The sequence below is a fragment of the Electrophorus electricus genome, chromosome 1 (genome assembly GCF_013358815.1).
Source record: "Electrophorus electricus isolate fEleEle1 chromosome 1, fEleEle1.pri, whole genome shotgun sequence".
Lineage (NCBI taxonomy): Eukaryota > Metazoa > Chordata > Actinopteri > Gymnotiformes > Gymnotidae > Electrophorus > Electrophorus electricus.
The window spans coordinates 21,612,497-21,684,585 of record NC_049535.1 but is presented as its reverse complement, the minus strand read 5'-3'; the positions used below and the strand labels follow the sequence as shown (position 1 = coordinate 21,684,585).

Sequence of the window (72,089 nt, the reverse complement as noted above, 5' to 3'; positions counted from 1 at the left end):
ATCATGGGCAGCAGCCATTTTTACAGCTTGGGAGTTCAACAGAAAAGGCAGAAAGTATGTCAGATCAGGTGAGTTTTTTGGAACGAAAGCATGTTGAACATATTGTAACTGTCAACAGAAACAGCTCTACTGGCACTGTAAAGTCGTCATTGTTTCCGACAACAATAGCATGCTTCCTTAGAGACAAACTGACGATGCACTGTTTGGCAGACTCACACAACACAGTTCCATGGTCTTAAAATGTGGCCTAGAGTGTGTCAGTGAATCAACACTTCATATCCAGACTTCATATGAGGTGGCGAAGGCTCCAGTCTATATGATACTGGCTCCTCAGTGTTTTTGCATTAATCTGCACATTTTATTTCTCATTCACAAAAAGCACTGTATATTGGTGGTAGCAAATGATTGCTTTTTCCCACCAATATATAGAATATTTCATTCTTATTGTTTAAGAACTTTCATTTATTTACCTAGTATGCTTGTTTGTTTGTTTGATAATTTCTTGGTTGTTAGGCCCCTCTTATATTGTCAGTCTGCTCACACCATCAAGTTCACAGTGATAACTGAGATCATCCTTGTAGAATTTGCTGGTTGCTCCCAGGTGGTCATGCACATGCAGTTTACTCTCTAAGACTATGGAATAGTTTACCATCCTGTGTTCACCAAACCCCTTCTGTCTTATTTATTTGTGTTTTATCTATTTTTATTCATCTTTTCATTTTATCTGTGATCTACTTTATAGTGTTATGCATTTTATATGAGTTATTTGTTTACCTGTTTGTTTGTTTTTTTCTTGTGTTTTCTTATGCTGAATTTATTGACATTTATTAACACCACTGCTTTCCCCTCTCTCTCCATACTCAGCGTAGCCCTCTTTATAGTCCATGTAGGGGTTGTAGGAGCCAGCGGAGTCCACCTCCAAGTGCCGGTTCTTGTAGTCCGGCTGGTCTCCATAGGACTCAGCAGAGTCCGACCCCGGACCGTACACAGGGCCCCCCAAAATCGTCCAGTGGGTTCCTCCCCCATTGTGGACCCATGGAGCGAGGTCAGGATGAGAGAAGGTCTCTCCGCAGGACAGAAGGAGTCCACGGAGTCCAACTCCAAGGACTGAAAATCGTTATACCAGTCCCAGTAGCCAGACGTGGTTCCGTATGACTCCCCTGCATCTGCACCTGGACCACGCTCACCTGGACCATGCTCACCTGGACCACTCTCCCCTATTGTGGGAGTCAGGGGGGTGCCCATGAACATGGGGGGCTTCCCTGCAAGGGCTGTGTGTGTGTGTGGGGGGGGGATTGCTTCCCTTCTTTCCCTTCCTCTTTTCATTTCTCATCCCAGGCATCCTTTGGCGGTCGATGTTTCTGTGACGCTGAGCAGTTCTAGCAGTATGCGGGGACGAATCACGTAAAACTGAAACATACGTTTATTACGATATGACACAGCGAAGACGCAGCACGCAGGCTATCGGTTAAACATCAACAATATTCACATTTAGACAAAAGATATATATACACACACACTACGAGGAGCAGGTGTGAAACACCTGAATGCACAATGAAGAGCAGGTGTGAAACACAAGGAGGGCATGGCCATACAGACAAACACACACACACCCACACAGGGAAACGTTTGGGAGCAGGGGCCGTACCGCCACACACTTACAACAGAGGCAAAATATAAATGCAGCCTTTGTGTTGGAGTCAATTTTGCTACCCAATTTCCAAAAAATGATAAGATGAAACTATAAGATAATAGAATGAAATGAAAGTGCTTTAAATCAAGAGTGGGGCTTAAGAGATAATGTGACGAACCTGCTGTTGGCAACTATTATGCAACATACATTGCAATAAAAATACAGTACAATGTCATCAAGACCTCAAAACTACAAAGACACGACACTATCTTCAGTGGGCCAGAGGATATATATACAAGCGCTAGTTAGTACAAATCAGACTCGACTGTTCCTGGAAGCACAGTATAACTTTCAGTCCCATCCCTCCATCTGTCATTACACTTAAACAATAATAAATCAATGTTTAACAAAACCCTCAACAAAGGTGCTGCTAATCATAAACTGCTTTGATCAATTCAAACTGGGAAACAACATGCAAAGTTGTGAGTCACTGGAGGAAGTTCTCGAGGCATTTTTCTATAAAGATAAGAAACATACTGGCCATGACCTCCTCTGCCTAGATCTGATCTGCTTCCCTTTACCACTATTCGCTTGTTTTTTGTGTAAGCACTGCAGGATACACCCACCAGTCAGTCTAACAGGAAACACTTACCTTGCATGATCATTCAATGGCCACTCCTGAAACAGAATCAAAACCAGATACATGAAGTCTTTCCGTCAGGTTGTAGGCCTAATCACAGTATGGAAACAGCACTAATTAAAGTGATTAATGACCTGTCGGCTTCTGACCAGGGAAATGCCTCTTTGCATATATTTCTTGATCTGAATGCAGCGTTTGACACTGTAGATCACAACATTTTACTAGATAGACTCAAAAATGTTGTTGGGATTCGGGGAACAGCCCTTTCCTGGTTTAGATCATATCTAGCTGGTCACTCCCAGTTTGTTAACATTAATGGAGACTTCTCAGCATACAACAAGGTTAGCTACGGTGTCCCACAAGGATCTGTTCTAAAGGCTTTGCTTTTTTCTTTATATCTGCTACCTTTAGGTAACATTATATGTAAACATTGTGCTAGTTTCCACTGCTACACAGATGATACTCATTTATATGTCTCAGCCAAACAGCACACTTTTTCTTTTAGGCCCAGAGACAGCTAAGTTGTCACTCTTTAATTTACTTAGTGCACCTCAATGGCCTTCCAATCACATCTTCTCTAACAGATAAAGATCTTGGTATTATTATGGGTTCCAGTCTCTCATTCGAAGCTCATGTAAATAATATTTCTAGGACCGCCTTTCTTCACCTTAGGAACATTTCAACGATTAGAAACATGCTCTCGTTACATGATGCAGAAAAGCTAGTTCATGCATATATTACTTCAAGATTAGACTACTGTAATGCCTTCCTATCTGGCTGTACTATTAAATACCTAAACAAGCAACAACTAGTTCAAAATGCAGCAGCCTGAGTTCTTACTAGAACTAGAAAATTTGATCACATCACTCCTATCTTAGTTACTTTACATTGGCTCCCAGTAAAATTTCATATTGATTATAAAATACTTCTAATAACCTACAAAGCACTGAATGGTCTTGCCCCACAGTACATTAGAGAACTCAATGCATTGCTTAGATCAAAAGGTGCAGCTCTTTACTAGTACCAAGAATAAGAAAATCTACCACAGGGGTTAGAGCCTTTTCTTATAAAGCTCTCACACTATGGAATAACGTTCCTGTAAATGTTCAAGACTCAGACACTGACAGCATCTCGATATTTAAGGCTAAGCTGAAAGCCTATCTGTACAGTCAGGCATTTTATTAACTACTTCCCATCTTAGGTAAAGGTGTAGATCTGGGGTTGCATGGGCATTGAGAGTTATAGTAAACTGGGATGTTATGATGCTGTCACTTCACCTCTCTTCACCTCACGGTAGTATCATGGGAGTATCATGGGAGTGACAGCTATTACTACTGTCAATACCTCCCAGTCACTATCTGTGCAATACATAGCAAATAATGAACAGAAGGCTAGAGGTATTCATTTTCACAAACACCAGAAGTGAAGAAGCACTGCCTCAACTCTGGTGTTTGTGGAAATGAACAAAATTTTTAGCTTGGGTGGTTTTGAGTCAAAGCATGCAAGTTAAGTTCATGTTTGCTTTTGTATGTCAATTTGTATGTCAATTTGTCAGTGAAAATTGAACTGATAAGGATCAAATTAGCATGTGACCATTGCAAGTTACCCAAGGTATTTTATGATTCATTGTGCACCAGTCCACTCTGAGGTCTTTGGAAAATAAACTTAGCAGGAATGTGAAACTCAGTATGTTTATCAGATTATATCCCTCCATGGAATGTGGCTCAACTCATATTCAATCAGTCACAAAATTTGATCATGGTATTTGTTCATCTGTATTCCAGATTTCAAACTAGAAAGTCTAAGAAAAAACAACAAAAAAGAGAATGGTGTATAGGCTGCATTACATTTTTATTTTTTATGCATTGTTTGGTTTTGTTTTTTCTTTCTTCTTTAAGACATTCAAATTAGATTTTGTTTCTCATGATAGGAGAGCAGAAGAATAAACGTGATTTTTTAAAAGAAAGCATTTGAGACAGAGAGGGGAAGGCATTCATTTGAAGATAAAGAGTGTAGCTGGAATTTGAAAAGAAGACAGAGCAGTCAGTTTAACAGATACAAAAAAAAAAGCAATTTTCACTTACTAATCCTTTGGTTTGTTAAAAAACTCTAGCAGCTGTTTGAATTTACTGATGTCGCTTAAGATTTAAAAAGTCAGCTTTACTATCCTCTACACCACATTCCACATTATTATGCAAATTGGGTTAGGTGTCATAAAGATTTAACTTTTTGTTTTTCAATTAAACTCATGGATGGTATTGTGTCTCAGGGCTCTTTGGATCACTGAAATCAATCTCAGACACCTGTGATAATTAGTTTGCCAGGTGAGCCCAATTAAAGGAAAACTACTTAAGAAGGATGTTCCAGATTATTAAGCAGGCCAGAGGTTTCCAGCAATATGAGAAAGCAAAAAGGATCTCTCTGCTGCCGAAAATGGTCAAATAGTGCAATGCCTTGGACAAGGTATGAAAACATTAGCTATTTCACGATTAGCTATTTCACGATCATACTTAACTTAAGTATGATTATCGTACTGTGAAGAGATTTGTGGCTGATTCAGAGCACAGACAAGTTTGTGCAGATAAAGGCATAATGAGGAAGGTTTCTGCCAGACAAATTTATCGGCTGGCAGCTGCTAAAATGCCATTACAAAGCAGTAAACAGGTATTTAAAGCTGCTGGTGCCTCTGGAGTCCGGTGAACCTCAAGGTGTAGGATCCTCCAGAGGCTTGCAGTTGGGCATAAACCTACTATTCGGCTACCCCTAACCGGTGTTCACAAGCAGAAATGGTTGCAGTGGGTCCAGATATACATGAAGACTAATTTTCAAACAGTCTTGTTTACTGATGAGTGCCATGCAGCCATGGATGGTCCAGATGGATGGAGTAGTGGTTGGTGAATGGTCACCATGTCCCAACAAGGCTGCGACGTCAGCAAGGAGGTGGCGGAGTCATGTTTTGGGCCGGAATCATGGGAAGAGAGCTCATAGGCCCCTTTAGGGTCCCTGATGGTATGAAAATGACCTGTATGTAGTATGTAGAGTTTATGACTGACCACTTTCTTCCATGGTACAAAAAGAAGCCATGCCTTCCATAGCAAAATCATGCCTTCCATAGCAAAATCATCTTCATGCATGACAATGCTGTAAGATCTCATGCTGTAAGAATATCTCTGTCATTGGCTGCTATGGGCATAAAAGGAGAGAAACTCCTGGTATGGCCACCATCCCCCCCTGACCTCCACCCTATTGAGAACCTTTGGAGTATCCTCAAGCAAAAGATCTATGAGAGTGGGAGGCAGTTCACATCAAAACAGCAACTCTGGGAGGCTATTCTGACATCCTGCAAAGAAATTCAAGCAGAAACACTCCAAAAACTCATAAGTTCAATGAATGGAAGAATTGTGAAAGTGATATCAAAGAAGGGGTCCTTTGTTAACATGTAACTTGGCATGTTAAGTTGTTTTTTTATTGAAATAGCTTTTGATTTCAGTAAATGTGACCTCTTAATGTTGCAAATTCAACAAACCATTTTCAGTTCTTTACACCCTATAAAATGTTTTGAAACTCTGTTTCAAACTCTGGCCTAATAATTTGGAACAGTGCATTTTGAGTTTCTTTATTTTTGAAAAAATACTTTGGGAGGAAAATCATTGGGAGGTTTGTTCAATAAAATTCGATTTATACTCTAACGGTTGATGACTTGAAAATTATATTGACTGTCATTTGCATTGACCATTTAGGAAAGTTGGAAGTTGGAAAGACAGAAAGTTGGACCAGACGTTTGAGCATATTTCAGAATAAGACAGGCAGTGTTGCAGAATGAACATTTTTAGGTGCTTGATATGAGGCTTGAAACTAAGAGATTGGTCAAAGGTTACAGCAGGGTTTCAAACAACTTCCTCAGGTGCAACATAAATGTCAATCTGACCAATGATTGATTCCACAAACACACAGATAATGTAATCCACAAATAGAACAAAAACATCAGTTATATGATTGAAATAGAAAAAATAATTTAAAGATATAATATACAGTTTTATATCAGAATTACATATAATAAAATTTGAATTACATATAACATTGTTATTAATCTATTATATAAATATTTATGGATTGCAAAACAGACGTAATCATCCAAGAACATTTTTTACTAAAATGATATTCAATTGGTTAACAAACAGCAGTAAACCAGGTGCAGCATTAAAGTACTGTCATGCTCCTATTCAAGATTTTTACATGGTTACATGTTTTCATTATTTTGCACTTTCCTCCCATGATTCTAGGTGGCACTTTATTGCCACAATGCAGACAAAAGCAGTTGTGGCAGGGCCAGGACAGCAACTGATGTACTAACGCTCGAGCTTCCCCCCGTCGTGGAATACTTTGCAAACTCCTCTATGTAGGTCGTTTGCGCCACTGTGTATGTGATGTTCGTCACCATGTCCGTAAAGATGACAGGAGTGACACTGCTGGAGACATTCACCAATTTGGTCGTCACTTTGGTCGATGCTGTGGTGGTTCTCAGGAAGAATGCCTAAATCAGACAAAAAAGGGCCATTCCCAGTGTTACTTTCCCATTTCACTTTAGCTATCTCTCAATAGATCTTTCCTACAGTTTCCTACAGAGAGTAAGCTGGATATCTGTAAGTATTTAAGAGCAGGCCTAATACGTATGATGTTCACTTCAGCATATTCCCACTTGATCAGTTGCTGATCTACATACACATAAGAACAAAATGAGAGAAATACAGAATGTTTTTATTGTTAATGTCATTATTGTTAATGTTATTATTTGGTAACATTCCTATCAACATGACATATTTGCTTTTCTGTTTTTGCTCAAATGTTTTGAAGAATAATATACTTTTAGTCAGCTCCATGACACTTTTCTTGGAGGCTATTACGTTAGATTATGTTTCAAGTTTCAAGTTTCAAGTTTGGTTTATTTGTCACGTATATAGTCATACACGGTATAACTTGATAACTCGCAGTGAAATGGTTTGAGAGTGCTCTGTCAAAACTGAGGAAAAAAAACAGGGGTGCATAAGGGTATATATATATATATATATATATATATATATACTCACAAAAAATATATATAACTATGTATGTACAATATATGTATAATATTTATATATACACAATGTACAATGGATATATGGATATGTGTGTATGTACACAATGTACAATTCCATCTTACAAATTTACAGATTTAGATTCTATTAGATTATAAATTTTTATAGATTATAGATTATGTTCTTTTATAGATTATGTTAGATTATAAATTTATTTTACAGTGCTGTAGGTCACCCCACCCAAAGGGGTCAAAGCTGTGGACAATCAATGCAAAAATAAAAAAACATTCAAAATATTACATTTTTTTTTAAATACATAAATAAAACACAAGATGATATTGCAGATTTTGCTGCTGCTGTATTTTTGCAGTCTTATTGACGTATTTCCTTTTAGTCTTACTCAGTTTGTTTTTGATTTAAGAAGCATTACTTCTTCATGATTCTTTTCTCTCCCTCTTTAACAAAATCATCTCACAGTACTACCTGAGCCTACTTTCTCCGAACCCACCTGTGCCGTTTCTTGTGCCAGAAGGGCCGTGACCCATAGCGCCACGACCAGAAGCCCCATGCTGGAGAGGGTGGAAAGAGGTGTCACGAGCTGTCTTGGGTTCACGCCACTGACGGGCTGTGTGTGTGGGAGAGAGAGTGCCTACTAGGAGGACCTGCTTGATTTGATCTGGTCAGCAGTTATCTGAGGCTTCACTTATATAGCTCATACCAGCATGTCCCTTGTCCAGCAGCTGTGCTGAAACAGCACAGACACGGTGTTATCTTCTCCGATACAATATAGGGGTTCTGTATTTTAAAAGTTTAGTGCCACTTGAAATGGAGGAATCGTGGAACAACCTTGACGCATTCTGTGAGGACACTTATGACACAGCTAGGGATTTAAGGATTTATGAAATAATCAGGGATTAGATCAATTTTAATTTTAAAGATTTTTCAGTTCAAACTCTATTTTTATTATTTATATAGTTGTTTTTTTAAAAAAACAACTATTTACAAAATATTTTACAGAAACCATGTTAATTGAGAAGAAAAAACAACAAATAGCAATTAAAAACACTGTAAGATTTAAAATGAACAAAAACATAATTAAAAAAATAAACAATTTTTTACAATAATTATAGTTTTTTTTGTTTGTTTTGCTTTGTTTTAAATGCTAAGGGTGTCAATAGTTCTTCATTGTTGTCTTAAATCAGTTTCCGGAATGACTATCAGGTTCCTGTTTGATGATTTGGGAGGTTGAACTAGAACATATGTAAGAATGATTTTGCTTTTTAAGAATTGACCCGTCATTCCGGTGGATATGAAGGTTCTGGCAGCAGTATTCTGACCACAAAGCTGGTCCTGTATATTTTTTTCAATGGAAAGAATGTCACAGACCTCGGAGATATTATGAAGGTGCCATTTTGCACATGTTACTGTCGCAGTTCTTAAAACTGCTTCTATCTTAGTTATTGATTAATTCCATTCCAAATAGATTCTTTATGATGATGACCACTTCTCCTATGCATTGATGGACCATTCTTTATAATTGTGATTTGGTACTTTATTTTTTTAAGAATAAGAAATGGCATACCTCAAGCAAGACCTAAAGCACTGCATGAGGAAGCACATGTATACTCTTAAATGAATTGTTTTGGGGTTCTTCTACTTATCCTTGCAGGGGAACTTTATGTTTGGGAATAAGGAATGCACTAATGTGTTAGAGCACTATGGTACTCTGGCCATCTCTCCAGGAGTGGGGGATCACTGAAAAGGCAGGGAGCTGGTAGCAAATGAAGCTGTGGGAAGTTGTTTTTTGGGGGGGGTTCGTTGAGATGAATGCATGGGACTGAATGTGTCATGTGGCATGTAAATGGTGCTACCATTGGCTGGTAAACGAATCAGCCAATACAAGCATTTAAACTATAGTTCTTAATTTGGAACAAAAAGCAAGAAGCACACCTACTTTTTCAGTTAAAGCAGTGTCTTGAGTGATCCATCCAAGGCTGTTTAATATATAAATTTTCTATTATTTTATTGGTATGTACTGTATTAAAAGTTTTAACTATTGTACTTCTTTTGTCTTTGACCAGCTGTAAAATCAGTAGTAACAAATGGTGGTGTTGATTATTATCATTTCAGCAAATGTCTGCTGCTCTCTGTTACCACTGTCTCCATTGTTTACAAATTGATAAAATGCTATGCTCCTAGGTAATGCTTATGTAACACGGACTGCCCGAGCGCCGATGGGCGTGGAGCAGGACGCACAGACTCCCTCGACTGTGAAAGACGTTTATTAATACACGACGTAGACAACAATGGTGGCACTCACATATAACATTTATGGGGAACATGACTATACACTCAACACGTAACAAGGATAACCTACACATTATTAGAGACGATACAAACAGGCGTTACTGCTCCACAGAAGCTTAATACTACATAGCGACAATGACCAACAGAGTGCACACACTGACAGGGGTTTAAATGGACAGACCAACATGTAATCTTAATCCCTATACAGGTGTGTGCAATCCCGGGGCGGCGTGGTTACAAACACATACATGCGAATCCCCCGCACGCAGCGGGCCATACCAGGTGACTCGTGGGGGGAGGAGCATTCCGTGACAGCTTATAAGATCCACATAGACAAGCACTCTAACCCTAACCGTAAACCTAACTATATCCCTAACTCTAATCCTAAACCTTCCCCTAACTCTAACTCTAACCCTAACCCTAACTCTAAACCTAACCCTAAGCCTAACTCTAACCCTAACCCTTGGCTCCAGAAGTTATCATAAATGTACTAGCATACTTAATATATTGACATAGTTACCTCAAACTTAATCTACTGTCATAACACACTATGACAATAGAGTTCATCTACTCACAAAGTTGATCCAAAGTGTTTGAGGGATTCCCTGCTGACGTTTACCATCTCCTAAAATGTTTAATTTGTTTCTTTACAATAAATACTATTTTTATAGACATTTTTCATAAGTAGTGGAATAAACGTATGAAAATCTAAGCAATTACAAAAATACTTTGTTTAAACTATATGTGTTAAGTAATCTATATTTTATCTGTATTCGTTTTGGGGGAGTATTTATTTATTTAGCTATTGCACTAATGTGCTTCATATTTAATCGGACTCATACATTTTACAGCATCTTATTTGTTATTCATTGTTTAAAAAATCGAAAATTAAAATTTCCACACTAACCATTATGCAATTTTGCCTGATATGTGCTGTTTAATTATTGCATTAATAATGAGTAGGAAAGTTCCCCAAGTGTTTTACACCTGCAGTCTAATTGTTTGCTTATTCTACTTATGCAACAATTTAGGAACAAGATAGATCTGAATACAAAGAACAAGAATTATGAACAGATCATTATATCAGCATTGCAGATGAACTGGTAGACACACTAAGCTTTGATCAGACACGGTAAACTGAAGACAGAGTACACTGTCACCTCATCCACTTCCTTTCCTTCCCCAGTATGCCCCAATGACATTTCTCTCCATTTGAAAACATTCATGCTTGATTTACATGCATATAAATGGGATCGCACACACACATGCATACCACTGATCAGATGCATAAACACACAGACACGTACACTATATGTCCAAAACTGTTTGGATTCCCTTGGTAATTATTCAACTACACCTACTGCTAAAAGCTGTATAAAATCAAGCACATAATTATTCAGTCTCCAGAGCCAAACACTGGCAGAAGAATGAGATGTTCTGAAGAGCTCAGTGACTTTAAATGATGCATTTCATAGGGTGGCACCTTTGCCACAAGTCACTTCATGAAATTACTGCTCTACATCTGCCCCAATCATCTGTAAGTGCTACTGTTATGAAATAGAAATGTCTGAGAGCAATCACATCTCAGACCTGAGGTATTAGACCATCCAAACTCACAGTGCGTGGTTGCCAAGTGCTGAAGCTAAAAAGATTTTCTAAAATCCCCTGTCCTTTGTGTTGCATCACTCACTACAGAGTTCTGGCCTCAGCAGCAGCACAACTACTGTGCACCAGGTACGTCATGAAATGGGTTTTCATGGCAGCTGCACACGAGCCTAAGAGCAAGATGTGCAATGCCAAGCATCAGCTGAAGTGGTGTAAAGCACAGCATCACTGGCCTCTGGAGCAGTGGAAATATGTTCTCTGGATTGATGAATCATGCATCACTACTTGGCAGTCTGATGGACCAGTCTTGGTTTGGCAGATGCATCGGAATGCATGGTGCCAACAATAAAGTTTGTTGGGGAGAGATAATGGTTTGGGACAGTTTTTCAGGGTTTGGGGTGAGCCCATTAGCTCAAGTGAAGGGCAGTGCTAATAATGCAACATATAAAGACACTCTAGACAATTATATTTTTCCCACTTTGTGGCAAGTGTCTGGGGAAAGGCCTTTCCTGTACAAACACGACAGTGCGCCTCTGCACAAAGCCAAGTCCATAAAAGACATGGTTTAATGTGCTTGGTGATGGTGGAACCCTGGAGACTTGACCTCAACCCTTGAACATCTTTGAGATTATTTGGTACATACGTTGCCTCACAGAGCTTCTTGTCCAACATCAGTGCCTGACTTCAAAAATGCTCTTTGCACAAATGGGCACAAATTCCCACAGACACACTCCAAAGTCTTGTGGAAAGTCTCCACTGTGCAACTCCATATTAATGCCCATGGTGTTGGACCGGGGTACCCAACAATCTCAAAAAAGGTCTGTATGGTGTCTAGATATTTTTGTTCATAAAGTGTGCAAACACACAAGCCTCCAAGTGCAAACGAATACAAATTCTAGCAATATCATGCCTTCAGGTAATGTCGAAGAGGGATATTAGTTAAGAGTGTAAAATAATAAAAATTGTTCCACATGTAACTGATCATTTTTGGAAATTCAGAAAGCTTTACATCTAATGAAACCTGATAGAATAGAACCTGGTTAGAATAACACCAGTTTGTTCTCCCACATGCAGTAAGCTCCTTGGAGAGCAGGCAGCAACACTAAGGTCACGGGTTTGATTCCGAAGAGCATTGTGATCCTCATAAATATGTAACATACTCTGTCTACCCAATGCTGTAAATGTGATCCCCAGCACTGAATCATTAAAGAAAGAAGAAAAATAGGTAGCAGGGATACTGGTTGGTGTTCAGTTGTTTTACGGTATACAGTAGCTCATCTAAGCACTTTATGCATACAATGGATGAAAACATGTTCCCTTTTTGTAGCTGTACACCTGACCTAACTTCAGTAACATTCATATGCAAATACAAACATGCAAATAACAAATGCCTCAAAAAAAGGAAGAGGTACAAGCAGCACATAGGGCAGGGCCTTGGTATGGTAATTCTTCATCAATCTGTAGTGCTTAACCTAAAGATAATCTGACCTCAGAGTACACAACATTTTATATGGCATTATAAAGTGCAATCATTATTCAACCTCATAGTGATTCAACCTCATAGTAACTAATTAGTTAAACTGACAGGACTATTGGATACATAACAATTCTAATATTGCTCTAATATTTAACCTTGGCATGCTGCTCACAGCTGTTGCTTATGAAAGGAGAGGCACAACACAGGATGCAAGAGCAAAGCCTGTTTTATTTAAAGGGATGACTGAGAGTGAAACCAAACACAAAGTGAGCTAAATTAGTACACAACAGAAATTGAAATACTGAAATACGAAGGATAATACGGGTGAACATAACAAGAGTTAAACGGGACACAGAGTTTACTCTTGTGAATAAAGGTGATGACAGCAACAACAACAATAACTGACAATCAGGACTAGAAAACATGAGGTATAAATGCACGAGGCTGATGAACAGAAACAGCATGACACCTGCACCATTATGGCGCTACAGTACATAAGAATTCGACACTACTTAATGAGGTGTGATAGTTTTACCATAATAGCTTAAAAAACTTGATGGAGGTGAGATATACATACATACATACTGGAAAAGTGTGCTCAGTAGCAGAGCTGATAGACCGAAAATAGTCAGTGCTGTAAAAAGGTGCACTTTGGAATTCATTAACAATTTTATTACACATTCATTTCCGGCTACACATATATAGGTACAGTTCCAAATGTATTTATAGCTAAATTATGGCCTGATTCCCAGAACATCCTCTTTATACACATCTCTTTACCTTTTAACAAACCAATTTGTATTTTCTCTCTTTCACTCTCTCATGCTGTCTCATAAAAGAAGTGAGGCCATGTAAATATAAAGGCTTGATTGACCACCTTACTAATAGCATGCCTGCTTACAGTATCTGTAAAAGAGCTACACTGAGCTTTTGTAAGAGTTATTTATCTCTCCCCTTAACGAGACACATATTTCCTGATGCATGTAGGGGTTAAAACTATGACCTCTGTTAACACACTATAATTAGGCCTGTTGTCATGTTTTATTGTCTCTGGATGATTATGCCATTACTGTGTTGTTATGTAATAGTGATAGTCATACACAAGGCAAACGCATTCACCCACAGGTTTACTGTACTGCTGACTTCTCTCAGTATTCATAGATGCATTCTATGCCCTATTGCCAGTGACGCACATAGTTTTGTGAGCAAAATACACAGCCCCACAGGTTGTCTATCCACAATACTCTCCTTATGTAAACATTTTTGTGTTCGATTTGACCTGCTTTTGGTCTTTTTTCTGTATCAGGTTAGGACTACATCTGTCTGGTTGTGTGTGGGTAGACAGAGTTTTTTCAATATATTAGACTCACTGGCTGATATTGTCTGAGGAGCACATTTTTCACAGCATACAAAAATTATGCCACTATCCATTTAAGCTTATTCTGGGTACAATGATGTAAACAAAAATCATGTTTTCACATAGTCATGGCGTTTTAAACTATCGGGACATCGCTGGTGTCATTGGATATCTGTGTGTTAGCAAGCTCTCCCATGCACATTTGAAGTCAACCATGTACACAAGTGCATGTGCACATCATTTGCCATTAGCTTATCTCTAATGACAATGTGTGGGAGTGTCATAAATTAAACTTAATGTCTAATCAGCACTGTAATTGCACTACATCTTATAAAGACTTTCATGTCTCTTGTGATCCTTTGGCTCACCGATGACTTTTTGTAACTCAAAAGTGTATCAGATAATCTTAACTATGTGACACTGGAGCTGAATAAAATGGTGCCTGTATTTCCTAGCTTGTGGGAACACCATGCAGGTTGGTCATTACAGACACATGAAGGTGACATTGGGCGTGTGTGTGTGTATGTGTGTGTGTGTGTGTGTGTGTGTGTATGTGTGTGTGTGTGTGTGTGTGTGTGTGTGTGTGTGTGTGTGTGTGTGTGTGTGTGTGTGTGCATGGAAGCACATGTGGGTGTGGGTATATGTGCATGTATCCATGTGTAAGCTTTTTTCAATCCTAAGAAAAAAAGTGTTTGTATGTCTGTGTGTGTGTGTGTGTGTGTGTGTGTGTGTGTGTGTGTGTGTGTGTGTGTGTGTGTGTGTACATGCATGCTTTAGTGACTCTTTTGCAGAATATATTTCTGTTACAGAAATTCATTATCAGTATCTAAAATATTAAGAACAAACAAAAAACATGTTTTCTGCATAGCAAACCTAATGCAACTAAAGTACATTAGATTAGCTACTAAAGTACATTAGATTAGCTACTAAAGTACATTAGATTAGCTACTTTGTGCAATCCCTCACTGGAATTAATCTTATCAGAAGCGTGAGCAATCTTAGAAGCTATAGAATTATTCTATTGTCCTAAGCTTGCTACCTGTATTATTCTTTGAATTGGCACCTATTTGAAGCCCAGGGTGAGAGAGCTATGGCATGTGAGGGGAAAACCCAGCAGGTATTCTGGTTCACAAGGACATAAAGGTGAAATTAATGAGGTAACTAACTAGAACAAATGGTTCATTTTTTAACTTGTGTGTATTTTTGTTCTAGAAGATAAACATTGGTCTTAATATATGAAGTATGCACATTTAAGTTTAAAAGGTACAAGTCCCAGCATCATTTTAAATAACCCATGTAAATTAATTAAATACTTTTAACCTGCTTTCTTAAGTTAATATCCAAAACTAGGTGGTTGGAACAAAATCCTATGAAGGATTTTTATTTTCTGAACCAGAATTATTCACTTTTGTTCATTATTTTCCATGTATAAATCACTGTCACAAAAAAGATGACCACATGTGTTGTATTATTACAAATCGTTCTAGCTTGAAAGCTGGGCATTCACTTTAACACCTTACATTATAGCTTTTCCCCCAGACTCATTAGCACTCATTAATCACAGTGGATGCATTGTGAAACAAAACCTTATTTACCTTTTTACTGGGGACTAATTCCCATGTGACATAATGCACCTTTGTATAACTGTACAATACCCATAAATCTGCAATATACTGTAAATATCTGTGCAATGTTCATATAAACGATAGATAATTATGGTTCTTCAGATTCTGGTCATAGGTCCACACTCACATATTGGCTACATCACATTGGCTCTTTAAAGTCTACTCTATTTAGTGTATACGTTTAATCTCCCCTTTGTTGAATATCTTCATTCTCTTGAATATGTGTAAATGTGCACTTGTCTGGTTGGTGTACTATGTTACATCACAGAAGTGTGCACAAACCAAGACAAATTCCTTGTAGGTCCAACATACTTAATAAAGTGGTTCTGCTTCACTGGACTTTAGCACCACCTGGTGGAAAGTCAGATAATTTTTTTGATATATATATATATATAGAGAGAGAGAGAGAGAGAGAGAGAGAGAGAGAGAGAGAGAGAGAGAGAGAGAGAGAGAGAGAGAGAGAGAGAGATAGATAGATAGATAGATAGATAGATAATCAGTTTACTATCTGAAGATATATGTTGATAAACTGGAAATTGTTCGGGGTACTCAGGCATTTCCTACAATTCCTCAGTTTAAAACCGCATCTGGGCACTAAAGACGCATCAGAATGCATTCTAGCGCACCTGCAGCTCTGCGTGCTCGTCGCTAGATGGCCAGCACCAGGCACTTTAGGGATATGACGCACACAAGCACACAAGCTTGACCAATGAGCGCTTGCAGCGCATATTTCGAATGTCAACGTACCGACCAAGCAACGCTAGCGTAAATTTCGTTAGTTATGCGCCGTTAATTGTTTTGACGATTTTCGTCTATATTGTCCACTTTGTAGCTATCCATCCATCTAACTGGTAAGTTTTAGTAAGTGCTCATGCACGTTATTTTCTCTCGTTAGAAAATGGCAGATATATAACCAACAAGCGAAGTTTCAATCGGCGAATAGATAACCTAGCTAACGTTAGCTATCTAGCGTTATCTAGTTAGCTGTTTAAAACGTCTATACAATAGTTTTGTATTCAGCGCCATGAATGTAAATATTAAAGCCAGTAAACGTGCAACATAGATACATGTCAGGAAGTTCGCTATAGTTTATCTTGAGAAAGTAGCTAACGCTAACTAGATAGCTAACTGCAGCTGTGTTCCCTTTGACACCAGTCCTTAGCCTTAGCTAAGGTAGTTTGCTAAACAAACGGGCACTTCCGAGCTAGCTAAGCTAACGTTAACTAGCTAGCATTTTTTTTTTTAACTGTCTGTTGTTGACAGTGGACCCAGATCCTAACATGTTCGGGCCCACACGCGAGGAGTGAACATGCATCAGTCTAGGTGGTTCCATAAACTTCGATTTCTAAATCTTTTTTCCGTTAAACATTAAACTCGCTGTTAGCTAACGCTAGCTACAACTACTCTGGAGTTTAATATGCTGCGATGTTTCAGTATACAAGTTGTACCATGCATGTACTCGTGTCAGATGACCGGCCTTTTTCAAGAGTAACCTGGGTTTTACATGTTTTTAAATGTACACTTATACAGTCAATGCATTTTTACATACTTTTCATGCAAATACTTATGCATCCAGCATAAATAACTGCATATACTTGGCCTGATATAAAACCGTGAGAGACCACTGAATATGACGTAGCTGTTTAAAGACCGAGAAAAGTTATCAGGTAACTTCTGAGCACATAGAATTTATAGAAAATGACTCGTAGCCTAAAATATACCTAGTGAACTGGCTACTTTGCATATTAATCTGCAAGGTACTAAAGTCTGACTCGATTGTTTAATTTATTTTAGACAAATGTTTGCTTATGTCTTTAATAATGGTGTGTTTTAATTTTTTTCCTTGTAGCCCAGTACGCCATGGTTCGCGAGAGAGTGGTGCCGAAAAAGTCATTCCAGCAGAGTCTGGATGACATCAAAGAGAAGATGAAGGAAAAAAGAAATAAGCGATTGGCAATCGCAGGTTCCGTCAGCCACGGGCTGTCCAAACTGAAAAACAAAAACACAGGTAACGTGCTTAAATGTTCTTAACACTTTATCTAACATACTTATGTACCTTTGTTGCCTAGGTATATGTCTGATATGTCTAACAATATTTCTATCAAACATGCTAAACAGAAGAGTTGACCAGTGCATATGGCAAAAATGTATCATGATAATTAAATATTTGAACTGTTCGTGATGTATATTGTGCAGTCTCTAGTTTCTGAAGTTTGCTAACTAGTTAGAACAGGAAGAGTGCACCAGCAGAGCTGTAGTGCCTCTTTTTTACAATAGGTTTTGACAAAACTACAATGCATTTCCAAATGAGTATTTACCTAAATATTATATGTGTGTGCATTATATGTATGTATGTGTGTGTGTATACACACACACTCTGCCTGGCCAAAAAAGGTCATCACCTGGATTTAACTAAGCAAATAGGTAAGAGCCTCCCATTGGATAATTACTGCATGGGTGATTGTTTCAGCTGGCAACAAGTTATTTAACCCTAACTGATGCAGTGAGTAGCTTGTCATTTGTTAAACAACCATGTCGAAAAACACATTCTGTAGTTGTGGAAAAGATGTTGATCTGTTTCAGAAGAGTCAAATTATTAGCATACATCAAGCAAACATCTAAGGAGATTGCTGAAACTACTAAAATTGGGTTAAGAACTGTCCAACGTATTATTAAAAAGTGGAAGGATGGTGGGGAAACGTCATCTTCAAGGAAGGGATGTGATCGGAAAAAAATCTTGAATGATCGTGATCGGCGATCACTTAAACATGTGGTGAAATCAAATCATAGAAAAACAACAGTAGAACACAGGGATATGTTTAATAGGAAAGTAAGAGCATTTCTACATGCAAAATGCGAAGGAAACTCAAGGGATTGGGACTAACCGGCAAAACGGCTTCAGTTCGCTATGGAGCATAAAAATTGGACTCTGGAGCAATGGAAGAAGGTTATTTGGTGTGTTGAGTCCAGATTTACCCTGTTCCAGAGTGATGGGTGCATCAGGGTAAGAAGAGAGGTGGCCGAAGTGATGCACCCGTCATGCTTAGTGCCTACTGTACAAGCCTGTGGGGGCAGTGCTGTGCTCTGGGGTTGCTGCAGTTGGCAGCAACGTTATGTGCCCGGAGAATGAGTTCAGCTGGCTGCCTAAATATTCTGAACGACCAGGTTATTCCATCAGTGGATTTTTTTTCTTCCTTGATGGCACGGGCATATTCCAAGATGACTGCCAGGATTAATCGGGCTCAGATTGTGAAAGAGTGGTTCAGGGAGCATGAGACATCATTTTCACAAATGGATTGGCCACCACATTTTTACACGCACACAATATTATTAAAATACACCTGCCCCACCCAGGTGGAGTTTGATCCGGTGTTAGTTGAGAATCCCATAACCTGAGTCTGCACTGCTGTCATGTTCTCAATAGCAACGGTGAAGCCATTTGTGCTGAAGAGCGTGCAGGTCAACAACAAAGCCCTAGCCCTGGCTCTGCAGGCCGAGAGAGAGAAGGTACGGCAAGCACAGGGGGTCATCCTGCAGATGAAGAGGGAGAGACAGGCCCTTCTTTTCCACCTGCTGATGCTGAAAAGGGCATTGAGGGAGGCCGGTGCGGTGAGAATCACACAGGTGAGCCACTCTCTGCTATACTGGTAAGAATGTCATTGTATTTGGAGTTCTCTGTGGGTCCTCGCGGCAATTGCCAAAAGGGTGGCTGATAATATGCAGGAGTGAAGGTGTTAACACCTATAGCCAAACGTGAATCCCCAGCATCACTCTTGCTGAACGTTCCATTTAGTGGTTATTTTAAAATTGTCTACTGTAATATATCAATGTCCAGGGCCTTTGTAATTAAACAGTTGTCCAAGATTGTGTTTTGTGCTATGAAAGTACATTGACAAATTTTGTATACTTTAATGAATAAATACTGTGATCAGGTGCAAGCCATTGTGTGATGTGGATAACTGGGCATAATTTGTTGTAAAACAATGGTCTGTTTCTGACTATATCATAAGTTGTAACTCTTTTTGTTGTAACTTTTCCATTTTTGTTTTTAGATGTCTTCTCCAGAAGAGCCAAAGCTGACCCTGCCTGCATCCACCAGTCCTGGGTGACTGATGCATTTCTGTATTAATAAATCCAAATGAGAGGTCTGTAGTTTAGGTTCACAAAGTAAAACAACTCAAAAGGATATGTTTTCGAACCTCCTGGTTTTGCCAGTTAGTTTAAGCAAGCAGGTATTGAAAGTCTTTATTAGAAAATCACAGGGAGACTTTTACATTTGGAATGAACATTTATACCCAGCTCAGGTATCTGTCATTTTTGAACATTTACATTAAAACAATATTGGGTCACCAGGTAGCATTTATGTTTAGCTAGTCTGTTTCATTTTTTGGTAATCTCTCTATTCAGTTCTCCTATTGGTAGTTTGTACTCATTATTGGTGTACATATTGTAATGTCTTTGGTTTAGGCCAGCACCACAACTGGAAGCTATCACTCAAGAGCAGGAGCTCTGCTCAGTTGTGCAGACCTGCTCTCCAGATGCTGGTTAGTCTCACTGTCCTGGACCTAATCCTAAACAATTCCATGTGGCTGTAACCTAAAACTTAGGGTTTAAAGTAATGAATGACTCTGAATAGTTTTTCATGTCACAGGCACAGATCCTTGTGGACTTCGTAATGGAACAGCTTCTTTGCCATCCTCAGTGGTAATGCGCCGTAGACAGGATGGAAGGAGACGGTCTGAGCGCATGCGGAGGCGGAGCTCGCTGTTTGAACCTGCCTCTGTGAGAGTGTCCGTTACAGAAGAGGCAGAGCCCCCTACCTCAGACTTGACAGAGAGATTTTGGGACCCGGCTGCTGAACTCTGCCGCCAGACAGGCACTGCTGAACCTGAGCTTACTGTGGAAAACACCTTGGTTGTAGGGCATGAGTCTGTTCAGACTGATTTGGTCCAACCTTGTTCCAGGGTTGGGTTAGACCCTGGGCCTCCTGAACTCGCAGCTTCCCAGCACTCCACTCCTGAGGCACCGAAGCGCGATGCCTCCAGGCAGGCAAAGAGGAAACCCTGCCAGCCTGCCACACGTCCCAAGCCTGAGCGTGGCCGTAAGCCCGACCGCGCCCCTCTGAGGAAGCCATGGGAGAGCAGCAAGCAACGTGCACGCTCCAAGAGCCGCGAGAACTCACGCAGCCGGGCCCGGGGGCAGCCTCCCCCACCTGGTGACCGCCTCACCTCCTCGCTCGGCAGCAGTGACATGTTCGACTTCGACTGTGAAGAGGCTGTCCATGTCACGCCTTTCAGAGCAGGGAGCAAGGTGTCAGAAAGCCAACCAGAGGAAGCCCTGTCCTGTCCTGTTGTCCCACCCAGTTTTGGTTCCAGTCCTTGTCCGACTGCGCAGGTGGAGTCGAGTTCCTCAGAAGCAGAAGAGGAAGCGGATGGCAGCCTGTATGTACCAGACGACAAAAAGCTCAGACGTACTCGTAGCCCTCCGCTGCGGCGAGCTCGATCCAAGAGGAGGTCCGTGCAGAAGAGAGCGAAAGAAAACGCCCCTGTGAAGCAGCTCCCCGCTCCTTCAGAGAACACAGGTGAGGTCATACATTTCTGGCTTCATTCTCACAGCATGCAATGTGAAGACTCTTCCTAATTTTTATTATTTATTTATTTTTTCTGCTTTTTTTTGCAGAGGACAGAAAAATGTGCGCTGAAACTTCAGTATCACTTTTCCCACAAGTGCCCACAGAACTACATCTCCCACAATCCCCGTATATGGACTTGCAGTTTGCAGACTCTCCAGTATGTCTGCATCCTGAGAACTCCAGCCAGTCAGGCCCAGGCCAAGAGAGATGTAAAGGTAATTCCACATGCTAACACGACACTTAACTTCTTCAGTGTCTAGAGCATGCATTACCAGTCATAGTTGTGTCCTTTCTCTGCCAGCAAGAAAAGCAGTTTTTGCTTCTAACATGTAGCTCCTTCTGCAGGAGTGACCAGAGAATCTCCACTGTCTGTCCCCCTTGCTGGGCAGGCAGGGCTCATGGTGATTGACAGCCCTTTGTTTGACCTCACAAACTGTCGGAGCCAGGCAGCTGAACAGCAGTTTGATATACCAGCGCCAATGGCCAAGTCTAGAAGGAAAAAAGGTAGCGTCCTCCTATTCCTTACATCTTTACTCCTCTTTTCCATTGTACTCCCATACAACTTCGCAAAACAAAACCTCATTCAACAAGGCAACTTCTCTTTGACTTCAAATGTTACTTCAAGGTATATGAAACCTCCTCCCACAACTAAATTCATTACATGATTTATTTACAAGTCATGTAAAAAGTGATGTTTTGCTTTTGTACTAATAATGGTTAAATGTACATGTGATGATTTCACTCATGCTGTCGCATTATTCTTAAAATGTTCTTATCGACCTTTTTATAGCACATATGTAATGTTTTACATTTGAGATTTTATCATCTTTTCTTAAAGTTTACACTGACTGTTTTCTTGTGTTTTATTTGCACACATATGCATATATATGACGTTATGATCATGCGTGTTTCTCATTGCACTGGTGCACTACTTATGTTTCTGCAGGTGGTCTGGTAGTACATTCCTGTTTGGGCTTGGCTTTGAGTGATGTGACAAATCTTTCCCCTGCAGCCTATCGCCAACCTCTGCCCGGTCACGACTCCACCCCTGGTGCCACTCGTAATAGACGTTGCACTAGTGCAGTGAACTACAAGGAGCCTTCACTCAGCTCGTAAGTCTGAGTTGTTTGTATCTGTTGTTTCTCACAACCAAGATACTGTTGTCGTGTTATGTTCAGTGTGTACCCTCAGTTACTGCAGTTTTTGAAGGCAAGGTTATTAGAGAAATGTTACTGTTTTATGAGTAATGGTAGTACAAAATTTGTAGTTGTTCCTCTTAATGTGTAATTGCGATCTTCCTATGTTTCCCGTACCTTTTTTTTTTTTCTCTCTCTCTCTCTTTCTCAGGAAACTTCGTCGTGGTGATAAATTCACAGACACGCAGTTCCTGCGTTCACCTATCTTCAAGCAAAAGTCTCAGCGCTCAGTTAAAACTATGGAGAAATACAATGAGTCCTTTGTAGGCTGCCGCTAAACATTTTGCTTTCTCTGGCTGAATCTCAAATGGGATAACCACAGCTTTGTATATGGCTTTATTGCTAGATTTAAACTAAATGACGTTTGTAATGTAAATGGCAGATTGTTTCATATTACTTGCTACTTTTTAATAGCAAACCACAACTAATAATAAAGTTTTTCTTTTACATTTTTTTCAGAGTTCTGCCTGTCTGCCATCTATGAATTATTAGGGCCGCGAAGCTACTTAGAAAATTAGAACTACTTAGAAAGGATATGGGTCCTGCACATATTTATATTTTCTAATCTCATATCCATCATATGATGAGGGCTGAGGTTAGGAAAAACATATTACAGGGTCGTACACGTGTTGTTTATTTGCTACAAAAAGATAAGTGAAGATTTTTGTCTCATATGTCCCCATTCAGATGAAATGACTATTACATTACTCTGACTTGTTACTGTTTGCAGAAACGCTCAGGTCCCCCCCCCCCCCCCCCCCCCCAAATAGGTGAGATGTTTGAGAGTATCCTGCTGACCACTAAAAGATGACCTCAGCAAAACACGGGCTCGTCCGGGATTTGAACCCGGGACCTCTCGCACCCTAAGCGAGAATCATACCCCTAGACCAACGAGCCGACATAAGAGGATATTTTGTTGGAAAACTTTTCCAACAGCAACTACATGAACGTGGGATCGCAATATTTGTCACTTTACTGCCATCTTGTGGCTGGATAAACGCTTGTTTCTTGAGTGACCCTGGGGTCAGGCGGTAGTCGCATTATGGTCGCATTGCCGGGTTTACCGTCGACCAAGGTTTAGCGGATTTTGAAAATGTGCAAAAAACCGAAATGGAAAAAGACCGCAATAAGAAAAAACAAATGTCGCAAAAAATACGCTAAGACGAAACGGAAAAGTGAGAATATCGCTAACGATAAAGAATGATGGAGACGGGTGTTTCGATGAAATTATGGCCTATTAAGCCGTGACACCGAGTAAAATTTCTCCATTTCGCTTGTTTAGATGTTGCTCCTAATCACGGTAGCCTACTTCATCTAAAGTTCCTAAGCATAACCGTAGTGGATCATAACACGTGTCATAATATGGTTAACACTGTTCAAGCACTTATTTATCGATAACATTGACATTATTAATTATGTTGGCTTGACAAAGCGCAGTCTTATCGGCTACATGAGATCTTCAGAAATGATCTTGGCAAGGAAGCTGGAGACTTTCTACTCTTTCTCTCTGCTTACGTACAGTGGAGAGTAAACATCCTGTTTCTTCCTGAAGTAAATGATGAGATTTTTTTGTACTGAGTACCAAATTATTGTCTGAGCACCATCTCATCACCGGGCATCGTCCCCACCACTGTCGTGTCGTCTACAAACTTGGTAATTGGGTTTGTATTGTGGATATGTGTACATGGAGTAGAGAAGGAGGCTCAGTACACAGCCTTGTGGAGTTGTGCTGAGAGACAGAGTGGACGAGTGATGGGGGTCCGTGCTGTCTGACCGTGGCCAGTCTGTTGGGAGGTCTTTTATCCAGAGACAGCGAAATGGAGAAATTTAGAATGAACTTTTATTCTTCTAAAACCAGTTCAGGTATCTATATATTTTTGAACATTTACAATAAAACAATATTGGGTCACCAGGTAATATTTATGTTTAGCTAATCAGTTTCATTTGTTAGTAATCTCAGTATTCAGATAAGTAAAAATTTTGTCTCATATGTCCCCATTCAGATGAAATGACTATTACATTACTCTGACTTGTTACTGTTTGCAGAAACGCTCAGGTTCCCCCCCCCAATAGGTGAGCTGTTTGAGAGTATCCTGCTGAGCACTAGAAAATGACCTCAGCAAAACACGGGCTCGTCCGGGATTTGAACCCGGGACCTCTCGCACCCTAAGCGAGAATCATACCCCTAGACCAACGAGCCGACATAAGAGGATATTTTGTTGGAAAACTTTTCCAAGCGTTTTTGCCACGTATACTGCAACTACATGAACGTGGGATCGCAATATTTGTCACTTTACTGCCATCTTGTGGCTGGATAAACGCTTGTTTCTTGAGTGACCCTGGGGTCAGGCGGTAGTCGCATTATAGTCGCATTGCCGGGTTTACCGTCGACCAAGGTATTGCGGATTTTGAAAATGTGCAAAAAACCGAAATGGAAAAAGACCGCAATAAGAAAAAACAAATGTCGCAAAAAATACGCTAAGACGAACCGGAAAAGTGAGAAGATCGCTAACGATAAAGAATGATGGAGACGGGTGTTTCGATGAAATTATGGCCTATTAAGCCGTGAGACCGAGTAAAATTTCTCCATTTCGCTTGTTTCGATGTTGCTCCTAATCACGGTAGCCTATGTTAGGATATGTGTACATGAAGTAGAGAAGGAGGCTCAGTACACAGCCTTGTGGAGCTGTGCTGAGAGACAGAGTGGACGAGTGATGGGGGTCCGTGCTGTCTGACCGTGGCCAGTCTGTTGGGAGGTCTTTTATCCAGAGACAGATGTTGCGTTTGAAGTATGTGAGAAAGCTTGGGACATTTCATTTTATGCGAAACAGCATTTAACATGATTCAACAATATTTCAGGATTTCATTTTACGTTTAAACAGCGTTTAACATCATTTAAAATTTGTTTTTATGTACTTTGTCAAGCCAACATAAAGTTCATTCATGAACTTTGCCTTTCTGGTTATGTCTTTACACCCCCATCAAATTTTGTGTCAGTTTTCCCTTCTCTATTTAGTGTTTGGTGTATTGCCTACTTAATCACTGTTGAATTTTAAACTTTTGTAATATTTCAGATGAACTTAGTTTGCAGCTCTTTAATCTGTAATACAAAAAAGGAAACTATTACACATCTATTTTCACAGCTCCTGAATGTAAAGTCACAAATACATTCTGCATATATTAAATGTTCTACTCCATCTCTAGATTAAAACCATATAACATAAATTATATGTTATTATTCTTGTTGTTGCTGTGGATGATGTTATGTAAATATAATTAATGAAACAGTGTTTTATCTCTTCAAAATAGCTCCTGCATAATAAATTATATATTTCTTTTTTTATTAATAAGATCGCGAAACAGATTAGGCCTGTTTCTGTTCGATGGATGAGATTTTTTTCCATGTTTTGCGAAAAGTTTGCCAAATCACAGTCCCTGGATCAGTCGAAATTGGATACGCATGCGCAATGCTTAGCGGAAGAAGTATGAGCCCGGAGCGGAAATGGGATCGTTCTTTTTCTACCACGGTTTGCCATCATGGTGAGTGCCCCTATATATGAGGAATCTAAACTTCAATAAATGTTGAGTAATGTATCAGTTTTGATCACTGTAATACCACAGTTAAAGCAATGACAATCTACGAGTGATTTTAAAGCCTGTTTGTGAAGTATTTCCTCCAGAGCTTTTGCTAGCCTTGGGCGAAAGTTATTTCGTTTCAGTGAGGTGTTCAACAACGTGGTGGCTGAGTAGAGCTCAAATTAGGCCGGAGATGTTTAAATGATTTTAAGATCCAGTCTAGACGGGACTTTAAAACTTCTTACATAATAAGTGCATTACATAATATATAAAACCCAATATGGCCACAGCTGTGTCGTTCTGATAGTGTTCATGTTGTTAGCAATAGCTAACTAGCATAGAAAATCAGGTTGGCTAGCTAGCGAGCGCGCTAAGTTAGCTAACCTAGCCAACTCTAGTTCAGCAGTTAAATGTTTTAAAGCAATAAACCCTTTAGTACATTAAAATATAGAAATACGTCAGTGCTCTTAGGTTCACGTTAAGCTTCTACCGGTACTGTATTGAATATTTATAGCCAATACCTTGGCCAGGTAGTTATTGTAGCTTGCTTTAATAAATTGGAAACCTTTTTTTAACAGGTGTTCAAGCGTTTCGTCGAAATTGGCCGCGTCGCCTTTGTTGCCTTCGGACCTCACGAGGGCAAGTTGGTGGCTATCGTAGATGTCATCGACCAGAACAGGGTAAGAACCGGTGGTGATAAATAGCGCAAGTAGCATACTGTGCTACTAATGACTTTTTTTGCTTTCACGCTGTTTCAGTCTAAGCCACGCAAAGAAAGCTAATTCTCCAGGTGAAATTGCATAAACTCGTGTTTGTTTGTATAGGCACTGGTGGATGGTCCGTGCTCGGGGGTAAAGAGGCAGTCTATGCCGTTCAAGCGCATGCAGCTCACTGACTACGTCATCAAAGTACCCCACAGGTAAGCCCAGATACTTTTCCCAGCAGTGGGAAAATGAAGAGCTACGCGAGCACATATCAGTCCTTTAAACTTGCAGAAGTGTGTTTTCAGTCTAGTAGCAACATGTAATTGTAGCAGTAATAAATTGGGTCGGTGTCAGAAGTTTTAATTTGCTATATGAAGGACTTTAACAAGCAGTGTTTACAGGGCAAGCGTTGAGGAGCACATTTCTGCTAGACTACTTGAAAAATTTTGTAGCAGCATGTGGTTGGACTATTTTTGTTTGTTTGTTTTTGTTTTTTATAGTTACTTATAATACAAAAGTAGTAATAGCTAGTGAGGAACTGAATATTGTAATATTCCAAATTCTGATAAATTTCTAGTCAAATATGTTGTCGATTTCACTATGGAAAGTTAATTAAAATGAAGTTTGAGTAGCCACAGACGACCAAAAATAATTGTTTTGTCAGTTTAAAATACCATGATCCATTGATTTGGCATTGAACCATCACAAGATGTCGTTACTTGCACTTCCTAATCATGGCATTGGACTAAATGACACATTCAGTGGGGACAGTTTGTAACCTGCCACTCCACTTAACCAGGATGCTTCCGTAGTAATGCTAACATGACTATTGAGCCTCTAATTTTGCTGACAATTAGCCTTGTAAGCCTAAAGATGGCATTTCAATGGGGGGAAAACTGCCCTACTTCATACTGGAAATTTACTTTGCACATGAATCCCCTCCAAAATGCCACCCTTGTTTAATCTTTACAGTGCTCGTCAGAAGTATGTGAGGCGCGCCTGGGAGAAGGCCGAGATCAACCAGAAATGGGAGGCAAGCAACTGGGCCAAGAAGATTGAAGCCAGGAAAAAGGTAATGCGCTCCACCCCTCAGCACCTGGCACCGCACGGCTGCCCAATGCACAACAGTCTCCATGTCATTCTCCTTTCACCACAGTGGGTTTGTAAGGTTGACAAGACTCTGAATCGGTCATTTAAACTCAAATGTTCAACCGTTGACTTGGAACGCAATTCATTTGTCGTGTTCTCACTTTCACAGAAGGCCAAAATGAACGACTTCGACCGCTACAAGGTCATGAAGGCCAAGAAAATGGTAAGTGTGTTTGAGCTCACGCTTCACAAACCAGCTTCTGTTGGACTGTGGCATTGGAGTAAAGGCGGATGCCTAACCTTGTGCTTTGTCTGTGCAGAGGAACAAGATCATCAAGCATGAGATGAAGAAGCTTCAGAAAGCTGCAGCCGCCACAGCGAAAAAGGCCTGAGTTCTCCTCAATAAACCTGTTTGACTTGTACACCTCAGCTCCTTGTGAACTTTTATTTATTGATTTATTTTTTCCATTAGAAATTTTTACACATGGACAAGTTAGAAGACTGCTCTGATACAGCTACATTACACACACTAGATTGAGCCACACAACTTTGAAGATCAGAAAACAATCTGCGGATGGGATTTCTATCTTAAAAGGTGTTTGTGTTGAAGTTCCCTGTGCAGTTGTGAAACCTGTAAGAACAGCATTTTTTAATAAGCTGGCAATGAAATAATGTCAAACAAGCAGCAAAGGGACAGGTAATGGTTTGGGCTAACAAAGCAATAGCTTCCCTATTTTATAAAAGTAGAACATGCTTCCTGTAATCACTGATGTGATTGCCACTAGTGGACTAAGTGTAGCTCCATTTGGTCGTTAGTGCTTTAGAAATGACATCCATTTATCTTTTCTTGGAAATTTTTCAGTCGTAAAACCATATGAAGGTCATGTAACATGCATATTTACTTCCTATGACCAGTGACTGGCAAAATTTGTTCTTTTCTTTTCATTTGTATAAGCAATTGTAGGAAGAGAAACTACTGAGGTCAGTAAAAATAACTAAAGGGACTTTGTGTTCTATCTTAGCCTAGCACAGATTAACCCTGGTTAATTTGACACTTTATCCTAGCTTTGTATGACTTGGAAAGTTGATGGTGGCACTGTTGTATGATACAAAACCTGATTTCTGAAATGCCACCCTACAGTACTGTAGGTCATTCTAATCTAATAACCTTAATCTCACACACACACACATAGGTTTGGGGTTTTTTTTGTAGATTACTCATGAATCTAAACTGTAGGTGAGGTAAACAAGTGAATGTTGGCTTACCCCAGATCACGCAGGTGCTAGGCAATCATGGAACATGAGAATCGGTTGTTTAAACATCACACACCTTTTCAATGTTAGCCTACATACTATGAATTCACCCTCAGTTCAAGTTACATTTTATGCATCAGCCTTTGTTTTTTAATATTTGCATGGCAAGTTTAGGTCAATTCAAAAAGTAGGGGCTGGCACAAATTGCAAAAGATGTCCCTAATCAGTAGCACATTTGGAGATCCTTGGAACGGAACAGCAGGTTTGCCACATGAGCCTGTATCTGATAAAGCAACAGGAAATGTGTGATACCACAAGGCCATGGCATGGACCATGGTTCCAAAAGCATATTTCCAGCACCTTATAGAATTTATGTAGTGAAGAATTGTTCCGAAGGTGCAACAGAGTTTTAGCCAATAGTAGGTAATAAAGCCACCATAGCCGTCTCTAGCTGTATATTATGAAATGGATGTCATTTACAGTGTAAAAAGTCCTGGAAAATTGACTTTAGAGACTCACTTGATATGTCCAGTGCACCAATCCTGTGCAGTAACCTTCTCCAGCATAGATTATCTATAACTTGGCCTTCACTCATGCAAATAGAAAGATCTGGCACATGAAAATTCTGTATGCTCTTACCCTAACTGGCAAAGTGGGACCGTTATTAAAATACAACAGCAAGTCTACTTCACGAGCAGTAGGCAGGAGCCAGCTGAGTGTTATTTAAGGATCGTGCTGAGGAGTTCACAGCACACCACACTCAGACATCATTTGGAGATGAAGCTTCATGTGGTCTTCACATTGTTGTTGGTCACTTTCCCACTCTTCTCAGCTACAGTGCTACTGCACACAGTAATATAGCATTTCATTGACAGATGTCTTTTTTTATGGGTAGGATATGAAGAGTCTGTTGTTCTCTCTCTGTTTACAGGTCAGCTACATGATCCTCTGAAGAGCCATCAGAATGTAGAGACAGAGCTCTTTAAGTGAGTAAGAGGTGTGGTGTACGTCTGCCTGTATTCATCAGTAAAGAACAGGCACTCTGTTCCGTAGTCTGCTTTTGCACTTTAGCAGGCTAACTAATAATTATCAAGCATCTCAAGGAGTGCTAGTCTAAAATCAGGTCCTGGTCCAGGTTTGACAATATTCCCAAGTTTTCTGAGAACAGTAGTAATCTCACTACAAATGTATAGCCTAGTGTCTCACAAGGCCACTTATGTGAATGAATAACAATTCCTTGCATCTTGTTCATGAAATAAGATAAAATATATAAAATGTCATTTTTTAATTAATCCGTATATTTTATTTAAATTTAAAGTATAGTGTATATCATTTGATGTCTATTGCTCGACTAAAAATGGAGAAATAAAAAATTTTTCAAACCAAAAAGCACACAGTTCACAATCTTAATGGACTGTCAACTGCAAATCAATATGGTGAAGCTGTTTGCCTAATGAATGTAAGAAACTCTATCCCTATGTGTTAAGCATTTCTAGATGTAACTGACCAGAAGCCTTAGCTTTGTATGCTGTACAGAATGTATAGCTTTCAGTTATGAACCTACACCTGTGACAGAATATTTTTCCTTGTTTTCTTTGTTACTCAGTAAGACCGTATACAATGTGACATTCCAGTTGTTCTTTGAAGGTGCAGCTACTGTCTCACTGATAAACTATGACCTGAATGCTACTTCACCTAATGTGATGAACACTGATGTCTTTCTGCCTCTCATACAGCCACTGAGAGCTGCACTGACCAGAGGAAGAGGGGGGCCATTGTCAGCTGGAGTCTGTGGTGCAGATCCACAGCAGCTGGTCGATCATCTACTAACTCTACAGCAACTACTGCATCTGAACCGCAGCTCAGACCTGTCTTGGGTGTGTGATGAGAGTGTGTGTACTGAGCACTGCATGTGTGAAGCGGCACAAGTTTGTGATGACCAAACCATGATTAGGAAAGATCAGACCACCAGGTACAACTTGCAGAACACTGTAGCCCTGCAGGATGAGCCAGCGGTACTTCAGGCAGCCTCCTCAGTGTTTGAGAAGCAGTCGGTCATGTCCACGTTACTGCTCCTCCAGAAAGGGTCACTACTGTTACTCAAAGGTTCAGGGGCTTGTCTTACTGCATGTGGTCGCAGGGTGCTGGTTGGTCATGGGGGAGGAGATGATGGAGGCATGAGGCTGGAGGGATACAGGCCAGAGGAACTGACCAAGGTGGTGCGCATGATGAAGATGGAGAATGGGCAGGTACGCACCCTCAGCCTGGTGGGCTGTGAGCTGGCTAGGGACCTGCAGTTTGCAGAGAAGCTGCTGAAACAGCTCCGGGCCCTGGGTGTGGAGACCACACTTCTGCTCCGCACAAGCCCGCTTTGACAAAGGATGGCAGTATGAAAGTAACTGCTCAGCTGGACCATGCAGGAAACCTGCAGAATAGAGTGGAGAGGAGCAGAAGAGGACAAATCAGTACATACTTGCATGGACATTCTTCAGGAAAGACCTTGGCCTACAAAGTCAGAACGTTTTATACTATTAAACTGGCAAGATGATAAAGCCCTAACCAAAATAGAAGCATGAGCATGGTCCATTTTCTTTGAAGGAGACAATATAAATACAGGCAGATTAATCAGATGTTAAAAACGTCACTTGGAAAGAAGATGAAAAGGACTTAATTAACACCATCTTCGTAATTCAAACGATCAATGAGGTCGTTAGAGAAATAAGATACCATGCAATACAAACAGATTTAGGTTTTATAAGTTGAATGAGGCACTGATAGGAATATAAATTAAAGCAACAGATCAAAATTAAAAAAATATTACAACAATGACTTATGAAATAAAGACCTTAGTGCTGAAAGTTTCCATTGGTATGGAAACTTTTGCGAATAAGAAATGTCATCATTAACTGTGACAGATGAGGCCATTATTTCATGGCCACAGTCTTCGCAGAATCTGAAACTTATGTTTGGGCTCTTCTGTTCAATCATGCTGCCTGTTACCTTTCTGCTTATAAAAGGTGAAGTTTGTTGCTTTTTTTTTTTTTTTTTTTAATTCCAATCCAACAGCTAGAGGAAGCTCCTGGGTTAAATACTGAACACAGGGGGTTCAAATCAGAATCAAAACAAATGAAGTACTTGAATTAGAGACATTTCCTTCCATCAGCAGTTCAGGTAGATAACTATGGCAAAAAGTGGGTCATTCAACAGAAGCTATTCTAGGGAATCCAAATGTTATCAGTAAGGATTTGTATTAAAGTTACATAACCATGGCAATGAGGATGCTTTAGTTTGATTAATGCATGTGCAAAGAGCCAAGATGCAGATGGTGGACCAGTTGCTTGCCTTCATCTATCCATCCACAGATCAAAGTTGGAGAACAACTTTTTTTTTTTTTCCAGAAATAATGCAATATAATCTTAATCTGTCAACATTTGAAGGATTTTGTTAGGGGTATACCATGCCACTAGACCAGTGTTTTACAAAATAATCAAGATATTTAAACAACCTTTATTTTGCAGAAAACACAATGATCAAAATTAGAGAACAATGACTGCAGCACAAAGATTACAACCGCCAATCAGTAGGAAGTGTATAGGCCATGGCTTTGAATGACATCAGCACATCCGCAGCAACAAAACAGTTTGTCCAATTGCATGTAGAGGGCAACATCACACTCCCTACACTTCCATGGAGTGTCCTTTCGCAGACCTTGACTTTGGCAATGTTCGCATCTCCTGCGGCCCGTGGTAGCTTTCGCACTGGGTGCTGCTGCGTGGACTTGGGCACAGGAAGATGACCCGTGTGTGCCTTGGCAGGAGCTGTGTGGAGAGGCAGGCCACAGAGCTCATCAGTCAGTCTCCACAAAAGGTCTGTGGACCACAAAATGGGCTGCTTTTGTTGCACTGCATAGTTCCTTGTGAAGAATGAAGCTCTTGGCTGTGGCAATGTCCAGAAAGTGATAAAACAGCTTTCTGTTGTACTCTCTAACTGGTCTGGGACAGGGGATTGAAACCTTTGTCCAGGAGCCATCTTGCTCTTTCACATTCCTCTGCACAGTTTCACCAGAATGTGCTACGCGTGCTGTGGAGCAGACCAAAACCTCCTTCGTGTACATCCATTTGACATAAATGATGGGGCCATCACGGATCCATCTTATAGAACCTCTCTTCGACATTTTAGTGAGGGTGTTCATATCTGTCTGTGGGTCAGTCTTTGCGGTTCTCCCTGCAAATTCCACAGGCTGAAAAATTGCGCTCATGGAGAGCCCTGAAGAGCTTGAGGCTATAATAAAAATTACCCATATAAATGTGGTAGCCTGTGCCCAGGTAACCTGGCTGCACAGGAGACATAACATCATAGGACAGCCCATGTCCAGATGGGATGTCACTTCTTCCCGTGTAGACAGAAGAATCCACTTTCAGTCAGCCAAGACAAACAGCTTGATTCCATCCTTTGTTGCTTTGTCTTTTATGAACTGGGTCATCCCAGTTTTAGCCCTTGATGTAACCTTCCTTTCAACCACTGCCAGCTCTCTGCAGGGATGATAAAATGACTTGCATGCATTTTTCAGGTTGTTCATCAAGGGTTTTAGAGAGAAGAGTCGGTCATGCTGGCCTGTGCCCTTTTTCTTGTCATTATGGACATCACCAGGGTTGCTAAGATGAAGATTCCATGATCACAGACATGATCTGTGATGGCAGAGGCAAAGAAAAGAGGTGATCATGCCTCCAGTAATCAGAAATGTTGCTGATTTTCACCATCGACATGTAGAGAAGCAGCCCCATGAACTTCTAAAAATCCTCCACGTTCAGGTCAGTCTATTTGTACTTCTTTTCCAGTGCTATATTTTTAGCAGCCTGCTTATTTGTGTGTTGGCACAGTGTTTGTACTGTTTGTACAGGAAAGAAAAATTTGGTGCGGTCAAGGGGTGTTTATTTGGAGGCATAACTGAGCTGTGGTCCTGGTGTCCGAGCTGGTCTTTGTCTGTCTTCCAGGACAGAGTAGCTGGCTGATGTGCAGGTGAGGGTATTGATGGCTGTGGGGGGTGTGGGGGTATTTGTGACAGATGGGAACGGGACCTCTGTTGGCCGGGCAGAAGGTGATGGCTGCAGGGGAGAAGCTGAGCACCTGGTATGCAGAGAAGATAGTAGAAACTGGTGAGATGTTGGCTGCTGTAGTGATTCACTGGGTGTTTGCAGCAATGAATCCTCTCTGTAAAAATATAAATGTAGGACACATTATTACTAAGTTCATTGAAAGTAGGTTCTCACTCCCTTTCCTTTTTCCACCTACAGATCCCACACATGCACAACAGTTCATTCACACTTTCTCCCATTGTAGAACTCCACAATCTACAGGTTCCAGTAATTACAGTAAAAAATTTTTTTTACTAATGTACAAACGTCATAACTATTATACGAAAAATCAGTTTAACACATGTTGCACAGAAGCAGCATGTATCTATCTAGCAGCAGATTTCATGTTAGAGTTGGGTGTGCTCAGACTTGGTAACTGGTTCGATGGTGGGTCTCGGTCCGTTTCTAAACGAATTCTGCTTGGTTCGCCGCGACAGAAAACACTGAAAACAAAAAATATTTTCCATTATAGCTGTTAGTCCGGTACAGGCATAGGAACTATACGTCGTCTTCTTGCTGGGTTTCCAGATGGTAAAAATAGCACTAGGTTAGGTATACACAACCTCGATAAGCGCATTAAGACCACAGACTGTATCATACGTGCCTCATACGGCACTTTAAAAAAAAAAAACATAATTTGATTCGATAGTAAATTTATATGTGTGAACGCTAAGCAAACCAGGACTAAAATGTAACCGAACCGAACTACAAGTATAAACACACCCTAAATGTAACTTTATCTAGTTACGTTCACTACTATAGCGATACTGTGAAGTACTTTCACTTACCTATCTTCAAATGGATCCCTTTTATTTTGGTAATCCTCAAATGAAACAACATCCTCGGGATATGAAGCTCTGTTCTCATCGTCCCTACTTTCAAGAATCACTCAAGCTTCATCAACTATACGCCAATCCATCATCGCTAGTGACATACGAACCAACGAATCACGCGTAGGCGCGTTTTTATCCTCTATTCATTGGCGCTTAACTCCTATCCACAAAACTGAGAGGGCAGATCACACACTGTATAAACAAGACATAGAAGGGGATTGAACGACACCGGGAGAAAAGTGAAGCCACTATGCGTCCACTGCCCTTTAGCGGCTGGCTGCAATACAACTTTTAACCCCGCCCATTTCCATGGACGTGAACAAATTTTATTTCAAATTACACATCTAATTATTTTTGTCAATTGTGTTGTATCAATTCTAAAACGTCCCCTCACGTTAATACCGCTCTCAATATTTTTTTTTACGATTAAAGGGTTTTATATACATTATTTGATTATTTAAATGAGATGTTGCGGATGAGGTGATTGGTTGTGTGGACAACTAATACTGACGGTGAAACGTGAACGTACATGCAGCGAACTCAACGTTAGCTATATTAAGCTTCACATGACATTTTACCTCACTTCACTTTTACCTTTCACTGTACTGTTGACTGTTTGAGTTGACATTTTTTGAAATAAAGCAGTATCTTGTTCAGTTCAGTTCTTTTAGGTTTGCCGAGGTGGCTAGCTGCTAGCGTTAACTTCCTAGCTAACGCTAGCTTGTTTGTCGAAATGTCTCCGAAGCACTTGATACCAAAGCATACCTGAGTATTAAAATATTGGTTGTCGTGTCACATGCAATTAAATAATGTGAATGATATCCTGTAATTAGGTAAAATAAATATAATAGGCGATTATTAAGTATATCATTTGGAGGACTGAATATGGCTTCATTTAAGGTCATTTAGCTAGACTGCTAAAGATGTTAATTCCAGAATGGGGTTGTTGGAAATGAAGGCACATGTTTACTGATTATGGATTATTATGAATAACTAGCTAGCTTTTATTATGTTGTGTGGGCGTTTCCTAACAAGTGTAGCCGGAGTTTGGGTGGAGATACTGTCTACTGCGCATGCTCTGGTTCCAATTTTCATCTGTTGACTTTCATTTTTATTGCATTAAACAAATCTTTTAGTTGTTTAACAGAAAATGTAAACATGTCCTAATTAATTTCAAACTTTATAAACAGACCTGCTTTGGATTTTAATACAAAAGGATCTATTACATTTTAATTAAACTAAAGCTTGTTGACACTATTTAACATAAAAAAACAATAGAATTGAACTAAAATGAAATATCAGCAGCTATTTTGCCTTAATAATTCTGGGTTAATCTTTACTTAAATAACTTCTCAATGCAAACAAGATAAAATTTATAGAACTGGATAAATTTGCTTTGACTAAAGGTTCATGTGCTATCTATCAGATATGTAATTGACAAGCAGAGATTTATTTTTGTGTGAGTTTGATTGTGTGTCACAAGCAGACAGGTAGAGGTGGGGACAGAACGGAACCAGACTGTCATTGACCTTTCATTCTCTCATTTTGGTTACATTTTATTGATGGAAAATTTGTTAGCTATCTTTTTGTTTCAAACCTTTCTTGTGCAAAGTAAAAACCTTAGATTCAAACAAAGAGAGCTGTTAGAGCAGCAAGCTAAGGCTCCATACTCATGCTGGAAACCTAAACCTGAATTTGTCTTTGCTTTATTCTACTGATCTTCAAAAAAAGACAACAAAAACATTTTCAGGTTAAATCTTTAATTTAATTAGAGACTTATTTTTTGCAATAATGAAAGAATCACTAACCAATCAGTGATTAAACATTTTGAATTTTGTAATAAAGAAATGTATTTTGATAAAACAATAATGTTTTAGTGAGTGAATAGCAATATTTCATGCCATTAGACTCCTCTCAGCAATGGGTCACTGACCAAACACCTCCATCTCACACAGGCTCAGAATTCCCACTCTTGGAAGAACTGCAGTCATATAGCGACCCTTCAGAAACTTGGTGCAGACAAAATACTCAGTCTGTCCAGGAGGGATAGAGGAGACAGTGGCACAGCTGGGGAACACAAGGAAATAGAATGAATCATGGGTATTAAATAGAAAACTGATTAAAAACCTCAGAGATTCAGCAGCAGTTTTCTGAACACACATTAAATAACATGATTTAAATGAAATGCCTATATGGAAATTATTTTCAGACACAAATGTACTAAAACTTACTTAGCATCCCGTTGATTCTTTTTTATTTTTCACCACTGAAAGTTGATTGTGTTCTTGTGCTCATTGGGATGCCTGGCCTGTTCTGAGGGTTTTGCATTTAACAGACATTCTTGTTCAGAGCAACTTACACATGCTCGCTGGGAATCAAATCCATAACCTCGGTGGTACTACTATCATGCTGTATCTGCTCTACATGAAGTTTTGGCTTTGTGCTTTATGTAGACATATTTGCTTTCATGTTAGTCAGTTAAGAGAGAGAGAGAGAAAAAACATGTTTCTGAAAGTCCTTGTACTACAAGTAGAGAAGAAAGCCTAAGTACAAACAACCCATCACTGTGTGGCAAAGCAGTTAGAAATGTGTACACTGGCTGCATAAATCTGAAAAAACTCAACAACCATCACACAGACAGCTGGCATAGCAGCTGTTCAAGCAGCAAACAATCAAAGATCTTGCCATGTTCATACAACTGATATCATGAATATCACAGAAACCGCCAACATCTAATGAGCTCCATAGATCCACTGCATCCCCACCTACTCATTCAATGTGGAGCATTTGAGTACCAAGTATATGGCTCCACTGTTCCTATCCTATGCTCAAGACTAGAATAAAGGCAATAAAATGATTTCTATATTGATTGTGCACTAGATTTCAATACTACCCCTATATCTAAAGTTCAATAATAATAATAATAATAATAATAATATATTTTATCTATAAGCACATTTTAAGATACCCAAGGTCACAATGAAGATGAAAAAATAAATAAAATTAAATAATCATAATAAACAATAAGATAATAATGCAGTAGAAGCAATTTGTATTGCCTCAGATTTGTCATTGCTTACTTTTAGAAAATTCTTAGCCATCCAAGGTTTTAGGTCAGCCAGGCATTCAACTAGGGCATGTCTGAAGGCTCAGCATGTAAATTTTGTGTACAAAATAGAATTGGAGACCATGCTTTCTGATAATGTTACCAAGGCGGAACATGTAAATAATAAAGAGTAGAGGGCTAAGGACTGAACCCTGAGCAACACCATGTGAGGAGGCAGCGTAAACTTGCCATTAGAGACAAACTGTTGTCTATCAGTGAGATATGACTTAAATCACACAAGTGCAGTTTTATTGATGCCAACCAGGTTTCCAAGTCTACAAATCAAGGTGTTATGATATACTGCGTCGAAGGCAGCAGTAAGATCTAGAAGAATAAGTTTGTTCAACAAACCAGTCAGCTGCTACCAGCTATATTATAACCCTAATAAAGGCAGTTTCAGTACTGTATTCAACTTTAAACCCAGAATGAAACTGTTCAAATAATGGAAGGCAGGTGTTTTCAACTGTGCTGCCATAGCATGTTCAAGCAGTTTGCCAAGAAAAGGAGGGTTGAAAATAGGTCTGTAGTTCTTAAAGTCCTTAAGGTTAGGCCTTTTAAAAACAGGAGTGATTGTAACCAATTCATGTCTTATAGGAACAGAGCCAGAACTAAGATACATTGAGGACTTTAGTTATAAGTGGGCAAAGGGTGGGAAGTGTAGAGGGTATGGAATCCAGATGACAGGTAGTGGCTTTGGCTGCCTTAATAAGCCCAGAGGCTATATTTTCATCCACAGGGGCAAAAGTAGAAAAGCAGCTGACAGTTGAAGGTGACGGCAATGTAAAATCAGCTACAGATCAAGATGATCGCTAAAGCTGGAGATAGATTTTATCTATTCATTAATATTTTTTTTTGTGAAAATTTATAGCATTTCTATTGAAGATGCAAAAGGGAAAGTGTTAGCAGGTTGCATTAGTTTATACACAGGAAAGAAGAGAGCTCTAGCATCTGACTTCTTAAGGGCCTCCTTGTAAATCATAGCATGATCTTTATAAGCAAGTACATGCACTGGCAGACATGTTTTCCTACTGAGACACTCTAGCGGGTATACAGTAGCTTTTGTATGATGCAGCTCAGGAATAAGCCAAGAGGCCAAATAATAATGTCACAATATGCATTTTGATATGTGCATATATGTTTAGAACAGCCAAGACAATGTTGTCATGAAAGACCAAGGCTCGGGGGATGATATTGTCTAAGGGACAGGAGCCTTGTTGTTTCTAAAATTTCTAAAAGTAATATTACATAATTTTTACATTAAATAATGTATTTTTTTTGAGTAACATCACTTACAGAGGATTGTCTTTCCCATCATTCTGTAGGGAATCTCCAATACGAATCTCAGCCCCGTTCAAACAATATGAACAGCAGTCACCTTGGTTGGTCAGAGCCACATAGTGGATAGTATATGTGTGATGGAGGTCCACCCTCCACCAGGGGGCACTCTCTAGTGCTGTATATGTACAGAATCCGTTCTTCAAATTAAAATTTCTATTCCCATCTACGGCCTTTTGGGCAAGACTGTGCAAGCTGGACTGGGTTGCTGTTCCTCTGAGGGCGAGATTCCTCAGGTCAGCTATGTGGGGAAACCACGGACAAAGTTAGTACTCTTTAAAATAAATTAAGTTTCAATAATTGTATCTTCAGTTTGAGGAATGTACACAATGAAGCTGAATTCCTCATCTTTAATCAGTTACTGAGAGTCATATCCTCACTTTTGCAGATTCTCACCTTCAAATACCTTTACCTCACAGAGAGTGAGATATTTTTGATGTCCAGGTATGACAATATTAACAAATCTGCCTTTAACAGGGGCGAACTTGTACGTTTCTGTGGCACCACTCTGGAGGGATCCAATGGTAGCAACTCTGTAGATGCATTAAAAGCAGGATGAAAGGGTAATTGAGCACTTGCAGGAGTAGCATAAACACTCAAATGTATGAGAAAAGTCTCACAGGTGATTGTTGTTGCCATTGTTCTCAAGGCTGTTGCCGATGCGAATCTGAGCTCCATTGATCCGCTCTTCACAACAATCACCACGGTTAGTGATGGTTACCATGTCTACACTGTAGGTGTGAGGCAACTCCACCCTCCACCAGGGATCCTTCTCAAGCACAGTGTGAGTGCATGTACCATGCCCATAGTTTGTATCACTGTTGCCATCTACAGCAAACATAGCCTGTCCTGTGTAACCTGTAGACGACTGCGTTGCTTTGCCTTTAAGTGCAATGTTCTCTGTTCAGGAAAACAAAGAAATATGAGAGCTCAAAAATACTTTGAAGAGTGACTCAGGAAACAACACGCAGAGAATTATTCATTATTGGGATGTAGCTACCTCTGAAAGCAGTGACACAAAGTCCAGGTAGGAGCATAAGGGACAAAATCACAGATGGCATCATCTGTATGTTTGAGGGAAAAAAGAGCATATTAGGGTTGTTTGTGTGTGTGTGTGTGTGTGTGTGTGTGTGTGTGTGTGTGTGTGTGTGTGTGTGTGTTGTTTTCTGTTTTGTCAGCTGCAAAGTACTCCAAGGACCTAATCTGTTACTCTCTCACACTTTCATATACCTTTAGCAGGCTGCACTTCACTTCATCTCCACAAGGGAGAGATAATTATGGGAAAGGAGAAAACTGGCATGAACCCACACCCACAGAATTTCACAAATACACACTGAGGCAGGCAACATGTTAGAAGAGCAATCTGAATAAATGAGTGGAGAACAGGACAAGGGATGATGTTTCCAGACAGGTATACTGCATACTACAATTAAAGCTTTGCCGTGTAGGTTTGGGCAATTGGCAACATCTCGGGTTGAAATGCGTAATTGTGTGAAACGTACAGAACATTTGTTACATGGGTTGTGCTATGTTCCATTTCCCTGAATGGATTTATATGATGATTGAGAACATGTTGATATTGAAGTATTCAGAGAGACCTTGATCAGAGATCCCTCTACTGGCCAGCCAGATCTTTCAAGATTGACCAAGATCTTTTATAGTCTATAAATGCCTCCGTGGTCTTGTCCACATCTACCTGCTCAGCCTCATAGGTCTCCTAATTAGGCTCTCCTAGTCACCCTACAAATCTGTCTAATGGGCCTCCACTGTTTTGCTCCACTCTTCCTCAGTGAATTGATCGTTATGTTTCAGTGAAACCTCTCAGACCTCTCAATAGAAACATGGTAGTAAAACCCACTATCCACTAGGAATCTGAGGCCTCTTGATGATCTAGGCAGATTGAAGGGAAAGGTTATGATTTACTGGTTTAGATTTGTTTAAATTTTTTTAATCTGTTTAAATTAAGTGATTTACTTTCTAACAATGTAACTCTTATTTGTATTACAAATTATTTCTACTTTTTGTTCTTTGCTTTATATTTCATTTTATTTATCCATCTGATCTTTATTCAGTTCTTTGAATTTCTGTTGATTTCATTTTGATCTGTAAAAAACTATGAATCTGGTTTTTAAAATGTCCTATATAAATAAAACCTATTTCTTTATTTATTATAATAATTATTATTATTGTAGATGATATGCACTTCTCAGGTGGTGAAGTACTTTGTTCCTCAACTGCCAAGCAAATCAAGGACTTGGGGCAGGGGCACCACTAGACACAATTTAAAATGTAAAATGTTTCCATGCCCACTATAATCATGTGGGTAAAAAGTCAATACAGAAGCCTTAATGCTTTACCTTTTAATCTGGATTGTTGAGCAGAACTACAAGAAACAAACATTAGCATCATGCAAATTCACTACAGGTACTACATTTCCCATGATGAAACATCTTTCCCAACACTTGATTGTCTCACACTTTCAGTCACGGCCAATTTCTCTGTTCACTATAAGAAGATAGCAGAAGAAATTGACCTACACTAGTATCTAAAAGCAAGTTAGCCACTCATAAAACAAGCTAATGATAATACATACATTTTAAAACTAGCCACTTCAAACCATTTAGCCTGCCAAAAATAATTTGACCACCAAAGAAAGGCATAAGATACTTAAGTTAGCAAAGTCATTGGTTATGTTAGCAAGCTTTTCAAGTGTGAAGTATAACCCGTAAACTACTCATTTTGCAAGTGCATGAACTGATGATGCCAAAATAAAATGACAATTCACATGTAGTCATATGCACATGATTTGTTCCCACTGGTGGAGAAGAGCATGCAGAACACTACGCTTCCAAATGTTACAATAGAATTACATTGATGCAAAAAAATAAATAAATAAATAAATATATATATATATATATATATATATATATATATATATATATAGAGAGAGAGAGAGAGAGAGAGAGAGAGAGAGAGCGAGAGAGAGAGAGAGAGAGAGAGAGAGAGAGAGAAATACGATACATTATTTAATTTTACATACAATATATATCATTAATATCTTTTATGCATAATTCCTGATTTCATTCTGTGCTCTGTCACCAGGTTCAGAATCTTAGTGTCATTTTGGACTCAACACATTTGATGGCCACATTAAAATCATTACTAAAACAGCCTGTTTCCATGTCAATAACACTACCAGGCTGCGTCCTTCATCTGCTCTCTGTGCCTCCCTTTGGGTTCCACACTTTTGGACTTTTAGCACTGTAGGCCCAAAACTCTAAAACTGTATTCCATAACATCTGTGCTTGAAAACCTTTTCCAGATCACCTTGTCTAATACTTAGTTCTAAATAGTACTATATTTGTTTTACCTTTTAATCTTTTCCTAGTGGTACTTTTACTTTTTGCTGTCATATGTTGTTCGTAAATCTTATATTCTGATTCTATGTACTTTCCATAACTTTTGTAGTGTCCCTGAGGACCTAGAAACGTCCTTACAAATAAAATTTCCTTATTATTGTTGTTATTATTATTATTACTATTAATGTGAAATGAACCACAAATAATTAACAAGCATTATTTTAGCTGTGCTGTTGATATGCTGACATTGGTCTGTTTGAAGGCTGGGACACAGGTTGTCATAGAGGTGGAAAACAGCATGGCCATGCCTGTGCTAAACATCAAGTGTACCACAGTGCTTTCTCAAAGACATTTAATGGAAGAAAACATTGACTCAGTCTACTGCTAACATGCTTGTGTGTGGTATTGTAAAACAGTCATTGCTTTAGAGAAAAATGAAGGAAAAATCTACATAGAGGAAAATGCTCTATTCCAAAGTTAGACATAGACTGGACTCACCTAATTATGTGCTTCACTGCACTGGTTTGGGAGATTACTTTTCTTTCTCTCTCTGAGACCTTTTCAGATACAGCATTTATCTGTCAGTTACACCATGCAACGTCCCCCAAAATCACGCAATGTCCCCGGAAATGAATCGTCAATATAGTTGTCCCCCACTCGAGATCGCAATCTACATGCTATCACCCTAAGAATGTCACAGTACTTAGTTATTGAAGACATAGCACCAATAGACCATCATTTAAAAAAATGAGATATGTAATAGCCCAATAAGATAGAAAATTTGTACAATGCATTGAAATGCACAAACTAAACATCTAGTCAACTTTTTAATAATAACCAAAAGCAACCATTACCATCGACTGCAGATACAACATTCATTTTGTTCATCATCCAATTTTTTTTTTTATGTGCCTCAATCGCAGAGTCAGGGCTCGTAGATATGAGTCTTCCTGGTAACTCCGACACTTTGGGGATGTTCTTGTGAACTCATCTCCTTATAAATTATTAGTCCCATGCAGGGTAAGACCCTGGTACTCAGCCAGAGCTGTTGTGCCAGTAGAGTCTTTCTGACTCACCACAGTGCCTGATTTTACTAATGATACTCCCTCCTTAACCAGTGAGTGAACCTGTTTACTCATTAGCTGTTATGTTTTGTCAGAACCAATTTTGCTTTGGTACACTGATCTTAATAAATTAATCAGTCCAGTTTACTTATTATTAGTTACACGTATACAGCGCCTTTCTCAGTAAACAAGGATGCTTTACAATCAACACACTGCACAATGCATTTACATACAGTCAACACACCGGTGAGAAGCAGAAGATTTAAAAGAAAAAAAGCCTTTGATGGATGTGGAGATGTACCTCAATTTTGTGCTCATGAAATACTCATGCTGAGTGGAGGATGTTTAGACAGATAAGAATTTTTCTGCCCTTGTGACCACTGTTCCTGTTTCACATGGTTTTTGTGGTACTTATTGTAAAGATTCATATATGCAACTGCACAGAAGTCATTGTATTGTGTACATTGATAAGGTCAGTACATACAGCTCCCGTGAACCTACAATTGTAACAAAATAAGTGCAATTCTCAAGGGGCTGTTGTTTGTATATTTCTTAAGTCTAGGAGTTAGAATGAGACCCGTTTCATCACTGATATCCAATAGTTTTTCTGTCTCTGCTACTTCTTCCAATACTAGCACTGAACACCTGTTGACACAGCCCCCTGTACTCATGAAGCCCTGGGCCTCTGTTGCCTGCACGCTTAAACCAACCATGGATCAACCTGTTAAACAGGTGCTGAGAATGGTCTGATACAGGACCGAATTCATGTATTTAATGTGTTCCACTTTTAAATCGTGTCATTTAACGCTTCTTTAATTGTTGTAAACTATTCAGATGAGACTTTTATTTCATGGAGGTGGTCTTTGTGGAATCTGGTCTGTTCCTGCTAAATGCAGGAAGCATCACGCAGGGATGATGCTTTGTCCTCTGTGAGAGCAGGCACCTGCATTGGTCCAGGGAGCACAGCATTGAGCAGAACTCAAACCATGAAGAAGCAGATAAAGATGATGAGATAGAGGTACAGATTGGTGAGTCCTCAGGGTCATGGGTAAGAAGAGAGAACAGAGTGGAGGGGAACTCTACACTGAATGATTCGGTTGTTTCAGCGCAGCTAGATGTTGTCCATAAGGATATATTTAATACATACAGGAAAGGTAACATGCACAGGTAGGAGCTGAACGAGACAAGGAGACAGATGCAAGTGCAGAGGGATTTAATTAATTTAAGAACATGAACAAATAAAACCAAATATTATAAACCAAATGTGAAACAACAGGTAACACTGGGGAGAACACTAGAAAATGTACACTAGAACGGGATAAACAATAACCAAAGCAAACTATGACTAGCATGAAGAACAAAACAGAAGGCATCATCATGGGAACTGTCACATCAAAGAGGTTTTTCTACAGTAGTAGAAGCTAAAATGTAGTAGAAAAACCAACACAATAATGTTTTTAGTTCTGACATGAATAACACTTAGATTTCCCCCCAGTTAGACCATTTTAGCTTAACTGACCTGATAATGAGCTCAACATCTGCAGTCAGCAAAAGTGCTTAGGTCTTCCGAGAGTGAGGACCTTTGACTTAGAGAGAGTGGGTGAGAGGTGCATCTGTTGTCTACCATGAACATTTTCTTTCCACACTGTAATACATTCTCATAACTGCTCCGGCAGGGATGACAGCACAGCACAGGCTATGGACAGACCTATTCAGGAATTTACAACATACAACCAGAGGTAAGGAGTGTATTTGTGTGGCAACAATAAGACCTAGCTCTTATTAAATTACTCTTGTGCTATAATTATATTCATTGGTATGGAATGATTTCATCTTCTCTGAATGTAGTACAAAATATATCAATAAGCTGTTCTACAATACAGTAACTAAATATGCTTGTTATGATATTCAAAACATTCTTAGTTTAATGTGGTGAAAACACAAATATTGACTATAATGCTGTGATCTGTCTTCTCTAATTTGTTTTTCTTGTGTGTATGTGTGTGTGTGTGTGAGAACATGGTTGTGTACCTTAGATCCTCATGGGTCTCTGGGTGGCTCCCATCCTGGTGCCCCACTTCACCCACCCGTCTTAAAAATGCAGAGGACCGAATCCTTCAACGTGAGTCTGTCTGGGAGAATGTGTGGTATGGTATGGTTTTATGGGATCTTTCACCCCTATGCAGCAGGGACTGGCTGGCTACCTCATGACACAAGCTGGGTCTCTGAATTGAAATCAAATCCTGTTTTCACAATATTCCTCTACAATTCTCCACCATTGCGTGATCACATACATTGACTAAAAAAGGGAGGGGGGGAATTCTGTAATCATTGAGCAGTGTAGATCAACACTCACAGAAATATTGCAGAAACTGACTGTCAAATACTACTCATTTCATTATCAGCTATCCAAATGCACTTCACTAGAGGGCATGTGCCTATCTCCAATGGCAACTACATCTGGACTCTTGGCTTCAATGAGACTAAGGACTTAGGAGACCCTGATGCCCAACAAGCTTCCCAGGCCCCCAGGGATGAGGACTCCAAGATCCCTTTGGTGCTGCTGCATGGGTTTGGGGGTGGAGTGGGACTGTGGGTGAAGAACCTGACTGCCTTGGCCCAGAGCAAGAGACCTGTGTACGCCCTGGACCTGTTAGGCTTTGGCCGCAGCAGCCGAACAACCGCACGCAGCTACTCTCAGGAAGCCGAAGAGCAATTCATCCAGTCGCTGGAGGAGTGGAGGAAGGCAGTAGGGGTGGAGCTTATGATTCTGTTGGGCCATGATCTTGGTGGGTATGTCTCTGTGGCCTATGCTCTGACATATCCTCACAGGTCAGTGAGTGCAAACTTTTCTAATATCATTGTATCCGCACACAGTGGAAAATTATCGTGCAAATAATGTAACAATACAAAGATGCTGCACTATTTGCTCATAGAGAATGGTTTCAGTCCCACAGTCCATTGTTAAGGCTCTGCTGTTAAGTTGTACTATGCAAAAGACAAATACATGCTGACTAAACTATGCTTACTATATGTAAAGAACATTTTGAAGGAGTCTTAGAATTGGTCAGAATAGTATTTCAGTCTGTTATTAATCTCCCATTAACTTATGTATGGTTTTCCAGCGTACTTCTTTCTGATATGTGTTTGATGCAGAGTGAAGCACTTAGTGCTGGTGGAGCCGTGGGGTTTCCCAGAACGGCCTGATGCCCAGGGGTCAGATTGCCAGGTCCCCATGTGGATAAAAGCTCTGGGCACCGCTCTGAATCCTTTCAACCCTCTCGCTCTGCTCAGGATGGCAGGCCCTCTGGGTAACTATGCACACAAGCACATACACGGTGCATCTATGAGAGAAGTTATGCAAACCCTAAGTGCTCCTGAGGGGCTTTGGAAATCAAACCCAGTGCCTGATGGACAGTGGAATGCATTAAACAAAGAGCTTATGTCAAAACTGTGTCTTACTCATTATGCCTTATTTGCATTCTCTCTCTCCCTCTCCCTCTCTCTCTCTCCCTCCCTCCCTCCCTAAGGTCCTTTATTGTTGCAGGGTCTTAGGTCAGACTTCAAGCAGAAATATTCCTCTCTGTTCCAGGATGACACAGTGCCTGACTACATTTACCATCTAAATGTCCAGACACCCAGGTACCCAAACACATTTAATAGTTACTTCTAGATTTAAATAGGCCTGCAAGAATAAAATCACTGCTTGTAAAAATAGAGGAAACTTAAAGCCTAACAATAAATACAGTAAAAATTGCAAGCTTCTTTCTTTTACTATACATTTAAAAGCTCATTTTAAATGAACAGCAAAAGAAAGAAGCTTGCAGTATGTACCATCACAAAATCTAATTTAACTCCACTGACACACATTCAGTTTGTAATCCTTGCAACAGTATATAGACAAACATGTGTAACATATGAGCACCTGCAAAGACTCAGGCATTGATGACTTCAGTCACATTCTTGTTTGAATTTTTATTCTGGAAGTGGAGAGACAGCGTTTAAGAGCATGACAATCCCGTACGGATGGCCCAGACGACCCATGATGCAACGTGTGGGGAGGATCAATCCCATGATTCCTATCTCCATTATCTGTGGATCCCGTTCCTGCATTGATGGCCAGTCAGGACAAGCCATTCGGGAGATGAGACCCAATTCGCGGACAGACATTATTGTGAGTGCACTGATATGACCTGAAAATGCTGGATGTTTTTCCAGGATGCTTACAAGGTTTTCATCCTCGCTCTGCCTTAGATCATCGGAGGGGCAGGCCACTATGTATTTGCGGACCAGTCGGAGGACTTTAACCAAGCTGTACTAGAGATATGTGGCGATGTCAAGGATGGAGAGGAAGCAGCAGAGTGCAGGAAGATAAAAAGGACAGAGTGACCCTAGTTCATGCCTCCCTGTCTAACTGAACCTATAGCTGACTTTACAGTGGTGGGAAAAGGCAAGAAAACGGCAACAAAACAGCAATTCAAAGTGTTTCACAATCAGAATAGAAAAAGCTTATTACAACCTGAGATCTATCATCTCAGGACGGTCTTTTCCAAGACATACAGTAAAAAAAAGTAACAATTTATTAAAATTGAAAATACATCTGTATTAATGAAAAAAAAAGGAAATGTATTAATAAATAAAATAAAATTAATAAAATAGACTTTCTGTCTGTGTTTGTGTTGTGGAATTTATTGAATCAGCATGGTTCTGTGTTGTCTTTGCGCTTTACTGTGTAATAGTGTTTTCATGCTAGGATGTTTTCCCCGTCACAAGATGCAAGAATGAAGAAACAGTTCAGAAAAACAGGGTGAGAGGGCAGCAGAACTGAGAGGCTGCCAGTGAGGCAGCACTGCCCGTAACTGCTGTTGGGGAACTGATCTGCAGTCAAGTGACAGGGCTGAGGTATACTTTTAATCTGAAGTAAGGAGTTAGAGTTTTGTGTATTCATTATGTATACACAATTGCTTCTAAGCAAACTCAATGTCTAATGTCTATTCAGCTCTTCAGTCACTGCTTTTTCCTTTGAACACAGAACACAAAATTATATAGGCCTACCTATTTTTGGTTTATAATACATCTATTTCCTATAACTCCATTCTTACATGGCATTTTCTTATATATTATTGCTTTTCCATAAATGACGTTGACAAGTTACTGATTTTATTTCACATTATTTCACTTTAACGATTTAGCAATTTTTTACCATATGTATTTGTCAATTTACTTTGTAACTTTAACAGGCTGAAACATATTTAAATCAGTCTATAGTTCATCATCGGTTTTATAGTAATGTTCTTATTTTTGTTGATACCAGTTTGTCCTGTTATTTAGCCTACCTCAGTTTTGCCTAACTATGCTCACAACGTCTGTAAAGTCATCCAGGATAATTTATGTTAACAGGTATTAACACTAGCTGACATCTGTTACAGTTCAGCATGGTGGGAGAAAATTGAAGAAGAACATGTTTTCTATATTGTGGACAAATATACTAACAGATCTAAAGATTAAGGAAGAGAAACTAGGTGGGACCTGTAAATTTTGTCTTGTCAGCTGTAACTGTAATCCTGGAGGACAGCCCTCAGCCTAGACTGGCCTTATCTCGTTCTCTCTATAAATGTGTTTGATTGGCACAACGTTCCTCTCAGACTTCTGTGAGGGAGACAGAGTCAGTACACTGCAAAGCAGAATAAAGCGTATAAAAGACTGTATCATAGCACCTTTACTATCCAGAAATTCCACAACAAACATGTCACTGAATAAGCTATTCAGAAAGGAAACTAATATATGCTCTTAGGCTAGTTTGGGATTTGCACCTACACGTAAAAGACATATGCAAAAGATAAGTGACATTTATAACCCTGCTGTTACATAGCTCTATTTGATGTAACAGGGTGTGAGGGGGCTAATATTAGAGCATGTGCAAGGAAATGGAAGCCAGACAACGATGTGAAAGCATAACCATACTTCACCTACAATATGAAAATATGTACAACTTTTTATAGATGTGATTAACAAATCCTACTTACCTGTCCACATCTTGTGGTGAGGATGCAAAAAAAAGAGAGAGGTTGGATGTGTGGCTACACCAAGAGCTACAGCATAACTACACCATAAATAAACAAAGTCTACAATCAGACATTTCGGAGGTAGCACAAGCATACATACATGTTGAGAGTCCCATGTCAGCCACGCATCAGCACGCTAGCCTGCCCACACCAGATTTGGGTTGGGGATCAACGCTGGGGAAAGCAGCTGGCAGCCTGCTGTCAGGTACATGCTTTCCATCACAGGATCACTGCTGGACACCGTGAAACACAAGTGTGCTTACAGCAGTGTTCCTACACATTTTCCGTTTCAAAATTCCATTCCTTCCCAAACTCAAATTCCCAGACTTCTCAAATTTGTTAGACCATATCTGACACCTGAGTACTAAACAGCTAGATGTTTACTGTGTAAATAAATGGCTTTAAAATCCAACTGTTATCATGTATGTTACATTCTTACTGTGTATAATATGCTATTGTTCCACCAGATTACACTTTCTCACAAAAGCATTTAGTGCTTTTTGCAAATGCATGTCTACATGCATTCAACCTTTGCTTACATGCACACATCCACACATATACACACACGTGCAGTTTAAAAGCCCTGACAGGAGTCTCTGTCACAGTTTAAATGGTTGAGTGTAGCGTGACACCAGGCGTGTACTCACCTTCTGAGTCTGATGACCATGGCCTGCTGGGACTGGTCACTGCTTCCGAGGAAGGTTTTTTGACGATGCACTCCATACCTGGTTCTTCTGCAGGTAAACCTGAACTACATAATGTTGCCCTACAAGGAAGAGCCACCCAGTCCAGCCTGTCCATGTGGGCTGGCTTTGCTCTCGCACAAAATACAATTGATGGGAACTGAAACTCTGATCTGAAGAAGGGTTCCTGCACACAAACAGCAGAGGAGAGTTCCCCCTGGTCCAGAATGGACCTGCATCACAATTATGTAGTCTACGCCGTGGCGCTGACTAACTGAGGTGACTGCTGCTCAGAACTTTTAAATGGCGCTCAGATCCATGCTGGGCGTTACCTAGACGAGGGAAAAGAAAACCCTATATAAGTAGAGGGAGTCAGGAAATATCCTTTATTGTTCTAAAATTTGTAATGATATGAAAACTGGTCATGAATTGTGGTTTTTAATTCATGCCTACCCATTAAAGCTGCTGCAATGAAGTTTACAATTCTTGATAATTGTTCCAAATTAATGACAGGCAGAGGACTGTGTTTCTTAACAGAAGTTTATTGTTTAGCCATTACAGCCAGACCATGCTATGATTTTTAGTTACTACAGAGCCCAGGATAGCCACTGAGCACACTTTTCTCTCATAGCATAACAGTATTTGTAATATTTTAAAAACACTTACATTTTAAATGCTGACAATAATTTGCTTACATCCACTATAATGCATCTGGTTCTCTCCATTCCTTGGCTTTCCAGTTCCAGTAGTGCCACTGTGCCCTCAATCCCTGCGGGACAGACTGAATATTTTAAATGCAAGAAGATTGTGAAGGGTCGCTATGTGACTGTATTGCCAGGAAATGGGACTCTGAGCTTTTGTGAGGTGGAGGTGTTTCTGTCCCCAGTGGTCACCTCTGAGAAAATACCAATGATATTAACCTAAACATCATGTCTGCTTACTTGCTGTTACAAAATAATTGCTTTACCAAAATGTTTGCTTACTTATTTTCATTATTCAATATTACAAAACATGAGATTATAACTCTGAAAGAATTATGGATAATGAAATTTACAATCTGACCAAAACCAGGTCTTGGTTCTATTTTTTTTTTTTTTTTTTTTTTTTTTTGTAGATCAGTATTAGCAACCTGTAATAATATTCAGGACCTTGGATAGAGCATCTGTAAGTCAGTGGTTTTATAGTGGTTTTATATACAGTTTAATACAAAGTGTGGTCTAAATGCAAGTCCCATCATTGGGTGACTGCTGGTACAATCCCTATTGATGCCTAAGAGTTGAAGAGTGCATATTTGACTTTGCTCTCTCTCTGTCCCTCCTTGGTGGCAGTTTAAAAGAGTGGCTACATGTGTATTGGAGGACATATGTGCTAGCCATTGCCCTCCTGACTGGATAGTGCTGTGTGATGGGGAGGATTATTTAGCTAGTGGGGGGGAACTGGAAATGATCAACATTGGGAGAAAACTGGTGTTGAACTAAAAAGGTCTACTAAAAGGTTGTTGTTTCTTTTTCACAAACAGACTGGGGGGAGTCACAAAGGCTCCATTGCCATCTTGTCTTTTAAAAACAGACAATGGGTCTATGATTTCCTTCATTATTGGAAATGAGTTTATTTTCCCTTTTATAAACATAATAGACATGTTAAACATTATGTGGTTTACACAATAAAGAAAGCATGTAAGAAAACTGGCATAGCAACACACCAGTTTACAGTAAACTGATATTCAGTGTCTGGTCACAGGCCTCAACAGACCTTTTCACAATTGAGGAAAAGGTTAACGTGATTAAGACAGGGCCATAATAGAAAGGCCAGTGAGCATCGGTGAGCTGGAATTGCCCAAGAATAGAAGATTAACAACCATTTTAAGAAAAATGCATAAAAAAGTGCATAAGGATAAAAAAATAAATTTAAAAAATGGGTAAACAACATTTTAAAAGAATTTAATATCTTACAGCACTGCCAGAAATAATTCAAGAGAGTTGTACTTATCTAGTATAATAATTTGTAAACAAATACTTATGTTTACTATTCTAATATAGACTACTTAAGTAACCCTACCTTCTTAGGTAAATATCCTGATTGTCAGGCTATAATGATCTGATCTTGGCAATCTTCTGTTTTTTTTAAGCAAGTTTTAGATTGGATCAGGATAAATGTTTATTGTTCACTGGTATTTTACCAAATGCAGAAATTACTTATTGAGCATGCAGTACAGGTATACTCTTTCTGGGTATAAGCATACACAGTTCAACAGAAAGCCAGACTTCCTTCAAACAAATTCATGAAAGTCAGGATGTAGCCTTCAAGCTCCTGTGCTTTAACTGACTCATGGATTCCTTCACCGAATGAATGGGAGTGAAAGGAAAATAAGAATAAAAATACAGTGCACGTAACGTAGAGCTAAAGCTCAACAATATGAATCAGTACAAGCAGACTGAATAAGACAATTGAATACAATGCTCCACTGCTTATGATACCTTGGTGCTACCAACGTAACATTGCAAAAAAATAAAAATAAAATAAAAATTTTAAAAAACTAAAAAAATTTCAAGGCTATGCGAACTGCAAATTACAGATTATAAATCCTGCATATAAAAGGTTTTACTTCTTATATACTATATGAGTAGTGACAAAAAATTGAAGCTAACAATGGGAAACGGAAGTATTTGTACACAGCACATTTTAACAAATAAGATTAAAGCATTAAGGTAAACAAACTACAAATAATCATAGAAAAATAAACATATGGGTAATCCAAGTGAAATATTAATGAAAGTGTGGGTGCTGATCATTGAACTGAATTACTTCCTGCTTTGCAAAGGAAAGACAAAAGCTGCCAAACTAAAAGTCCTCAGCAGTGGATGGTATTTTTCATAAAATTAGGACAGAACAATGGGAATTAAAGAGACAGCACTGAAATGATTTATCTTGTATGTAAGGAACAGATCTTTTTCAGTTAATGCTGGTGAGTATTTTTCTGCATGTGCTGTTACCAGATTTGGGGTTCCATGTCGACACCCCTGGTAAAGAAGATGAAAAAAGTTAACAAGAAATTCAACTTTTAGTGAATTAGCATAATCGTACACTGAAAAATCCAACCTTTAATAGAAGATTTATTCTGAGGGGGAAAAAAAAAGCCATATCAAGAAAATAATTTTTAACAAAACTACATGTGCCACTTAAATAGCACTTGGTCTTCTCCTATAACATTTTATGGAGATTGTAGATCACAGATTGGAGAATTTGTGGACATTCCTCTTTCCAAAATCTCTCCACATGGTCAAGGGTGCTGGGGCCTCTCTTGTGTATTCTCCTCTTCAGATCACATCACAGGTTTTCTATGGGCTTTAGACCAGAGGACTGAGTAGATGGTGACAGATCTTTGATTTTGTGTTCAGTAAACCATTTTTTTGTTGATCTGGACATACATTTAGGATCCCTGTCCTGCTGGAAGATCCAGTGATGAGTCATTTTTAGTTTCACGGCAGAGGCAGACAGATTTTGATTTAAAATTTCCTTTTTCATGAAGTCCATGATGTACTTTAACAAGGTCCCTAGGGCTTTTGGAGGAAAAACAGCCCAACATCACCACAGACCATCCACAACACTTAACAGTGGGCATCAGGTTATTTTCAGTGTAGTAAGTCATTCTTCCTTTTATGCCAAACCCACCTTGAAAGTTTGTTGCCAAAAAATTTTTTTTTAGCTCGTCTGACCATAGAATATGATTCCAAAGTTCCAGTAGTGTGATGGGGCAAGCAAAGTCAGACACTAGCGGATAAGAGGTTGGCATTTTATCGTAATCCAAATCAGTGGTGGGTGAACAAGCCAGGGTCAGAGCCAAAAAACGAAGCCAGGTGTAATCACAATCATAAACAGTCCAAGTCAAAAACCAGAGAGCAATCAGAAACCAGGCAGACCAATCCAAAAGGGGCAGGCAAAATTCAGAAGAGAGAAACACAAAAACCAGATACAATACACAGCAGATAAAACAGGTGAATAATGCTTGGTATGCACAGAAATAAGTGGATGCAATACTTCATATCATTGATAAGTACTACACAGGCTTATATTCATTGGAAATAGTGAAACAGGTGATGAGATTGAAACTGAGGGCTTATCTGAACCATCTGCTACTTTGTGTGAAGGCTGTATTGTGCTGGTGACTTGTTACCCCCTTAATCCAACAGTTGAACATCATGGTCTGCATAAGGAAACAAGGGTGGTTCAACATGGTGTGAGGGGTGACATCTGCCAATATAGCTCATTAGCATCAGGGGCTGGTAGCAGAATTAATGCAACAGTTGTGTCTGCATTATAGGGCAAAACAACTACCCATCACCACCAGACAGAAACCAGCTGTGCCTTGCCCATCAGATGTGCCCATATTGTGTCTTGGTCCATCTTCAAGGTGAAGCTACCATACATTTAGCGGAGCTGCACAAGAACCACATCATATCGTGCTATACTCATGTCACATCTATGTGTGACACAAAGGTTCACAAATGAGTTTTCTTTTATTATACTGCATTTGTAGTTCTCTGTTCATAAACAAACTAGCCAAAAGTAATTTACTATAAAGGGAAATAGTGTTTGTATAAGTAAAAAAACAAAAACAAAGGCATATGCCAGTCACAGCTGCATATATGTACATTTTTCTATATTGTGATCATGCATTTACCCACAAGGTCAGGAACAATATAGCAGTTCACTAATGCGTTGATGTGTGATTGTCAGTGTTTGTAGTAAGTGTGCTATTGCTTAAGATGGAATGCAGTATTAATTTTAACTTTATACATGACTAAATGTAACATGACACTATTATAGAAATGTGCTTGGTGGACATATAACTTTTCATTAGTTCCATATACAGCTTATATAGGTTTACCTAATAATTTAAATAAATAAACATGATGTATTTTGGGGTTCCCAGTGTATTTTGGGGGGCATTGTTATGCCAAATATACTTTCACACACTTTTTACTTCGCTAATATCTTTGCAAAGTAACAACATAAATTTAAATATAGATTGCTGCATCGTAACTACAGCATTAGCAAATCAATCAAACATTATTCGGTGTGTTGCTAGCTAGCTAGCGAGCGAGAGCGAGCCAGCAGCACTGTTTCATTAGCTTGCTTACAGAATGAACCTGACTTCAGAATTGTCAAGTTGTATTTAGCTTGCTATGTTTGTCTTTTTTCTCAGTGGAAAGTTAACACTAACCTGGTTCTAGACTTAGATCTCTGAAAGCTAGCTAGTGAGTTAGCAAGTGAGATTTCAAAGCTAAACTGCTAATGTTACAGCTAGTGAGTTGGCACATGATTCAGGGTTGATATTCTAGAATCGAAAAGAGTATGCTTGCTAGTAACTTGTCAGTGTCGGACTTGACAGATCAGCACATATAAGTCAGTGTGACTTGCGATTTCACTTTACTCATCCCTACAGATTCAATGTAGCAATAACAGACTTGTCAGTTGCCATGTTCTGACTGATGTATGAATCAAAATGTACAGCACTGCTAAAACTTTGAAAATAAATAATGAAAAACTAAATATGTACTTGCTAGGTTATGCTAGTTGACATATAGATAATGATTTGCCACTCCCCCAGCTGGGTACAGAAAAATGTATCCAGCACCGACATGGAAGAAGGAGACAACTCCAAAAACAGACAAAATTCCAGCCAAGGTGTCTGACATGACACCATCCACAAGACGTTATAAATTTGCAATTGTTGCTGGTGTGTGCTTTATTTGCTTAACAGGATGAATCATTACCTGGTCAGCAGAGAATAAGGACTTCTGGAGTTGGATGAAGATGAAGTGACTGGTTCCCTCACACTAAAACAAACTCACAACTATTGGAATATGATCCAGGGCAACCTACACCTGACACTGGAAACATTTTACAAAAATTGTTTCCTACCACACGTCGTTACAGAGTTAAATGAATTACAAGTGCAGATTAATGAAATCAGTTGAGTTATATTGAATTATGTCAGTCAAAACAAGCATACGTAAATCAGTCAAAAGAACAGGAATGCAAACAAATGAAGACCACATCCCAGTTTATCTGAACTGGCACGGGATGTGGTCCAAAATGCAAAACAATTTCAGCCTCTGAATGGACCGCTCAACATGTGTCCTAGCAAAGGAGACAAGGATGTTATTGTTCACTTCCACCAGTGTAAACTGTCTGTTGACAAGGAAAGACGATGTTAAGTACTCCCTGTAGCAAAATGTCCTTAATTGTGAATGTCTTGTCTGCCATAAGCAGATGCTGGAGAAGACCATGGTTAGCTGTTATCACATTGTCTGCGGCACTCCTGCCAGTCAGTTCACTGTAATCCTACAAGAACTATCCTACAGTTAGGAAAAGGCCAGAAGCAGTCTGGCAGGGATGTCTTTCTGATTCTTGGCTGTGGAAGGGTTGTTCTCAAGCAGGCTGACATACAAAAGGTTATACAGTGCACCAACGATGGTGGTAAAGATGTTAGTTACTGTAACTGTGCTACAATTAAACCTTGTTGCTAGGTCTGCATAGCCAAAATTCAGTTTGAGCTTCTTTGATGTTGGGTTCTCCCAACAATGCTCAAATGATATGTATAAAAAAGAAAAACACATATTAAGGTAAAAATAAGTATCCAAGACATAATTGTGCAGTATATAGTAATAAAACAGAATTGACTACAGTTATAAGAATATGGTAGAAGGTGTACAGTAATGACAAACTAATTTAAATAGCATGTCCACTAATGTATAAGCCTGCTGAGAACTGTAGCTTCAGCTGTGTTCTTACTTGGTTAAGACAAAAACATGTCACTCTGGGCCTTTACGGATACCCGATTACCGCAGTCAAGATATCCGCGCTTTAATTTTGAATGTGACTACATACAAGTTTATATTATTTCGCTGCTCTCCGCAATGAAGACACGTACTTGTACTATATTTGGAAGTACAAAATACAGTTTACTTGCTTGAACTACTTTACTTCCATCATTAAACACAATTGGTAATTTAAACAGCTTAATAAGCATTGTGCTAATTTTTTTTGCTATATAATGTTTATAGAATTGTGGTGGTCAAAACTGTGTCAGCAATTGGCCATCCTCAATAAGTTGCATAACTGAGAAAGGTTTGTTTTTTTTTCTTTTTAAATGTACATTTTCAGCTTTTAAATGTATTTAAACATTTTAATTTGTAGACTTTTCTTAAAACCAAAATAAGAAATGGATTTACAATTTGATTGCTCTATATTTCAGAATGACTTTAGAACAATATTTGATGTTGTCTGGATATTGTATTCTTACAGAACAAGCAGAGCTTACAAATAGTGAATGCATGTGTTGTCAATGATTGGAATTTATTCTGTCTACCTTGATTTTTGTCTAGAGACTAATCCTATTTACTTAAGTTTTCCTAAATCAGTTATAATTCACATTCACAAAAAATAGTAATAATCTAGAAAGAATAACACTGGATTTCCAAATGACATTTTTGCCATTCCCTGAAGGTGAATCCCAGCGCCAGATACAATAGCTAGTGCAATTTATTTTGGAAAATACAAAATAAAAACACCCCTACACTACAGGAAAAAAAAGTAAATACAAAACTAAAACAGAATAGAACAAACCAGAGAACAATGATACAAAATCAGATGAGATACTAAATGAACAGTTACAAGATGCCACAGCAGCAAATGACATTTTTACAATGTGTCAGAAATGTTGAATCCCATTTGAGGTGTAAATTTTACTTGTAAAAATTATTTGCTCCTGTTGCATCTATTTTGCACATAATCTTTTACAGAGGAACTCAAAATACAGTATGCTTATTTTTTTTTCAAAATTATTTTACTAATAAAACTGCAGTTTCCAGAAAGTTCTCCCAATAACAGGACAGAATGTAGCACAATTGTTCTTTCTGTTAAGTCTATCTCCCGGCAATAACACATACAAGCAGATACTTATCAACAAAGGATGTATATTTTATGGGAGAATATGGGTTTATGGGTTATTTTGGAAATTCAGTTTTTACTGTTTTATTACTTATCGTCATAACATCATCTCTACATGTATTATATATTACTATATCGCAATTGTTATTATGCAAGAAGAAGCTTTGAAGTAAATATTTGAGAAAATTTGAGAATAGCCTTTGAGAAAATATAGGGCTAAAAAGGAATACTAATGGATTTTGGCTATTAAACTGTAGTTTCTAAATTCTCAAGATGTAGTTTCAAATAGGCTATTGCTTTTCTAAAAATGCAATACTACAAGCCAACAATTCTAAACTGACTTGAAAATAAAAATAAAATGTAATTTAATTAAATGTGACAAAAGCCAAAATTATTTTTGGAATTTATTAACATGAAACAAGTAGAATTATTGTTATATTTTTATTACTGTTGAATTTACATTGTTTAAACTCACTTCAATATATTTGCTAGTAGAAATTCTCATTATGATGCAATTTAGACCTTTATGGAACTATCTTTAAAATCAACAAAATGTATGTCCAAGTAGTTGTACATCATTACCTAATTAAGATAATACTTTGCTTGAATTTTTAATGAAAATCCCAGGCTTTGTTGAACTCCTAATTATTTTTTTCAATATGTGTGCAAAGCAGCAATTATGGAACTGAGGAGGAGCATATTTAGGAGCATACTATCGGGTGTGGTACAGACACGTCCCTGGCCGAGGTCAGTGATGAGTGTAATGATATGCTTAGATTTAAAGATAAATACATTTGAGTGAACCATTCCTTTAAGCAACAAATTAAAAAAAAAATCAATAGACAAATACAATAACACAGAAATAGAACTATTGAATAAAATAAAAATAAAATGTTTTATGTAGATGCCAGGAAGAGAACCTAATGTTGAGGATCAAAGCCAAGAACTGGGTCATATAAGTCACAAATGTATTCAGTTGCTTACACATTTTTCAACTTAGTAATGCATGTTAAATTTGTTAAAATTTGGAATTAATTGCTCTTTTGCGTTCCCTTATTATAGCTTAAATACATTTTGAGTTTAGAGTACAAGACATGACCATCCATCTTCTGAAAGCAGAAATTCTTCTGAGGTAAATTAAAATGAATTTATCCAGAATAATTTGAGTGTAAATAATGTTACGACCTCGTCTAGGCTCCAGGCCATAACAGGAAGTGTGAGGAAAACAGCTAAACAAGTGTGTAGTGGAAATTAAGGTCAGACTGCAACAGACCAAAGCAGTCCAATGATATACAGTGTACTGTACAACAGACAATGCAAGATATATACAAGAGATACTGTGACACTGGACTATAACATCAGGAGTGACCCAGCCCAAAATAAACAAATACACAGACACTCACTAAACCTAGAGACAAAAGAACAAACCCCCCCCCCCCCACACACACACACCACTTACTCCATAGGTAGAAAATACAGAGCAAACCCACACCCCAAACAATATGGCAGTCACTCCCTACCAGTAAACACCACAAAAGGAACAAAGTGGAATATATACAAATATACAGTGGCACAAACTAACCATTAGGGCAAAGTCAAGAGCACAGTCAAAATGGGAAGCAAGGTGATACACCAATCAAATATCAAATACTATTAACAAATGTCTCGTATCACGACTGGGAGCATTTCCATGGGAAACAGGTGCATTAAAAACAGTTCTGTGAGTCAGGACAAATTCAACAAGTGTAGAAGCTTGGCAGTCTCATCTCTCCAAACATGAGGCTCTGTAATGGAATCTGGAACTGGATCGAATGGAACACACAAACCAAAATAACACAGGCCATAACAATTCTAAATAATTTTCCCTCAAAATGAATCAATCATTCATTTATGTCGTACCTTTACACTGTCAATTATATTAGTATTAACTACCAATGAATATTAAATACCAAATGAATATTAGTTTTCAGAAAAAATGATGTCTACTGATGATATAAATTATATTTCTTTCAGATTTCATAGAACATCGACAATTAAATATCCAGACAGACTGGAATTATGTTCATGAGTATCAGCATCCAAGTTCTTCTACATACCCCAAGAAAATGGAGTACTTTAAAGAAACACCACAAAAGGAGCTTTATTGGCTTGGAATGGAACAATGATTTATGTAACCCTAGTGTGGTGTGGATGGGAGTTACATCAACCAGGATGAGTAATCCTCAACAGGCCTTTCCTAGGTTCAGTGGGAGGGTTTAAACATTGAAAAGGCAAGTCTGGATTTAACAGATGTATTTAGACAACAATATCAACTGTACAATAAAAAAAGGGAACAGAAGAAATAAATTGCTACCCGGGTAATCTTATTCTTCGGTCTGTGCACGTTTCAGGTTCAGTCCCTTTTAACTGCAGTCTCCCTTACGTTCATACGAGTGTATACATGTGTACGCGTGCACGTGTCCAGCAAAGAAACTTGCACGATCATCAATCCGTCTCTTTCCTAAGATTCCTGTGGTCTATGGAGCTAGATGGTGCAGGACCAATGGGTTCACAGCTTCACTGGCTCGCCGTATCTCTCTTGATCACTGGATTCGACTCTCCCAAATGAATTCTGTCCCAAAACAAAAACAGTCTGCATAGTGTAGAAAGAAATGTTACATATCACCCTCAAAGCGCAAAAAAATAAAACAATCATCAGCACAGCTAACATTCTGTAACATTCTCAGCAAGGCACTAGCATGGCAATGGGGATTTCTAAAAATAATTAAATAAATAAATAAATAAAATAAACAAAAATTTAAAAACATGGCTTGGTGAGTATGTTACGTGTTGGCTAAGCTACACCAAACAAACTCACTTTGGTAAATTTACATACAGACATTACACATAGGTCTTTTGCCATAATTCTCCCCACTGATTTTACATTTCAGTTTGATGGTCACACATGAAACAGAAGACACCATTGTTAGCTAAAAGTATCTGCTTAGCTATCGAGCTTTGCTTAACACAAGAATAAAAGTAATAAGCATAAATAAACCTCCTCTGACGGGTTTTTATTACCTACAAAATTATTCAACCCAATATACTAAGGGTAATTGGCTTATTATCTGTATTTCTGTATCGTAACAACATCCAAATAAATTAACTGAGTCACAGACTAGTCAAAAGGCTAACAAGAAACTTACCGGGTCTAAACGCAGTAATACGTATACCACTTAAACAAGTGATAACTTTTGGATAAGAGCTCCAAGCATGTGGTGAGAAAATTTCTCCCATAGAACAGTGGGGGTCCGGTCACTAAATCGAACCCTTCCCTCCCATGAGAGATTTAGGTGGGTTACATTTAGTTTACCCACATTGTAGTTTTGTTATCATCCATCACAATGTCAGAAAGACTGACAAAGGAAGGCACCACAATTCAAGTGCAAAGGCTACTGTACATTCAGTGACTGTTTAGTAACTTGCAAAGTAGATGTACCAAGTGAATCAAATTTGAAGGCTATAGTGCAATTTCATGGTGGTGTTGCTAGACACTACAGAGAAGAACTGAGGCAATGGTACATTCGAGCAGATAAGACTTGAATAAGGAAAAATTCAGAAACCAAGCTGCCAAGGGCTTTGCATGTGGAAAATCTGCGTAGTGAAGCCACTGATTCTGGAAATCTTGAGTTATTCAAGATTAAATAACCCAAATACTTTTGCATAACCCAGTTCCTTCAGAACTCCAGTTTTTCGTTTTGTTTATTCTTACAATACACCTTCAGTTAACATAAAATTTTTATTGTATTTGGAATAAATATGCATCATAAGATTATTACATAAGATGTATCACCAAACATGCACAGGACAAAAACATTTGCATGGTATCAAATGAGGTCTTATCAGATAAATTGATTCGATACTAGTTATGCTATTGGAATCTGAATTACTTACTATTGAAATCTGATTTCCTTGGTGATTATCATTATATCAAAGAATTAGTGATTTAGTGATACTTGTGCATGAAGAATAGAATTGTAAAAAAATAGATTAAATGTCAATACAGATTTAATACAATAAATCAACAAAACAAAACCTAGAATGTAATATTGATGCTATAATAGTTTGGAATACATAAAATTAAGCAGAATTTTAGCTTTGTTTCTAATCCTACTAATCTTTCAATTAATCTTTTAACAGCAAACCACATCAAAAGAACCAGTTGAGTCTACTTAAAAGAACACAAAAGAAGAGAGAAGAATACACAAAAAAGGAGGGGAAAGCATAAGTCATCCATTGCTTGACCACTGTGGCAGTCTTTTAGTCCAGTAGAAAAAATCCCTACACAAAAATCAGTCTGAACGTTGAGCAGCATACTGGCTGACAAATCGTGAAATTGAAATGGCTTGCTTTTAGCTTGCCAGAGACAACAAACATAGATGGATTTCAGTCTGTTCTACTTTATAGCAGACTTTGATCAGGAGGGATTGTGGGAACTCCCCAGGGACATTTTGTTCAGTTACTGAACACCAGAGCTAATCACTGGGTTACTGCCTGCAATGGGTTTTGTGGAAGCAATCAAATCAGTGTCCATCACAGGCAAGTGAACAAGCTTGATAAGATCAAACAGGCATTATTTTGGATGTTAAGACCAAAGAACACAGACTTTCTTGTGCTTCAGCTAGATGTACAATAACGTAGTAACTTTGCAGCTTTTTGGCTTTTGCTGATGAAATATGCAGGGGACTGCACCCTGAGCAGTGCCATTTCCCTGAAAAATATATCCAAGCTCAGCTTTATGCCTCTTTGACAAATCAAGAGATAAAATGTAACATCAGACTTAGAAAACTACAATATTGACAAAAAGATGACTGTATATCTGTACATCTGTATATATAGATTTAGATTTATACTCAATTAACCTGTTACAACAACTGTAGATATGGTACTATACAATGGATCTGTACATTCTGTAGATTGTGTACATATATACTCAACCATATACATTGTACATTGTGTATATAATCATAATATACATATATATTGTACATACATTATTAATATATTTTGTACATACATAGAATATATATATTTATCTGTATATATATTTTTTTCTCTATGCACCCCTGGTTCTCTTCCTCAGTTTGGACAGAGCACTCTCCACCATTTCACTGCGTGTTGTACTGTGTATGACTATGTATGTGACAAATAAACCAAACTTGAAACTTGAAAAGAACAGCAAATAATGGAGAGACAATGGTCCAGTGCACAGGCTGTAAAGAATGGTACCACCCGACTTGTTCTTCTATTCCAGAAAGTGTTCTGAATACAGAGGAGGAATGGCAGCGTTCAAAGTATGTTTTGGAGGAGTGATGCCAAAAGAACCATCTGTAATACGGAGAGAAAGAAAAAAGATGAAAATTCTCTCCAGCAAAATGGAACAAACTGCATGAAGAAACTCAAACATAAAAAACTAGTAGCTTTTACACAAGGAGTATTAGAACAGTCAGGTAGAGGTTTTTATGTAACTATTTGTTGTCTTGAATGTATAGATTTAATTATAAATGTAAATTATAGTGTGTGGAAAGGGTATATGTAAAAAAAAAAAAAAAAAAAAAAAAGTTATGCTGTTCCTTAATCATTTTAGTTCCATTGAATTACATTTATAATGAATAATAAATCTTTGAACTCTGAACTACTGAGGATGTTTGTTGCAATGAAAGGAACTCAAACAAAAAATTCAACAAAAACAGAGTTAGCCCTGGTCACTGTCATGCAAAAAATCTGAAGTACTCAGTGTGGAATGAGAGTTAGCATGCACAGAGAAACTCAGAAAATGAGATTTCTTGCCATAAACAAGGTATACAACAAAGGAGTTGTCTCAAGAACAGCTGAAAACCTTAAGCCTGGAATCTTGTTCGATCATTATTTGTTATCTCCTAAAGTGCCTTCGTCCAATCCTGGCTTTGTCAACCTGGTACAATGGTGATAGGCAAGGCCTGCCCCTGTAATGTGGTAGTGTAACTCTTTTGGCATTATGGGAAATATCTGAGAAACAGACATCCAAATTCAGCTGATATGAAATGAGTACATTAATTTGCCTAAAGGTAATATAACTTTAATGTGGGTTTATGAAGAATTGGTACAGTGAGATCTGTCCAAATCTGCTGATAGCCAAGAGTTCCTACTCATGTGGTAGTAGAATTGTCTTGGCATTATGGGAAATTTCTGAGATACCTAAATTCCACCTATATGAAATAAGTACATGAATTTGGGTAAAGGTGCTATGAATTTAATATGGATTTATGAAAAAATGGTACACTGAAATCTGTCCCAACTTAGACACGTGAAAGGCAAGGACTCCTACTCTCATGTGGTAGTGGAACTGTTTTGGCATTATGGGAAATGTCTGAGAAACATATCCAAATTCATACGAAATGAATACATATTCACCCAAAGGTAGCATGAATTTTATATGGATTTATGAAAAGAATGACAATGAAATCTGTCAGACTTACTCTGCTAATAGCCAAGGTACACTACTCTTATGTGGGAGTGGAACTGTTTTAGCACTATGGGAAATTTCTGAGAAATAGATAACCATACTCACTTCAAGTCCATTAAAGACATTAGCGTTTTAGTATGGATAAACAAATTTTATTTATTTATGTATTTTTAATTAGAATCTGTCCAAATTTTCACTGGTGATTGGCAAAGCCTACCACTCTGGGGTTGTAGGGTTTTGTAGTGTACTGTTTTGGCATTATGGGAAAATTCAGAAAAATATGTAACCACACTTTCTCTGAATTAAAAGGACATGTAAACATAATTACAAATGCAAGGAATTCAGTACAGATTTATTAAAAACTGGTGCAGTAGAATTTTTCAAACTTGATCTGATGATAACCAAGGGCCACCACTCAATTAGCAGTGGAGTTTTTCAGCCCTGGAGTATCCCATGCCCTGCATATTTGCGACATTTCACAAATGATAACCCCTATTTTAGCTGGCAGTAAAGTTCTATAATAAACTCCTGAGAAATTTTATATAGAAAAAAACATTTTGCACAATGCTTACTAAGCTGTTTAAATACATTACCAATTGAGTTTAATGTAACGATGCAAGTAAAGGCAGTAGTAGCTCAGTGATTAAGGTACTTGACGTAATCGGAAGGTTGCTGATTCAAGCCCCACCACTGCCAAGTTGCCACTGTTGGGCCCCCTGAGCAAGACCCTTAACCCTCAATTGCTCAAGTTGTACTCAGTCATAATTGTAAGTCGCTTTGGATAAAAGCGTCACATAAATCAAGTTTGGTTTATTTGTCATACACAGTATAACTCGCAGTGAAATGGTTGAAAGTGCTCTGTCCAAACTGAGGAAAAAGAAAACAGGGGTGCATAGAGAAATATATATTCTATATATGTACAAAAATATATTAACAATGTATGTACAATATATGTATATTATGTTTATATACACAATGTACAATGTATATGGTTGTGTATATATGTACACAATGTACAGATCTATCTTGTAAAATGACATATTTACAGTTTTTTATGTTACATGGTGGTAATTGAACATATTTACAGTTATGTTACATGGTGGTGGTGGTCCCCACAGTTTATCAGTTTCCCTGATTCAGGGCCCAAATGGCCTGTGGGAAGAAGCTCCTCTTCAGTCTCTCTGTCTTGGTCTTCAGGGAGCAAAAGCGCTTCCCTGACCTCAACAGAGAGAAGAGCCTATTGTTGGGATGGGTGGGGTCCTTCACAATCCTCCTGGCCTTGGTCTGGCACCTCTTGTAGTAGATGGTCTGCAGGTCAGGAAGTTCCGTGTGAGTGATGCGCTCTGCTGAACGCACTACCCTTTGGAGTGCTTGTCTGTCCTGCTTGGTGCTATTCCCAAACCAGACTGTGATGTTCCCTGTGAGGATGCTCTCGATAGTGCAGGTGTAGAAGTTTCGCAGTACCTTGGAGGTCAGTCTGAAGTCTCTTAGGCGTCTGAGGTGGTAAAGACACTGACGAGCCTTCTTTGCCAGGGAGTTGGTATGGCGGGACCAGGACAGGTCCTGCGAGATGTGAACACCAAGGTACCTGAAACTATCTACTCTCTCCACCGTGGTTCCACTGATCCTCACAGGTTGGTAGTGCCACTCCTGCTTCTTGCTGCAATCCACGATCAGCTCCTTTGTCTTACTGACGTTTAGGAGGAGATTATTTTCCTGGCACCAGTTTTCCAGGTGTTTAATCTCCTCCAGGTAGGCCCTCTCATCGTTGTCGGAGATCAGGCCCATGACAACGGTGTCGTCAGCAAACTTGACAATGATGGTGGAGCTGGAATGGCTGTGCAGTCGTAGGTGTACAGTGAGTAGAGCAGGGGGCTTAGGACACAACCCTGAGGAGCTCCAGTGTTGAGGGTGAGGGTGGATGAGGCACAGTTGCCCACCCGTACTGATTGTGGTCTGTCTGTTAGGAAATTGGAGATCCAGTCGCACAGGGATGTATGCAGTCCTAGATCCTCCAACTTAGTAGTGAGTAGGGAGGGGATGATATGTTAAAATGCTGTTTGTCGACTACAGTTCAGCATTTAACACTAATTACCCCTCCCTTTGTCCAGGTGGGTCAGTGTGGTGTGGAGCAGATGTGCAATTGCATCATCAGTGGAGTGGTTGTGGCGGTATGCAAACTGCAGTGGGTCCATGGAGGCTGGCAGTGAAGATGTGATGAAGTCTCTGACTAGCTTTTCAAAGCACTTCATAACGACTGATGTGAGGGCAACAGGGCGGTAGTCATTTAGGCCGGAGGGTCGAGGTTTCTTCGGGACGAGGACGATGGTGGACCGCTTGAAGCTGGACGGGACGATACCGAGCGTCAGGGAGAGATTGAAGATGCCGGTGAATACCGGGGCTAGCTGATCTGCGCAGGCTTTGAGGACTGTGGTCCTCAAACTAGTTCATGTAAACTAGTTCAATCAAGTAAACTGTATTTTGTACTTGTAAAAGTGCGTGTCCATCAAAGCTCTTCAAAAAATACGTAAGTCTGTATCTCTTTGCTTAGGGAGCGCTGGACAGCGGTGAGCAGTGAAATACCGTAAACTCGCGTTCACACTGAAATTTAAAGCGCGGACAGCTTGACCGCGGTGACTAGCTAACCTTAGCTGAGCAGCATAGTGTGCGTGCTAACGTTAGCTAGCTAGCTAGCTATCGCTAACGTTAGCGCCCAGTGGCAAATTTATCCACCAGCAAACGCTAACTATTTTTGCCTTAGGTCGGCAGCAAAGGAAACAGCAGAAACATGAAAGTGTGGGATTATAGCAAGAAACACCATATAAAACCCAGTGTATAGCGAGGGTTTCCGCAAAGGCTAACATTAGCGAGGTAAACTAGCTAACGTTAAAGTCCACGGACGCAAATTGTATTTATTTAAAACGCATGAAACTTACCTCACCAACTTTATCCGTTTCCTCTTCTCTTCATCGCAAGAAAAGCGACAGAAAGACAACTGATCTATTAAAGCAACATGGGACACAACACTACGGGCGTTAAAAATATGCGCGGCTCAACCAACGAAGAAGCGGTTTGGAACCGGACGTGATGTTTCACACGGTCGAAAATTCCCGTTTTAGCAAGCGGACAGTAGTAGTGTCATGCCTGAAATCGGTGCGATTCGGCGTGTAGTTGACTAAAAACGGATTGATTACAGCTACGCACCTGAAGAGACCAGGTAGGCAAAGGAGAAACGGAGTATTTCATAGAGAAGAAAATTCCGATTTTCCGATGATAAGGACACATCATTTTAGAGGGAGGCCTATGACAATTCGTCATGATGGTATGAGCAATCCCGAGGTTAAAATAGCCGTCAAAACAGAAATAAGGCAGCGACGGACTCGATGCGAAAAAGATAAAGAAAAGATCGCTGATGAAAGTCTTGGACAAGCTACTCGTCGGTCTGTGAGAACATCTCGAACGACCAAACCTATTACACAGAGTAAGACCATTTTTTTTGGTAAATTTTGAATAGTTGTCCTCGACGTACAGTGGAGATGGGTCAATAGTACACGTTCAAAAACATTTTGTGTTGGAGTGTTTTGCTCCATATTCATAGTATTTGAATTTTGAAGTGACACAATCTGCAAATACCAGCTATAGCGTATGAACTGATATGAAACCATTCATTCATGCTAGAGCATGACGGTTTTCTCAGCATGTAGACCCAGTGTCCCAGAGCCAGATTAATCCTAGACTAAAAGAATGTCCAATGGCATTTCATCACTGGCACTGCAATTTACTCCATAATTGGGCGTCGTCCATGTCCAGGAAACCATCCCTGGTGAATTGGCTGTTTGGTTTCTCGTCCTCTTCCCAATAACTCTCTTGTCTCTTATTCCAGATTGTAATAGGGAAGCTGAGCTGAAGAGACACTACATTTCACTGACAAGATTTGGTTCAGGCAGAGACATCAAACGATCTGTGAAAAACATGTGCTGTACCTTGTGTGGTGATGTAAAATATACCCCAGCCACTGGTAAACTGGCTAATGTTCATAAGCCCAGTTTGTTTCACCAGGGCCCACCAGGAAGGCAGGGGGGCTCCAAAGTTCAACCTGCTGTGCAAACTCGGCGGAAAACCAGGCTAGTAATCTGGCTTGGCAAGTACCCTAAAGTCAAGCTGTGTGATGTAGCACGGGTGTTTGATGTGACCTCACGTGACTTCTCGTGCGTTTTGCCAGTGGTGCTGCGACAAAAGAAGAAGCATAAAAGGGTGCAGTGCTTTAAGAGAGAATTCAGGGCCCTGATGCAACTTTGTTCTCAGTGCAACGGGGATCGTGAGAACTGGATTTCCAGCCAACGGTGGGAGGTGTGTACCAATAGCTGTGCTTCTCTCTCGTCAGGTGAGCAACATACGGGAGCTAAGCGCATTTTGGAAATGGAAGACAGTGTCCAGGGGTGTGCCAGGACGTCGGGTAATTATGTAGCATGGATTCCGGATTGCAAGAGCATGAAGCTGACCACTGGTGAAGAGCCTGCATGTGTCCCTTCCAACCCTGGTGGGGTACAGCATCGTGGAGGCCCTGGCAATGGAATAGGAGGTTCGTTAGGGGCTGCAGCAGGCCAGGAGGACACAGCTGCTCCTATGTGCCTCATGACCCCTTTGTTACTCCAACATGTTTCTTCCTGCTGTGATCTCAATTCTGCTCTGTGCTCCCAAGGCAGTGAGTTATTGGATTTGGCTGAAGAGACCAGAGAGCAACATGCTTGTCTTAGGAATACTGTCGAGAACAGGGATTCGGATGGTGAAGCATACCCTTCTGACACGTTGTCTTGTCAGAGAACTCGTGTCTATGCGATGTGTCCTCGAGCATCCTGCGCCCGCACTTACATGTCCTGGCCCTTCCCCAGGCACGGGCCACACCACAAGATGAAGTCCTCATGCTGCGTCGGCCCCCGTTGGATTGAGGGCTTGGTGGTATCAGACTGCAGAGAGGTTGGGGTCGGGGGTGGTGTTGCACTTGACTGCCTAAAGTTGATCTCTGAGGTTACAGTTGAAAAAAATAATAGGTTGGCCCAAAACAGACAAGAGCAAAGGCACTTTGAAAAGCTGCATGAGATGGAGCCAGACTCTCTTGAGGAGGCTCAAAAAGTTCTAGCTAAATGCCAGAAAAATCCAAGCAAATCTTCTGAGTCAGACAATAGAATTGTAGAACCTAGTGAGCGATCCTCTAGTGTGCCTGTACCTTCTGCAGGGACAGAACCAGTTCATCTTCCTCAGATTAAACCACCTAGTCCTGGACTTGTAGAAAAGCATACTTCTAAGGTTGGGGAAAATTGTTCACTTAAAGTCACCAGTGATCAAAAGCCTTTCTCTTATTTGCTGTCAGTTAAGCATCATAGCCCTGTCATGAGAAGTGACAAGGCAAATGTGATTTTTCCCCTGAATCAAATCAATACCCTTAAAATGAAGTCTGATGTACTCAGGGGATCCTCCTTAGCTAAGAGTCTAAAGGGTGGTGCGCATGAAGTCAAGCCAACAGTTTCCCATCCTCCAGCTCCCCTTCAAGATTTCTGTCTTAAACCAAAAACTTCCCAAACTCCACCTCTTCTTGTATGCCCCAAAGAAGAAAGGCAGACCTCTACCATGATGGAATATTTAAAAATGGACCCACAGCACCCCTCCTCGGTGATGGTACATTCCAGCTTTAATGCTGCTCACACAAATGGGACTGAATGCAACCTCACTCCTTTGCGCCCCAGAACTATTGAGCCAAACCTTTTGCTACCCAACTCTGCCAGAGGAAGAAGCCTGACAAGCAAAGACTCCTCCTCTTCCTCTGGTGAGGATGACGACAGTAGTGGTCTGTCTTTTGACCCTGAGGAGGTTGACCCAAATTGCCTGTTGCAGCAAGATGAGATGTGTAAGATCAATAAGGCTAAAAAAGGCACATCCACAGTGTGCTCTGTGGTTGCTGGCGGTGACATGGATGTTTTGCGAGCATATGCAGAGGATGCGATAGTGCTGGATGTGATTCAGGACGACCCAGAGCTCTTTGGGGTTATTGCCATGGGAACAGAAGGAAGTCCAAACCTCAAACCCAGCATGGAAGTAGTGGAGAGGAGCAAGACGTTGCAGCCTGAGATGACGACTCTGGCCAGAAAGCGTCATAGGATAGTCTGGAACTCTGAGACAGAAAGGTGTGTGCATTGAGTAATACCAGAGCATTTGCAGTGCAGTTACAATTCAGTAGCTCTAATCTTTTATAATTTCTCCCAGTCCCAGGAAAGCCATCCTGAATGGTGGTGATATCAAAGTGGAAAATCCTGATGGCTTTTACGCAGGTTTGTTCTCTCTGATTTTACTTTTTTTTTTTCTTCAGATTTTTAAATATAAATGTTTACTTATATGAGAGCCCTTAAATAGTGAAAATGTTCATACATTGGAAAGTTCTTTAAATATTGTCAAGCACAGTTACATTTTTTTGCTGGTTGAGGATTTATTGGGAAGCAGGGAGTTTGGAAACAGATATAAATGGACTGAATGTCTTTGCTTGTTGACACAGCGGAGGCGCGCAGAGTGGCTGAGGGCTCCAGGACCCGACTGAAGCTCAGCAGATGCTGGCGCCCGCTGAAGGCTGCAGCCCTGTCCAAGCAGGTCTGTGCAGAGCCCAGCACCAGCTTCAGAAACCTTTACAAAAAGCCCTGAGTGATTTTGTTATTTTAAAAAAAGACATTTACTCTTCTGCTAAGGAAGGAATAAGAATTATTCTTAAGACATTCTGCCATAGTGTTTTCCTTCTACAAAAAGACACCTTTCAAGAAATGCTGGTAATGGTGTGAGCTCTGTACTGATGTGTCCTTTTGTGTTCTTTCAGACTGAAGTGGACTGTAATAATAATACAGATAAGATGGATA

The 72,089-nt window shown here is 39.4% G+C and overlaps 3 protein-coding genes, 1 long non-coding RNA gene, 2 other non-coding genes and 1 pseudogene across 7 annotated transcripts; 3 read left to right on the top strand and 4 right to left on the bottom strand.

Moving 5' to 3' along the window:
- Nucleotides 1-6,400: 6,400 nt before the first annotated feature.
- Nucleotides 6,401-8,009, bottom strand: LOC118242235. The gene is made up of 2 exons (XR_004776693.1): nt 7,857-8,009; nt 6,401-6,807 (listed from the first exon to the last, which is right to left on the bottom strand). It is a non-coding gene; the product is annotated as an uncharacterized LOC118242235 (long non-coding RNA).
- Nucleotides 8,010-16,472: 8,463 nt separating this feature from the next.
- On the top strand, nt 16,473-22,964 carry sgo1 (shugoshin 1). 2 transcript variants are annotated; one of them, XM_027014425.2, is made up of 10 exons: nt 16,473-16,570; nt 17,569-17,727; nt 19,144-19,343; nt 19,772-19,824; nt 20,187-20,263; nt 20,371-21,300; nt 21,399-21,566; nt 21,697-21,855; nt 22,364-22,463; nt 22,699-22,964. In XM_027014425.2, exons 2-10 carry the CDS (start codon nt 17,580-17,582, stop codon nt 22,823-22,825), a joined length of 1,962 nt encoding a protein of 653 aa, XP_026870226.2. In that variant the 5' UTR covers nt 16,473-16,570; nt 17,569-17,579; the 3' UTR covers nt 22,826-22,964. The 2 variants fall into 2 exon arrangements, with proteins under 2 accessions (XP_026870226.2, XP_026870225.2); XM_027014424.2 differs by having other exon boundaries at nt 22,298-22,463.
- A 408-nt stretch (nt 22,965-23,372) lies between these two features.
- Nucleotides 23,373-23,444, bottom strand: trnap-agg. The gene has a single exon. It is a non-coding gene; the product is annotated as a tRNA-Pro (tRNA).
- A 1,231-nt stretch (nt 23,445-24,675) lies between these two features.
- trnap-agg lies at nt 24,676-24,747 on the bottom strand. Its single transcript has one exon. It is a non-coding gene; the product is annotated as a tRNA-Pro (tRNA).
- A 1,289-nt stretch (nt 24,748-26,036) lies between these two features.
- rpl14 (ribosomal protein L14) lies at nt 26,037-28,345 on the top strand. Its single transcript, XM_027014419.1, has 6 exons — nt 26,037-26,087; nt 26,702-26,803; nt 26,948-27,042; nt 27,800-27,899; nt 28,086-28,139; nt 28,237-28,345. Exons 1-6 carry the CDS (start codon nt 26,085-26,087, stop codon nt 28,306-28,308), a joined length of 426 nt encoding a protein of 141 aa, XP_026870220.2. The 5' UTR covers nt 26,037-26,084; the 3' UTR covers nt 28,309-28,345.
- An 8,718-nt stretch (nt 28,346-37,063) lies between these two features.
- On the bottom strand, nt 37,064-43,826 carry LOC113580074 (annotated as a pseudogene).
- A 1,859-nt stretch (nt 43,827-45,685) lies between these two features.
- LOC113580092 (1-acylglycerol-3-phosphate O-acyltransferase ABHD5) lies at nt 45,686-48,560 on the top strand. Its single transcript, XM_027014422.2, has 7 exons — nt 45,686-45,741; nt 46,039-46,124; nt 46,408-46,834; nt 47,159-47,313; nt 47,533-47,644; nt 47,990-48,176; nt 48,257-48,560. The coding sequence occupies exons 1-7, from the start codon at nt 45,701-45,703 to the stop codon at nt 48,389-48,391; spliced, it is 1,143 nt and encodes a 380-aa protein (XP_026870223.2). The 5' UTR covers nt 45,686-45,700; the 3' UTR covers nt 48,392-48,560.
- Nucleotides 48,561-72,089: the final 23,529 nt, after the last annotated feature.

Bases quoted from the DNA above. Each gene is read 5' to 3' on its own strand.
- sgo1 (XM_027014424.2), top strand. From the start codon at position 17,580: ATGGTTCGCGAGAGAGTGGTGCCGAAAAAGTCATTCCAGCAGAGTCTG. The intron at 21,301-21,398 runs GTGAGGTCATAC...TTTTTTTTGCAG, and splicing joins CGCTCCTTCAGAGAACACAG to AGGACAGAAAAATGTGCGCT. The intron at 21,856-22,297 runs GTAGCGTCCTCC...ATGTTTCTGCAG, and splicing joins CAAGTCTAGAAGGAAAAAAG to GTGGTCTGGTAGTACATTCC.
- rpl14 (XM_027014419.1), top strand. The intron at 26,804-26,947 runs GTAAGAACCGGT...TTGTTTGTATAG, and splicing joins ATGTCATCGACCAGAACAGG to GCACTGGTGGATGGTCCGTG. The intron at 27,900-28,085 runs GTAATGCGCTCC...TCACTTTCACAG, and splicing joins AGATTGAAGCCAGGAAAAAG to AAGGCCAAAATGAACGACTT.
- LOC113580092 (XM_027014422.2), top strand. From the start codon at position 45,701: ATGGACAGACCTATTCAGGAATTTACAACATACAACCAGAG. The intron at 45,742-46,038 runs GTAAGGAGTGTA...TGTGTACCTTAG, and splicing joins TTTACAACATACAACCAGAG to ATCCTCATGGGTCTCTGGGT. The intron at 48,177-48,256 runs GTGAGTGCACTG...GCTCTGCCTTAG, and splicing joins ATTCGCGGACAGACATTATT to ATCATCGGAGGGGCAGGCCA.